Source organism: Bufo bufo, chromosome 4 (genome assembly GCF_905171765.1).
Source record: "Bufo bufo chromosome 4, aBufBuf1.1, whole genome shotgun sequence".
Lineage (NCBI taxonomy): Eukaryota > Metazoa > Chordata > Amphibia > Anura > Bufonidae > Bufo > Bufo bufo.
The window spans coordinates 520,144,805-520,216,893 of NC_053392.1; positions in this window are offsets into that span (position 1 = coordinate 520,144,805).

The following is a 72,089-nucleotide window of genomic DNA, read 5'->3' on the forward strand; positions in this document are numbered from 1 at the left end:
AGGTATATCAAAACACGTTAATCAGTATTTTGTCGAAGCAAGTATATCGCAGCCCTCAATTTTGTGTATTTTGTGGAAGTCGGTTTATCAAACCCCTCAATTAGCATTTTGTGTAAGTAGGTAAATTGTATCCCTCAATCTGTATTTTGTAGAAGCAGGAATATCAAGCCCCTTAATTTGTATTTTGTGGAAGCAGTCTAATCGTAGGCCTCAATCAATATTTGGTGGAAACAGGTATATCAAACCCCTTAATCAGTATTTTATGGAAGCAGATATATCGCAGCCCTCAATCAGTATTTTGTAGAAGCAGGTACGGTATATCAAAACACCTTAATTAGTATTTTGTTTAAGCAGATATATCGTAGCACTCAATCGGTATTTTGTAGAAGCAAGAATATAAAACGCATTTATCAATATTTTGTGGAAGCAGGTATATTGCAGACAATAATCAATATTTGGTGGAAATAGGTATATCGAACACCTTAATCAATATTTTGTAGAAGCAGGTATATCGTAGCCGTCAATCAGTATTTTGTGGAAACAGGTATATCACAGCCTTCAATCAGTATTTTGTGGAAGCAGGTATATCGCAGCCCACAATCAGCATTTTTTGGTAGCAGGCATATTAAACGCCTTAATTACTATTTAGTGGAAGCAAGTATATCGCAGCCCTCAAACAGTATTTTGTGGAAGCAGGTATATCGTAGCCGTCAATCAGTATGTTGTGGAACCTGGTATATTACAACGTTCAATCAGTATTTTGTGGAAGCAGGCATATCAAATCCCTTTATTAGTATTTTGTGGAAGCAAGTAAATCAAACCCTATAATTAATAATTTGTGGAAGTAGGTATATCGTAGGCTCAAAATAATATTTTGTGGAAGCAGGTATTTCAAACCCCTTAATCAGTATTTTGTGGAAGCAGGTATATTGTAGCTCTCAATCAGTATTTTGTGGAAGCAGGTATATCGCAGCCCTCAATTAATATTTTGTGGAAGCAGGCATATCAAACCCCTTGATCACTATTTTGTGGAAGCAGGTATATCAAAACTCCTTAATCAATATTTTGTAGTTGCAGCTATATCTCAGCCCTCAATCAGTATTTTATTGAAGTAGGTATATCAAACCCCTTAATCAGTATTTTGTGGAAGAAGGCATATCGAAGCCCTTAATCAGTATTTTGTGGAAACAGTTATATTAAACCCCTTAATCACTATTTTATGGAAGCAGGTATATCGCAGCCCTTAATCAGTATTTTGTGGAAGCATATATATCGAAACCCTAAAATCAGTATTTTGTGGAAGCAGGTATATCAAGTCCCTTAATCAATATTTTGTAGAAGCAGGTATATCGTAGCCGTCAATCAGTATTTTGTGGAAAAAGGTATATCACAGCCTTCAATCAGTAATTTATGGAAGCAGGTATATCGCAGCCCTCAATTAGTATTTTGTGGTAGCAGGTACGGTATATCAAAACTCCTTAATTACTATTTTGTTTAAGTAGGTATATCGTAGCACTTAATCTGTATTTTGCAGAAGCAAAAACCCCTTTATCATTATTTTGTGAAAGCAGGTATATTGCAAGCCTTAATCAATATTTGGTGGAAACAGGTATATCAAAACACCTTAATCAGTATTTTGACGAAGCAGGTATATTGCAGTCCTAAATCAGTATTTTGTGGAAGCAGGTACATCATAGCCCTCAATCAGTATTTTGTGGAAGCAGGTATATCAAAATCCTAAATCAGTATTTTTTGGAAGCAGGTATATCGTAGCCCTCAATTAATATTTGGTGGAAACAGATATATCGAACCCGTTAATCAGTATTTTGTGGAAGCAGGTATATCGCAGCCCTCAATGAATATTTGGTGGAAGCAGGCATATCAATCCCCTTAATCAGTATTTTGTGGAAGCAAGTATATCGTAGTCATCGATCAATTTTTAGTAAAAACAGGTATATCAAACTCCTTAATCAATATTTTTTGGAAGCAGGTATATCGTAGCCCTCAATAATTTTTTTGTGGAAGCAGGAATGTTGTAGTCCTCAATCAGTATTTTGTGGAAGCATGTATATCAAACCCCTTAGTATTTTGCAGAAGCAGGTATATTGCATCCCTTAATTAGTATTTTAAGGAAGCAGGTATATCAAACCCCTTAATCAGTATTTTGTGGAAACAGGTATATCTTAGCCCTCAATGAGTACATTTTGGAAGCAGGCATATCAAACCCCTAAATCAGCATTTTGTGGAAGCAGGTATATCATAGCCCTAAATCAGTATTTTGTAGAAGCAGTTATATCGAACCCCTTAATAAATATTTGGTGGAAGCAGGAATATCGTAGCCATCAATCAGAATTTTGAGAAGGCAGGTATATCTAACCCCTAAATCAGTGTTTTGTGGAATCAGGTTTCTCACAGCGCTCAATTAGTATTTTGTGGAAGCCGGTATATCATACCCCTTAATCAGTATTTTGTGGAAGCAGGAATATGGCATCCCTTAACCACCTCACTCCCCAGTGCTTAAACACCCTGAAAGACCAGGCCACTTTTTACACTTCTGACCTACACTACTTTCACCGTTTATTGCTCGGTCATGCAAATTACCACCCAAATGAATTTTACCTCCTTTTCTTCTCACTAATAGAGCTTTCATTTGGTGGTATTTCATTGCTGCTGACATTTTTACTTTTTTTGTTATTAAAAAAGATATTTCTCTCACCCAGCATGGGTATATGTAAAATGACACCCCAAAACACATTCCCCAACTTCTCCTGAGTACGGAGATACCAGATGTGTGACACTTTTTTGCAGCCTAGGTGTGCAAAGGGGCCCATATTCCAAAGAGCACCTTTCGGATTTCACAGGTCATTTTTTACAGAATTTGATTTCAAACTCCTTACCACACATTTGGGCCCCTAGAATGCCAGGGCAGTATAACTACCCCACAAGTGACCCCATTTTGGAAAGAAGAGACCCCAAGGTATTCGCTGATGGGCATAGTGAGTTCATGGAAATTTTTATTTTTTGTCACAAGTTAGTGGAATATGAGACTTTGTATGAAAAAAAAAAAATTAAAAATCAGCATTTTCCACTAACTTGTGACAAAAAATAAAAAATTCTAGGAACTCGCCATGCCCCTCACGGAATACCTTGGGGTGTCTTCTTTCCAAAATGGGGTCACTTGTGGGGTAGTTATACTGCCCTGGCATTTTCCAGGGGCCCTAATGTGTGGTAAGTAGGTAAAATGACCTGTGAAATCCTAAAGGTGCTCTTTGGAATATGGGCCCCTTTGCCCACCTAGGCTGCAAAAAAGTGTCACACATGTGGTATCGCCGTATTCAGGAGAAGTTGGGGAATGTGTTTTGGGGTGTCATTTTATATATACCCTTGCTGGGTGAGAGAAATATCTTGGCAAAAGACAACTTTTCCCATTTTTTTATACAAAGTTGGCTTTTGACCAAGATATTTATCTCACCCAGCATGGGTATATGTAAAATGACACCCCAAAACACATTCCCCAACTTCTCCTGAGTACGGCGATACCAGATGTGTGACACTTTTTTGCAGCCTAGATGCGCAAAGGTGCCCAAATTCCTTTTAGGAGGGCATTTTTAGACATTTGGATACCAGACTTCTTCTCACGCTTTGGGGCCCCTAGAATGCCAGGGCAGTATAAATACCCCACATGTGACCCCATTTTGGAAAGAAGACACCCCAAGGTATTCAATGAGGGGCATGGCGAGTTCATAGAAATTTTTTTTTTTTGGCACAAGTTAGCGGAAATTTATATTTTTAATTTTTTTCTCACAAAGTCTCCCGTTCCGCTAACTTGGGACAAAAATTTCAATCTTCATGGACTCAATATTGCCCCTCACGGAATACCTGGGGGTGTCTTCTTTCCGAAATGGGGTCACATGTGGGGTATTTATACTGCCCTGGCATTCTAGGGGCCCTAAAGCGTGAGAGAAGTCTGGAATATAAATGTCTAAAAAATTTTACGCATTTGGATTCCGTGAGGGGTATGGTGAGTTCATGTGAGATTTTATTTTTTGACACAAGTTAGATGGAATATGAGACTTTGTAAGAAAAAAAAATAATAATTCCGCTAACTTGGGCCAAAAAAATGTCTGAATGGAGCCTTACAGGGGGGTGATCAATGACAGGGGGGTGATCAATGACAGGGGGGGTGATCAATGACAGGGGGGTGATCAATGAACGGGGGGGTGATCAGGGAGTCTATATGGGGTGATAACCACAGTCATTGATCACGCCCGTGTAAGCTTCATTCAGACGTCCTTATGCGTTTTGCGGATCCGATCCATCTATCAGTGCATCCGTAAAAATCATGCGGACATCTGAATGGAGCTTTACAGGGGGTAATCAATGACAGGGGGGGTGATCAGGGAGTCTATATGGGGTGATAACCACAGTCATTGATCATGCCCCTGTAAGGCTTCATTCAGACGTCCGTATGCGTTTTGCGGATCCGATCCATCTATCAGTGCATCCGTAAAATCATGCGGACATCTGAATGGAGCTTTACAGGGGGGTAATCAATGACAGGGGGGTGATCAATGACAGGGGGTGATCAGGGAGTCTATATGGGGTGATAACCACAGTCATTGATCATGCCCTGTAAGGCTTTATTCAGACGTCCGGATGCGTTTTGCGGATCCGATCCATCTATCAGTGGATCCGTAAAAATCATGCGGACATCTGAATGGAGCTTTACAGGGGGGTAATCAATGACAGGGGGGTGATCAGGGAGTCTATATGGGGTGATAACCACAGTCATTGATCATGCCCCTGTAAGGCTTCATTCAGACGTCCGGATGCGTTTTGCGGATCCGATCCATCTATCAGTGCATCCGTAAAAATCATGCGGACATCTGAATGGAGCTTTACAGGGGGGTAATCAATGACAGGGGGGTGATCAGGGAGTCTATATGGGGTGATAACCACAGTCATTGATCATGCCCCTGTAAGGCTTCATTCAGACGTCCGGATGCGTTTTGCGGATCCGATCCATCTATCAGTGCATCCGTAAAAATCATGCGGACATCTGAATAGAGCTTTACAGGGGGGTAATCAATGACACGGGGGTGATCAGGGAGTCTATATGGGGTGATCACCACAGTCATTGATCACGCCCGTGTAAGGCTTCATTCAGACTTCCGGATGCGTTTTGCGGATCCGATCCATCTATCAGTGGATCCGTAAAAATCATGCGGACGTCTGAATGGAGCTTTACAGGGGGGTAATCAATGACAGGGGGGGTGATCAATGACAGGGGGGTGATCAGGGAGTCTATATGGGGTGATAACCACAGTCATTGATCATGCCCCTGTAAGGCTTCATTCAGACGTCCGGATGCGTTTTGCGGATCCGATCCATCTATCAGTGCATCCGTAAAAATCATGCGGACATCTGAATGGAGCTTTACAGGGGGGTAATCAATGACAGGGGGTGATCAGGGAGTCTATATGGGGTGATCACCACAGTCATTGATCACGCCCGTGTAAGGCTTCATTCAGACGTCCGGATGCGTTTTGCGGATCCGATCCATCTATCAGTGGATCCGTAAAAATCATGCGGACGTCTGAATGGAGCTTTACAGGGGGGTAATCAATGACAGGGGGGGGTGATCAATGACAGGGGGGTGATCAGGGAGTCTATATGGGGTGATAACCACAGTCATTGATCATGCCCCCTGTAAAGCTCCATTCAGACGTCCGATGCGTTTTGCGGATCCGATCCATCTATCAGTGCATCCGTAAAAATCATGCGGACATCTGAATGGAGCTTTACAGGGGGGTAATCAATGACAGGGGGGTGATCAGGGAGTCTATATGGGGTGATAACCACAGTCATTGATCATGCCCCTGTAAGGCCTTATTCAGACGTCCGGATGCGTTTTGCGGATCCGATCCATCTATCAGTGCATCCGTAAAAAGCATGCGGACATCTGAATGGAGCTTTACAGGGGGGTAATCAATGACAGGGGGGTAATCAATGACAGGGGGGTAATCAATGACAGGGGGGTGATCAGGGAGTCTATATGGGGTGATCAGGGGTGATCAGGGGCTAATAAGGGGTTAATAAGTGACGGGGGGGGGGTGTAGTGTAGTGTAGTGGTGCTTGGTGCTACTTTACTGAGCTACCTGTGTCCTCTGGTGGTCGATCCAAACAAAGGGGACCACCAGAGGACCAGGTAGCAGGTATATTAGACGCTGTTATCAAAACAGCTTCTAATATACCTGTTAGGGGTTAAAAAAAACACATCTCCAGCCTGCCAGCAAACGATCGCCGCTGGCAGGCTGGAGATCAACTCTCTTACCTTCCGTTCCTGTGAGCGCGCGCGCCTGTGTGCGCGCGTTTACAGGAAATCTCGCGTCTCGCGAGAGGACACGCCGGCGCGTCCACCCAGAAGAGCAGGGCCGCCGCAAAGACGCAATCCTGCGTACGGCGGTCCTGAGGAGGTTAATTAGCATTTTGTAGAAGCAGGTATATTAAACCCCATAATCAGTATTTTGTGGAAGCAGGTATATCATAGCCCTCAATGAGAATTTTGTGGAAGCAGGTATATCATAGCCCTCAATGAGTATTTTTTGGAAGCAGGTATATCATAGCCCTCTTATAATTTTTTGTGGAAACAGATATATCGCACCCGTTAATCAGTATTTTGTAGAAGCAGGTATATCGTAGCCCTCAATTTGTATTTTGTGGAAACAGGCATATCAAACCCCTTAATCAGTATTTTGTGAAAGTAAGTATATCAAACCCCATAATTAATAATTTGTGCAAGTAGGTATATCGCAGGCCTCAATCAATATTTGGTAAAAACAGGCATATTAAACCCCTTAATCAGTATTTTGTGGAAACAAGTATATCACAGGCCTCAATCAATATTTGGTGGAAACAGGTATATCGAATCCCATAATCAATATTTTGTGGAACCAGGTATATCGCTGCCCTCAAAAAATATTTTGAGGAAGCAGGTATATCAAACTCCTTAATCAGTAATTTGTGGAAGCAGGTATATCACAGCCCTCAATGTATATTTTGTGGAAGCAGGAATATCAATCCCCTCAATCAGTAATTTTTGCAAGTAGGTATATCGCATGCCTTAATCAATATTTGGTGTAAACAGGTATATCGAACCCCTTAATCTGTATTTTGTGGAAACAAGTATATCGCAGTCCTCAATCAATTTTTGGTGAAAACAGGTATATCAAACGCCTTGATCAGTTTTTTGTGGAAGCAGGAAAATAGTAGCCCTCAATCAGTATTTTGTGGCACCTGGTATATAAAAACCCTTAGGCCTCATGCACACGACCGGAAAATGTACCGATTTGCAGCTGCATTCGTGATCCGTGCTTCCTGTCCGTCAAAAAAATAAGACCTGTCCTATTTTTTTCACGGACCCATTCAAGTCAATGGGTCCGTGAAAGAACACGGATGCACACAAGATTGGCATCCGCGTCCGTGATCCGTGGCCATAGGTTACTTTCATACAGACGGATTCGAAGATCCGTCTGCATAAAAGCTTTTTCAGAGATGAGTTTTCACTTTGTGAAAACTCAAATCCGACAGTATATTCTAACACAGAGGCGTTCCCATAGTGATGGAGACGCTTCTAGTTAGAATATACTACGAACTGTGTACATGACTGCCCCCTGCTGCCTGGCAGCACCCGATCTCTTACAGGAGGCTGTGATCCGCACAATTAACCCCTCAGGTGTGCGGCCTCCGTCGGCCCCCCTCCCCCCTCTATTGTAATTTTATTGGTGGCCAGTGTGCGGCCTCCCCTCTCTCCCCCCCCCTGCCCGATCATTGGTGGTAGCGGAGATTCCGATCGGAGTCCCAGTTTAAACGCTCTGGGGCTCCGATCGGTAACCATGGCAACCAGGACGCTACTGCAGGCCTGGTTGCCATGGTTACTTAGCAATATTACAATATTAGAAGCATCATACTTACCTGCTGGCTGCTGCGCTGTCTGTGTCCGGCCGGGAGCTCCTCCTACTGGTAAGTGACAGGTCTGTGCGGCGCATTGCTTAATGATCTGTCACTTACCAGTAGGAGGAGCTCCCGGCCGGACACAGACAGCGCAGCAGCCAGCAGGTAAGTATGATGCTTCTAATATTGTAATATTGCGAAGTAACCATGGCAACCAGGCCTGCAGTAGCGTCCTGGTTGCCATGGTTACCGATCGGAGCCCCAGAGCGATTAAACTGGGACTCCGATCGGAATCTCCGCTGCCACCAATGATCGGGCGGGGGGGGGGAGGGGAGGCCGCACACTGGCCACCAATGAAATTACAATAGAGGGGGGAGGGGGGCCGACGGAGGCCGCACACTGGCCACCAATGAAATTACAATAGAGGGGGGGAGGGGGGCCGACGGAGGCCGCACACTGGCCACCAATGATTTAACAATAGAGGGGGGGTGCACACTGGCCACCAATGATATTACAATAGAGGGGGGGGCCGCACAATGGCCACCAATGATATTAAAACTGGGGAGGGAGGGGGTCTGCCCCCTGCTGCCTGGCAGCCCCTGATCTCTTACAGGAGGCTATGATACGCACAAATAACCCCTTCAGGTGCGGCACCTGAAGGGTTAATTGTGCTGATCACAGCCCCCTGTAAAAGATCGGGTGCTGCCAGGCAGCAGGGGGCAGTCATGTACACAGTTCGTAGTATATTCTAACTAGAAGCGTCTCCATCACTATGGGAACGCCTCTGTGTTAGAATATACTGTCGGATTTGAGTTTTCACAAAGTGAAAACTCATCTCTGAAAAAGCTTTTATGCAGACGGATCTTCGAATCCGTCTGTATGAAAGTAACCTTTCCACTATGGGAATGCCTCTGTGTTAGAATATACTGTCGGATCTGAGTTTAACGATGTAACTCAAATCCGATGGTATATTCTAACATAGAGGCGTTCCCATGGTGATGGGGACGCTTCAAGTTAAAATATACCATCGGATTGGAGAAAACTCCGATCCTATGGTATATTAACTCCTGACTTTACATTGAAAGTCAATGGGGGACGGATCCGTTTGAAATTGCACCATATTGTGTCAACGTCAAACGGATCCGTCCCCATTGACTTGCATTGTAATTCAGGACGGATCCGTTTGGCTCCGCACGGTCAGGCGGACAAGGAAGACCCACGGACGAAAAAACGATCACGGATCACGGAAAAACTGAACCCTTTTTTGCGGACCGCAAAAAAATACGGTCGTGTGCATGAGGCCTTAATCAGTGTTTTGTGGAAGCAGGTTTATTGCAGCCCTCAATTTGTATTTTGTGGAAACAGGCATATCAAACCCCTTAATCAGTATTTTGTGTAAGCAGGTTTATCATAGCCCTCAATCAGTATTTTGTGGAAGCTGGTATATCATACCGCTTAATCAGAATTTTGTGGAAGCAGGTATATCATAGCCCTCAATCAGTATTTTGCGGAAGTATGTATATCGAACCCATTAATCAGTTTTTTGTGGAAGCAGGTATATCACAGGCATCAATCAATATCTGGTGGAAACAGGTATATCAAACCCATTAATTAGTATTTTTTGAAAGCCGGTATATCGCAGCCCTTAATCAGATTTTTAGGGAAGCAGATATGTTAAACCCCTTAATCAATATTTTGTGGAAACAGGTATATCACAGCCCTCAATCAGAATTTTGTGGAAGTTGGTATATCAAACCTTATAATCAATATTTTGTAGAAGCAGGTAAAATGTAGCCCTCAAACAGTATTTTGTGGAAGCAGGCATATGAATCCCCTTAATCAGTATTTTGTGGAAGTAGGTATATCACAGGCCTCAGTCAATATTTGGTGGAAACAGGAATATATCAAACCACTTAATCCGTAATTTGTGCACGCAAGTATATCGCAGTCCTCAATGAATTTTTTGGTGGAAACAGGTATATCAAACCCCTTAATCAGTTTTTTGTGGAAGCAGGTATATCTTAGCCCTCAATAATTTTTTTCTGGAAGCAGGAATATCGTAGCCCTCAATCACTATTTTGCGGAAGCAGGTATATCAAACACCTAAATCAATATTTTGTGGAAGCAGGCATATCGCATCTATTAATTAGCATTTTGTGGAAGCAGGTATTAAACCCCTTAATCAGTATTTTGTGGAAGTAGGTATATAATAGCCCTCCATGAGTATTTTGTGGAAGTAGATATATCAAACCCCTAAATCAGTATTTTGGGGAAGTAGGTATATCGTAGCCCTCAATTAATATTTGGTGGAAACAGGTATATTGCACACATTAATCAGTATTTTGCAGAAGCAGGTATATCCTAGCCCTCAATCAGTATTTTGTGGAAGCAGGTATATCGCAGCCCTCATTTAGTATTTTGTGGAAACAGGCATATCAAACCCCTTAATCAGTATTTTGTGGTAGCAAGCATATCAAACCCCATAATCAATAATTTGTGGAAGTAGGTATATCACAAGCATCAATCAATATTTGGTGTAAACAGGAATATTGAACCCCTCAATAAGTATTTTGTGAAAGTAGGTATATTGCATGCCTCAACCAGTGTTTTGTGGAAGCAGGTATATCAAACCCCTTAATCAGTATTTTTAGGAAGCAGGTCTATCGTAGCCCTCAATCAGTATTTTGTGGAAGCAGGTATATTGCAGCCCTCAATTAGTATATTGTGGAAGCAGGCATATCAAACCCCTTGATCATTATTTTGTGGAAGCAGGTATATCGCAAGCTTAAAAAATATTTGGTAGAAACAGGCAAATCAAACCCCTTAATCAGTATTTTGTGGAAGCAGATATATTGCAGCCCTCAATTAGTATTTTGTCGAAGCAGGTATATAAAAACCCCTTAATCAATATTTTGTGGTAGCAGCTATATCGCAGCCCTCAATCAGTATTTTTAGGAAGTAGTTATATTAAACAACATAATAAGAATTTTGTCGAAACAGGTATATCGAAGCCCTCATTCAGTATTTTGTGGAAGCAGTTATATCAAACCCCTTAATAAGTATTATGTGGAAGAAGGTATATAGCCGCCCTCAATCAGTATTTTGTGGAAGCATTTATATAGAACCCCTTAATCAGTAATTTGTGGAAGCAGGTTTATCGCAGCCCTCAATCAATATTTTGTGGAAGCATGTATATTGAACACCTAAATCGGTATTTTGTGGAAGCAGGTATATCCTAGGCCTCAATCAACATTTGGTGGAAACAGATATTTTAAACCCCTTAATCAGTATTTTGTGGAAGCAGGTATATCAAACCCCATATTCAATATTTTGTGGAAGCAGGTATATAGTAGGCCTCAATCCATATTTTGTGGAAACAGGTATATCGAACCACTTAATCAGTATTTTGTGGAAACATGTATATCGTACCCCTTAATCAGTATTTTGTGGAAGCTGGTATATCGAAGGCCTCAATCAATATTTGGTGGAAACAAGTATATTAAACCCCTTAAATAGGAATTTTGTAAAAACAAGAATATTGTAGCCCTCAATCAGTATTTTGTGGAAGCAGGTATATCAAAAGCAAAAATCACTATTTTGTGGAAGCAGGTATATTGCAGCCCTCAATTAGTATTTTGTGAAGCAGGTATATCAAAACACCTGAATCAGTATTTTGTCGAAGCAGGAATATCGCCGGGCCTCAATTTGTATTTTGAGGAAGTAGGTATATAAAACCCCTTATTCAGTCAATATGCATTTTGTGGAACCAAGTATATCACAGCCTTTAATCAGTATTTTGCGGACGCAGGTATATCGCAGCCTTAAAACTGTATTTTGTGGAAGCAGGTATATAAATCCCCATAATCAGTAATTTGTGGAAGCAGGTATATCGTAGCCCTCAAACAATATTTGTTGGAAACAGGTATATTAAGCCCCTTAATCAGTATTTTGTGGAAACAAGTACAGGGTGGGCCATTTATATGGATACACCTTAATACAATGGGAATGGTTGGTGATATTAACTTCCTGTTTGTGGCACATTAGTATATGTGAGGGGGGAAACTTTTCAAGATGGGTTGTGACCATGGCGGCCATTTTGAAGTCGGCCATTATGAATCCAACATTTGTTTTTTAAATAGGAAGAGGGTCATTTGACACATCAAACTTATTGAGAATTTCACAAGAAAAACAATGGTGTGCTTGGTTTTAACGTAACTTTCTTCTTTCATGAGTTATTTACAAGTTTCTGACCACTTACAAAATGGGTTCAATGTGCTGCCCATTGTGTTGGATTGTCAATGCAACCCTTTTCTCCCACTCTTCACACACATTGACAATCCAACACAATGGGCAGCACATTGAACACATTTTAAAGGGGTCAGAAACTTGTAAATAACTCATGAAAGAATAAAGTTACGTTGAAACCAAGCACACCATTGTTTTTCTTGTCAAATTCCCAATAAGTTTGATGTGTCAAATGACCCTCTTCCTATTGAAAAAACAAATGTTGGATTCATAATGGCCGACTTCAAAATGGCCGCCATGGTCACAACCCATCTTGAAAAGTTTCCCCCCCACATATACTAATGTGCCACAAACAGGAAGTTAATACCACCAACCATCCCATTTTATTAAGGTGTATCCATATAAATGGCCCACCCTATATATATCACAGCATTCAATCGGTATGTTGTTGAAACAGGTATAGTAATCAGTATTTTGTAGAAGCAGGTATATCGCTGACCTCAATTAATATTGTATGGAAGCAGGTATATCAAACCCCTTAATCAGTATTTTGTGAAAGCAGGTATAATGCAGACCTCAATGATTATTTTGTGGAAGCAGTTGTATCAATCCCCTTAATTAGTATTTTGTGAAAGCAGGTATATCGCAAGCCTCAGTCAATATTTGGTGGAAACAGCTATAATGAACCCCTTAATCAGTATTATGTGGAAGCAAGTATATCGCAGTTCTCAATCAATTTTTGTGGAAACAAGTACATTAAACCCCTTAATCAGTGTTTTTTGGAAGCAGGTTTTTCATAGCCATCAAATAGTATTTTGTGGAAGCAGGTATATAAAAACCCTTAATCATTATTTTGTGGAAGCAGGTATATCATAGCCCTTAATCATTATTTTGTGGAAGCAGGAAAATCAAACCCCTAGATCAGTTTATTGAACACCTTTATCTGTATTTTGTGAAGCAGGTATATCATAGCCCTCAATCAATATTTGGTGGAAACAAGTATATTAATCCCCTTAATCAGTATTTTGTGGAAACAAATATATTACAGCCCTTAATAAATATTTTGTGGAAACAAGTATATCAAACCCGTCAATCAGTATTTTGTGGAAGCAGGAAAATAGTAGCCCTCAATCAGTATTTTGTGGAAGCGGGTATATCAAAACCCTTAATCAGTGTTTTGTGGAAGCAGGTTTATTGCAGCCCTCAATTTGTATTTTTGTGGAAGCAGGTATATCAAACCCCTTAATCAGTATTTTGTGGAAGCAGGTATATCATAGCCCTCAATCAGTATTTTGTGGAAGCTGGTATATCAACCCCCTTAAACAGTATTTTTTTCGAAGCTGGTATATCGTACCCCTCAATCATTTTTTTGTGGAAGCAGGTATATCAAACCCCTTAATCGGTGTTTTGTGGAAGCAGGTTTACGCAGCCATCATTTAGTATTTTGTGGATCAGGTATGTCAAACACCTTATTCAGTTTTTTGTGGAAGCAGGTATATCATAGCCCTCAATCAATATTTTTTGGAAGCAGGTATATTATAACCCTTAATCAGTATTTGAGGAATCAGGTATATCATAGCCCTCAATCATTATTTTGTGGAAGCAGGTATATCGAACCCCTTAATCAGTTTTTGGTGGAAGCAGTTATATCGCAGGCACCAATATTTGGTGGAAACAGGTACAGTACAGACCAAAAGTTTGGACACACCTTCTCATTCAAAGAATTTTCTTTATTTTCATGACTATGAAGGCATCAAAACTATAAATTAACACATGTGGAATTATATGCATAACAAACAAGTGTGAAACAACTGAAAATATGTCATATTCTAGGTTCTTCAAAGTAGCCACCTTTTGCTTTGATTACTGCTTTGCACACTCTTGGCGTTCTCTTGATGAGCTTCAAGAGGTAGTCCCCTGAAATGGTCTTCCAACAGTCTTGAAGGAGTTCCCAGAGATGCTTAGCACTTGTTGGCCCTTTTGCCTTTACTCTGCGGTCCAGCTCACCCCAAACCATCTCGACTGGGTTCAGGTCCGGTGACTGTGGAGGCCAGGTCATCTGGCGCAGCACCCCATCACTCTCCTTCATGGTCAAATAGCCCTTACTTTCAAAGTTTTTCCAATTTTTCGGCTGACTGACTGACCTTCATTTCTTAAAGTAATGATGGCCACTCGTTTTTCTTTACTTAGCTGCTTTTTTCTTGCCATAATACAACAGTCTATTCAGTAGGACTATCAGCTGTGTATCCACCTGACTTCTCCTCAACGCCACTGATGGTCCCAACCCCATTTATAAGGCAAGAAATCCCACTTATTAAACCTGACAGGGCACACCTGGGAAGTGAAAACCATTTCAGGGAACTACCTCTTGAAGCTCATTAAGAGAACACCAAGACTGTGCAAAGCAGTAATCAAAGCAGAAGGTGGCTACTTTGAAGAACCTAGAATATGACATATTTTCAGTTGTTTCACACTTGTTTGTTATGTATATAATTCCACATGTGTTAATTCATAGTTTTGATGCTTTCAGTGTGAATCTACAATTTTATAGTCATGAAAATAAAGAAAACTCTTTGAATGAGAAGGTGTGTCCAAACTTTTGGTCTGTACTGTATATCGAACCCCTTAATTAGTATTTTGTGGAAGTAGGTATATAACAGCCCTTAAAGGGAGTCTGTCACCTCCATATGGCCATATACAGTGCTTACATTGCCCTATAGCACACCTATACATGAATTTAATGGTACCTTTGTCTTTAGACTTGCAGAAGCTGAAAAAGTGAACTTTGATTGATATGAAATGAGCACTCGCAAGTGCCCAGGGGCAGCGTTCACTGTGTTGGTGCTCAGGCTGCCCTGTCTTTTTTCATTGTTTCCCTGCCCCAGCCTCTGCATATGCCCACCCTTCTATTCCCTTGCGTCATCCTAAGGTCCGGCCGAGATCCCGCGACTGTGCACTGCCTCGCCGGGCCAGAGCATGCACACTGCAATGCCCATTGTTGGCACGGCAGCGCTTTAACTACTGCGCATGCTACGTCGAACTGCTGGTTTTGCGGAAACAGGTATTTCAAACCCTTAATCAGTATTTTGTGGAAGCAGGTATATCGAACCCCTTAATCAGTATTTTGTGGAAGCAGGTATATTGCAAGCCTCAATCAATATATGGTAAAAACAGGTATATCAAATCCTTTATTCAGTATTTTGTGGAAGCAGGTATAGCGCAGCCCTCAATCAGTATTTTGTGGAAGTAGGTATTTCAAACCCCTTAATCAATATTTTGTGGAAGCAGGTATATCGTAACCCTTAATCAGTATTTTGTGGAAGCATATATATCGAACCCCTTAATCAGTATTTTGTGGAAGCAGGTATATCGCAGGCCTCAATCAATATTTGGTGGAAACAGAAATATTGAACCCCTTTATCAATACAAACCGGATTCCAAAAAAGTTGGGACACTATACAAATTGTGAATAAAAACTGAATGCAATGATGTGGAGATGGCAAATGTCAATATTTTATTTGTAATAGAACGTAGATGACAGATCAAACGTTTAATCCGAGTAAATGTATCATTTTAAAGGAAAAATACGTTGATTCAAAATTTCACGGTGTCAACAAATCCCCAAAAAGTTGGGACAAGTAGCAATAAGAGGCTGGAAAAAATAAATTTGAGCATAACGAAGAGCTGGAAGACCAATTAACACTAATTAGGTCAATTGGCAACATGATTGGGTATAAAAAGAGCTTCTCAGAGTGGCAGTGTCTCTCAGAAGCCAAGATGGGTAGAGGATCACCAATTCCCACAATGTTGCGCAGAAAGATAGTGGAGCAATATCAGAAAGGTGTTACCCAGCGAAAAATTGCAAAGACTTTGCATCTATCATCATCAACTGTGCATAACATCATCCGAAGATTCAGAGAATCTGGAACAATCTCTGTGCGTAAGGGTCAAGGCCGTAAAACCATACTGGATGCCCGTGATCTCCGGGCCCTTAAACGACACTGCAGCACAAACAGGAATGCTACTGTAAAGGAAATCACAGAATGGGCTCAGGAATACTTCCAGAAACCATTGTCAGTGAACACAATCCACCGTGCCATCCGCCGTTGCCAGCTGAAACTCTACAGTGCAAAGAAGAAGCCATTTCTAAGCAAGATCCACAAGCTCAGGCGTTTTCACTGGGCCAGGGATCATTTAAAATGGAGTGTGGCAAAATGGAAGACTGTTCTGTGGTCAGACAAGTCACGATTCGAAGTTCTTTTTGGAAATCTGGGACGCCATGTCATCCGGACCAAAGAGGACAAGGACAACCCAAGTTGTTATCAACTCTCAGTTCAGAAGCCTGCATCTCTGATGGTATGGGGTTGCATGAGTGCATGTGGCATGGGCAGCTTGCATGTCTGGAAAGGCACCATCAATGCAGAAAAATATATTCAGGTTCTAGAACAACATATGCTCCCATCCACAAGATAATGCCAGACCACATTCTGCATCAATCACAACATCATGGCTGCGTAGAAGGAGGATCCGGGTACTGAAATGGCCAGTCTGCAGTCCAGATCTTTCACCTATAGAGAACATTTGGCGCATCATAAAGAGGAAGGTGCAACAAAGAAGGCCTAAGACGATTGAACAGTTAGAGGCCTGTATTAGACAAGAATGGGAGAGCATTCCTATTTCTAAACTTGAGAAACTGGTCTCCTCGGTCCCCAGACGTCTGTTGAGTGTTGTAAGAAGAAGGGGAGATGCCACACAGTGGTGAAAATGGCCTTGTCCCAACTTTTTGGGGATTTGTTGACACCATGAAATTCTGATTCAACATATTTTTCCCTTAAAATGCTACATTTTCTCGGTTTAAATTTTTGTTCCGTGATTTATGTTCTATTCTGAATAAAATATTAGAAGTTGGCACCTCCACATCATTGCATTCAGTTTTTATTCACGATTTGTATAGTGTCCCAACTTTTTTGGAATCCGGTTTGTATTTTGATAAAGCAGGCATATCGCAGAACTTAATCACTATTTTGTGGAAGTAGGTATGAGCGGCAGGGGTCATATTCGAATTCGCGATATTTCGCAAATATTTTGTAGAATATTCGTCGAATATTTGCAAATTCTAAAAAAAAATTTTGCTCAAAATCGGAAAGGTAATGATTGTGTAATATGCAAATTTTTGGAATTCAAATTTTCGCATTCAAATTTTTTATTGCGAATTTTTCAACTTACAACTATTAGACAAAGAAGATTATAGCACTATATTAGCTAAATTGCTCTATATTCGATTTTTTTCGAATATTCTCTATATTGCTATAACTTATATTCGTAATATTCTAAAACAAGAATATATAGTAATATAGCGAATATAAAAAAACGAATATAGAGCAAAATTCGCAAACGCTACTACTCCTAAAGTCAAGTATATTGCAGCCTTCTTATTGGCCCACAAGCTAGAAGCAGTGAAGGATCATGTGTACTGTTAAAAAAAAAAAAAATTCGAATATTCGTGATCAACACTAATTTCAAACCCCTTAATCAATATTTGGTGGAAGCATATATATCAAACCCCTTAATCAGTATTTTGTGGAAGCAGGTATATCGCAGGCCTCAATCAATATTTGGTGGAAACAGGAATATTGAAGCCCTTAATCAGTATTTTGATGAAGCAGGCATATCGCAGAACTTAATCACTATTTTGTGGAAGTAGGTATTTCAAACCCCTTAATCAATATTTTGTGGAAGCATGTATATCAATCTACTTAATCAGTATTTTCTGGAAGCAGGTATATCGCAGGCCTCAAACAATATTTGGAGGAAACTGGTATATCGAACCCCTTAATCAGTATTTTGTTGAGGCAGGTATATCTCAGAACTTAATCAATATTTTGTGGAAAAGGGTATATCCAACCCCTTAATCAGAATTTTGTGGAAGCAGGAATATCGCAGCCCTCGATTAGTATTTTGTGGAAGCAGGTATTTCAAACCCCTTAATCAATATTTTGCGGAAGCAGGTATATCGTAACCCTTAATCAGTATTTTGTGGAAGCATATATATCGAACCCGTTAATCAGTATTTTGTGGAAGCAGGAATATCGTAGCCCACAATTAGTGTTTTGTGGAAGCAGGTATATCAAATCCCTTAATCAGTATTTTGTGTAAGCAGGTATATCGCAGCCTTCAATCACTATTTTGTGGAATTAGGTATTTCAAACCCCTTAATCAATATTTTGTGGAAGCAGGTATATCGTAGCCCTTAATTAGTATTTTGTGGAAGCATGTATATCAAGCTCCTAAATCAGTATTTTGTGGAAACAGGTATATCGCAGGCCTCAATCAATATTTGGTGGAAACCGGTATATCGAACCCCTTAATCAGTATTTTGTGGAAGCATGTATATCAATTTCCTAAATCAGTATTTTGTGGAAGCAGGTATTTCAAACCCCTTAATAAATATTTTGCAGAAATAGGTATATAATAGCCCTCAATCAATATTTTTCGGAAGCATTTATATCAAACCCCTTAATCAGTATTTTGTGGTAGCAGGTATATTGAATCCCTTAATCAGTATTTTGTAGAAGCAGGTATATCGCAGCCCTCAATCAGTATTTTTTGGAAGTAGGTATTTTAAACCCCATAATAAATATTTTGTGGAAGCAGGTATATCGCAGCCCTTAATCAGTATTTTGTAAAAGCATGTACATCAAACCCCTTAACTACCTCAGCTTCCCTAGCTTATACACCCTTAATGACCAGACCACTTTTTACAATTCTGCACTACACTACTTTCACGGTTTATTGCTCGGTCATGCAACTTACCACCCAAATGAATTTTACCTGCTTTTCTTCTCACTAATAGAGCTCTCATTTGATTGTATTTCATTGCTGCTGACATTTTTACTTTTTTTGTTATTAATCGAAATTTACCCAAATTTTTGCAAAAAAATGACATTTTTCACTTTCAATTGTAATTTTTCTTTAAAAAAACTACATTTATATATAAATTTTTCTCTATATTTATTGTTCTACATGTCTTTGATAAAAAAAAATGTTTAGGTAAAAAAAATGGTTTGGGTAAAAGTTATAGCATTTACAAACTATGGTACAAAAATGTGAATTTCCGCTTTTTGAAGCAGCTCTGACTTTCTGAGCACCTGTTATGTTTCCTGAGGTTCTACAATGCAGAGACAGTAAAAACACCCCACAAATTACCCCATTTCAGAAAGTAGACACCCTAAGGTATTCGCTGATGGGCATAGTGAGTTCATATTACTTTTTATTTTTTGTCACAAGTTAGCGGAAAATTATGATTTTTTTTTAATTATTATTTTTTTCTTACAAAGTCTCATATTCCACTAACTTCTTTCCAAAATAGGGTCACTTGTGGGGTAGTTATACTGCCCTGGCTTTTTAGGGGCCCTAACTCATGAGAAGTAGTTTGAATGTGTAAAAAATGCCCTGTGAAATCCTAAAGGTGCTCTTTGAAATGTGGGCCCCTTTGCCCACCTAGGCTGCAAAAAAGTGTCACACATGTGGTATCGCCGTACTCAGGAGAAGTTGGGCAACGTGTTTTGGGGTGTCTTTTTACACATGCTTATGCTGGGTGAGATAAATATCTCTGTCAAATGACAACTTTGTATAAAAAAATGGGAAAAGTTGTCTTTTAGAGATATTTCTCTCACCCAGCATGGGTATATGTAAAAAGACACCCCAAAACACATTGCCCAACTTCTCCTGAGTACGGCGATACCACATGTGTGACACTTTTTTTGCAGCCTAGGTAGGAAAAGGGGTGTCATGCCCCACTCTGACGATGTGCGGAGGTCAGCCAGGATTGCAGCACAAGTCTAGTATTTGTTTTGATGCTGTGCTTGATCCGCCTCGCATCAGGTGCACTGGGTGGAGTCATTAGTTTAAATAGTCTCCAGCTAAGGTGCTCTGAGCGGATTATACTCTTCATTGTGGTCTTGGAAGCTAGAAAGGAAGGTTGGCTGTTTGTTCCTGCTCGCAGCAGATAAGTGTCTTTGGTTGTTTATGTCATCTATCCCATCCAGGTTCTGTGCGAGCTGGCAGCTCCTTTCTCCCCACTTCACCATCTCAGGGAGTTCAGGGTTCTGTTAGCATAGGCTGGTGGACACAGCAAATCTACCTTTAAGATTTGATCTGTGGGCTGAGCATTGTAGGGAAAGAGGTCAGGGATTAATTAGGAGGTGACCCTTCCCCCGTCTCTCGTCCAGAGCCTGGTTGGTGTGTTATCTGCTTAACTGTGCACGTCCGCCGTGACATTATAATCCGCCATACTGTGACCGCCATTTCTCAGTGTTTATGGGATGGCGTCAATTGAAGCACTGGTTGACCGCATGCAGGGTTTGTCCCTGGAGGTTGCGGATCTACGTAGTACGGTCACACAGTGTCAGAGGGTGTTGGCTTCAGGTACAGGTCAAATTGTTGGGGAGCCTAAAGTCGCTCTTCCGGAGAAATTTGCAGGGGGTACTGATGATTTCTTCCGTTTCAAGGAATCATGTAAATTGTACTTTCGTTTGTGCCCATTTTCATCAGGTAATGAGGATCAGAGGGTGGGCATCGTCATGTCTTTGCTGAAAGGGGACGCGCAATCCTGGGCTTTTTCCCTGCCGCCCGGTTCTCTGGCTCTCCGGTCACTGGAGGAATTTTTTAAAGCCCTGGGATTGATTTACGATGACCCAGATCGAGTTTCAATGGCAGAGTCAAAATTACGTAACTTACTACAGGGTAAACATACTGCTGAGGTTTACTGCACAGAGTTTAGGAGGTGGGCTACTGAGTCGGGGTGGAACGACCCCGCGTTACGTAGCCAGTTTTGTCAGGGGTTATCTGAAAGGTTGAAGGATGCTCTGGCTTTTCATGAATACCCAGATACTTTGGAAAATGCAATGTCTTTGGCGATACGTTTGGATAGACGTATCAGAGAGAGGGGTAAGGGTCCCTCTGTGCAGGGGATTCCTCCCGCGTGTAGTTTTGTTCCACCAGCTGCCCAGGGAGATATTGCTTGTTATTCTGGCCTAGGAGAGGAACCCATGCAGTTAGGTCAGATATCTTTCCATTCGGATAGTAGAGACTTTCGCAAAGCGCACAATTTATGTTTCTTTTGTGGAAAGAGGGGTCATTTTGTTTTTTCTTGTCCGTATGTTGAACCACAGGGGAGAGTGATAAAGAAAAAAAGAAAAAAAAACCTCCCTCACACTTGGTGGTATGAATGGTGTGGTGGAGCAGACTGGTGTGCAAGTTCCCTGCAGTTCCCGTTTTCTCCTTTCAGCTATGGTGGCGCTAGAGTCTCGAAATGTGTTTGTTGATGTTTTTCTTGATTGTGGTGCTGGGGTAAATTTAATTGACTTTCTGTTTCTTCAGGGTTTGGGACTAAGTATTTGCACGTTAGAGAACGAGATTCGTGTTTTTGCCATTGATTCTTCCCCTCTTTCTCAAGGGAGCCTTACTCACGTTGTTCATGATATTCATTTAAGGGTGGGTGATTCACATACTGAGATTATTTCCTGTTTCGTCATGAAGGATTTGCCAGCTCCAATAGTTTTGGGGTTGCCATGGTTGTCTAAACATAACCCAACTATAGACTGGCAGGCGAGACAAATCATTGGTTGGAGCAAGTTTTGTTCGGATAATTGTCTTGTCACATCTATTTCTGAAGTGTCCGTTACGGCCTTGCCTCAGTATCTCTCAGATTTTTCGGACGTGTTTGCGGAGGGTGGGGCTCAGGAATTGCCCCCTCATCGTGACTATGATTGTCCTGTGAATCTCATTCCGGGGGCTAAGTTGCCTAAGTCTCGGCTCTACAACCTCTCTCAACCCGAGAGAGAGGTCATGCGAAAGTATGTCGCCGAGAGTTTGGCAAAGGGTCATATTAGACCATCTAAGTCTACAGTGGCTGTAGGTTTGTTCTTCGTGAAGAAGAAAGATGGATCACTGAGACCGTGTTTGGATTTCCGGGAGCTGAATCGTATTACAGTCCGGGATCCATATCCCCTGCCTTTGATCTCTGATCTTTTTGATCAGATTGTTGGAGGCAAGGTGTTCTCCAAGTTGGATTTGAGAGGAGCATACAATCTGATCAGGATCAAGGAGGGGGATGAGTGGAAAACGGCCTTCAATACGCACGAGGGTCATTTTGAGAACCTGGTAATGCCTTTTGGGTTGACGAATGCGCCAGCGGTATTTCAGCGATTCGTCAATGATATTTTTCATCATTTGGTGGGGAGGTTCGTAGTAGTCTACCTTGATGACATTTTAATTTATTCTCCTGATCTGAAGACCCATCAGGATCATGTGAGACAGGTTTTGACGATCCTGCGGGAGAATAAGTTATACGCCAAATTGGAGAAATGTTTGTTTGCGGTGCAAGAGCTTCCATTTTTGGGATACATGCTTTCTGATTGTGGTTTTCGTATGGACCCCGAAAAGGTCCGGGCGGTTCTGGAGTGGGACCGACCGGAGAATCAGAAAGCTTTGATGCGATTTTTGGGGTTTACGAATTATTATAGAAAATTTATTTTGAATTATTCCACGCTAGTCAAACCTCTTACTGATATGACCAAGAAGGGCGCTGATGTCTCTGTCTGGTCGGATGAGGCATTGCAGGCCTTTTCGGGTATTAAGGAGCGTTTTGCGTCTGCTCCCATTCTGGTGCAGCCGGATGTTTCTCAGCCATTCGTGGTCGAGGTTGATGCATCAGAGGTGGGCGTTGGGGCGGTGCTTTCGCAGGGTCCTTCTCCTGGCAAGTGGGTCCCGTGTGCCTTCTTCTCCAGGAAGCTCTCGGTCGCTGAGAGGAATTATGATGTTGGAGATAAGGAGTTGTTGGCGATCAAGTTGGCCTTTGAAGAATGGCATCACTGGTTAGAGGGGGCTTCTCACCCCGTTACTGTGTATACAGACCATAAGAATTTGGCTTACCTGCAATCTGCCAAGCGTCTGAACCCTAGACAGGCCAGATGGTCATTGTTTTTTACCAGGTTCAATTTCGTGGTTACCTTTCGCCCAGGGGTCAAGAACGTCAAGGCAGATGCCTTGTCTCGCAGCTTCCCTGGGGGAGGTGATTCAGAAGATCCAGCGCCGATTTTGGCGGATGGAGTGGTGGTCTCCGCTCTGTACCCTGAATTGGAGATGGAGGTGTTGGGAGCTCAGGAGGGGGCTCCTGGTTCGTGTCCCCCAGGGAGGTTGTTTGTTCCTGAGGGCCTACGATACAAGGCGTTCAAGGAACATCACGATACTGTTCTCGCTGGACATCCTGGTGGTAAGTCCACCTGTGATCTGGTGTCTCGGAGGTTCTGGTGGCCAGGTTTGCGTAAGAGTATTGAGAATTACGTGGCAGCTTGTGAAACCTGCGCTCGGTCTAAGGTTGCTCATACTCGACCGCCTGGTTCACTTCTTCCATTGTCTATTCCATCTCGTCCTTGGACACATTTGTCCATGGACTTTATTACGGACCTACCGAGTTCCTCCGGGAGAACAGTGATTTTGGTGGTAGTCGATCGTTTCAGTAAAATGGCTCACTTTATACCACTAACAAGTCTGCCTAACGCTAAGACTCTTGCGCAGATTTTTGTGGATAATATCGTTAAATTGCACGGTATTCCTTCGGATATTGTCTCTGATAGGGGCACGCAGTTTGTCTCCAGGTTTTGGAGGGCGTTCTGCTCTCGACTTGGCATTCAACTTTCTTTCTCGTCGGCTTTTCATCCACAGTCGAATGGTCAGACGGAGCGTACTAATCAAAACCTGGAGACCTACTTGAGGTGCTTTGTGGCTGAGAATCAGGAGGACTGGTCCTCATTCTTGCCCTTAGCAGAATTTGCATTGAATAACCGTAGGCAGGAGTCCACGGGTAAGTCGCCATTTTTTGGCGCATACGGTTTCCATCCTCAGTTTGGTACCTTTTCTGGGTCTGGTTCCTCCGGGATGCCAGAGGAGGAGAGATTCTCTTCTGCCTTATCCTCTATCTGGCGGGGGATTCAAGGGAATTTGGAGAGGATGGGTGAGAGGTATAAACGAATGGCTGACAGGAGACGTGTGACTGGTCTGGACCTGTGTGTGGGTGATTTGGTGTGGTTGTCCACTAGGAATATCAAGTTGAGAATGCCATCTTGGAAACTGGGTCCAAGATTTGTTGGTCCATATAAGATTTCTGCTGTGATCAATCCTGTGGCATTTCGACTTGATCTGCCGCAGACTTGGAGGATCCACGATGTCTTCCACAAGTCTTTACTAAAAAAATATGTTAAACCGGTGGTACCATCGCCATTGCCTCCTCCTCCTGTTCTGGTCGAGGGAAACTTGGAGTTCGAGATCTCCAGGATTCTCGACTCAAGAGTTCTGCGGGGTTCCCTCCAGTACCTGGTTCACTGGAGGGGATACGGTCCTGAGGAGAGGATGTGGGTTCCGGCGTCAGATGTCAACGCCAGCCGTCTGGTGAGGGCCTTTCATAGGTCCCATCCGGATAAGGTTGTCCGGAGGTCACCTGTAGAAGGGGGGGTACTGTCATGCCCCACTCTGACGATGTGCGGAGGTCAGCCAGGATTGCAGCACAAGTCTAGTATTTGTTTTGATGCTGTGCTGGATCCGCCTTACATCAGGTGCACTGGGTGGAGTCATTAGTTTAAATAGTCTCCAGCTAAGGTGCTCTGAGCGGATTATACTCTTCATTGTGGTCTTGGAAGCTAGAAAGGAAGGTTGGCTGTTTGTTCCTGCTCGCAGCAGATAAGTGTCTTTGGTTGTTTATGTCATCTATCCCATCCAGGTTCTGTGCGAGCTGGCAGCTCCTTTCTCCACACTTCACCATCTCAGGGAGTTCAGGGTTCTGTTAGCATAGGCTGGTGGACACAGCAAATCTACCTTTAAGATTTGATCTGTGGGCTGAGCATTGTAGGGAAAGAGGTCAGGGATTAATTAGGAGGTGACCCTTCCCCCGTCTCTCGTCCAGAGCCTGGTTGGTGTGTTATCTGCTTTACTGTGCATGTCCGCCGTGACAAGGGGCCCACATTCCAAAGAGCACCTTTAGGATTTCACAGTGCATTTTTTACACATTTTGATTTCAAACTACTTCTCACGCATTAGGGCCCCTAAAATGCCAGGGCAGTATAACTTACCCGACAAGTGACCCCATTTTGGAAAGAAGACACCCCAAGGTATTTCGTGATGGGCATAGTGAGTTCATGGAAGTTTTTATTTTTTTGTCACAAGTTAGTGGAATATGAGACTTTGTAAGAAAAAAAATAAAATTATCATTTTCCGCTAACTTGTGACAAAAAAATTAAAAATTCTAGGAACTCGCCATGCCCCTCATGGAATACCTTGGGGTGTCTTTCCAAAATGGGGTCAATTGTGGGGTATTTATACTGCCCTGGCATTTTAGGGGACCTAATGCGTGAGAAGTAGTTTGAATTCAAAATGTGTAAAAAATGCCCTGTGAAATCCTAAAGGTGCTCTTTGGAATGTGGGCCCCTTTGCCCACCAGGCTGCAAAAAAGTGTCACACATGTGGAATCGCCGTACTCGGGAGAAGTTGGGCAATGTGTTTTGGGGTGTCTTTTTACATATACCCATGCTGGGTGAGAGAAATATCTCTCTAAAAGACAACTTTTCCCATTTTGTTATACAAAGTTGTCATTTGACAGATATTTATCTCACCCAGCATGGGCATGTGTAAAAAGACACCCCAAAACACGTTGCCCAACTTCTCCTGAGTACGGCGATACCACATGTGTGACACTTTTTTGCAGCCTAGGTGGGCAAAGGGGCCCACATTTCAAAGAACTCCTTTAGGATTTCACAGGGCATTTTTTACACATTTTGATTTCAAACTACTTCTCACGCATTAGGGCCCCTAAAATGCCAGGGCAGTATAACTACCCCACAAGTGACTCCATTTTGGAAAGAAGTTAGTGGAATATGAGACTTTGTAAGGGAAAAAAAATCAAAAATAAAAAATCATAATTTTCCGCTAACTTGTGACAAAAATAAAAAGTTCTATGAACTCAATATGCCCATCAGCGAATACCTTAGGGTGTCTACTTTCCGAAATGGGGTAATTTGTGGGGTGTTTTTACTGTCTGGGCATTGTAGAACCTCAGGAAACATGACAGGTGCTCAGAAAGTCAGAGCTGCTTTAAAAAGCGGAAATTCACATTTTTGTACTATAGTTTGTAAACGCCTTTAACTTTTACCCAAACCATTTTTTTTTTTATCCAAAGATTTTTTTTTTTATCAAAGACATGTAGAACAATAAATATAGAGAAAAATGTATATATAAATGTATTTTTTTCAAAAAAATTTACAACTGAGAGTGAAAAATGTCTTTTTTTTTTGCAAAAATTTAGGTAAATTTCAATTAATAACAAAAAAAAGTAAAAATGTCAGCAGCAATGAAATACCACCAAATAAAAGCTCTATTAGTGAGAAGAAAAGCAGGTAAAATTTATTTGGGTGGTAAGTTGCATGACCGAGAAATAAACCGTGAAAGTAGTGTAGTGCAGAATTGTAAATAGTGGTCTAGTCATTAAGGGTGTTTAAGCTAGGGGAGCTGAGGTAGTTAAGGGGCTTGATGTACATGCTTTTACAAAATACTGATTAAGGGCTACGATATACCTGCTTCCACAAAATATTTATTATGGGGTTTAAAATACCTACTTCCACAAAATACTGATTGAGGGCTGCGATATACCTGCTTCTGCAAAATACTGATTAAGGGATTCAATATACCTGCTACCACAAAATACTGATTAAGGGGTTCGATATAAATGCTTCCGGCAATGTGTTTTGGGGTGTCTTTTTACATATACCCATGCTGGGTGAGAGAAATATCTCTCTAAAAGACAACTTTTCCCATTTTTTTTATACAAAGTTGGCATTTGACTGAGATATTTATCTCACCCAGCATGGGTATATGTAAAATGACACCCCAAAACACATTGCCCAACTTTTCCTGAGTAAGGCGATACCACATGTGTGACACTTTTTTGCAGCCTAGATGCGCAAAGGGGTCCAAATTCCTTTTAGGAGGGCAGTTTTAGACATTTGGATCCCAGACTTCTTCTCACGCTTTAGGGTCCCTAAAATGCCAGGGCAGTATAAATACCCCACATGTGACCCCATTTTGGAAAGAAGACACCCCAAGGTATTTTTCCGCTAACTTGCGACAAAAAGTTCAATCTTTCATGGACTCAATATGCCCCTCAGCGAATACCTTGGGGTGTCTTCTTTCCGAAATGGGGTCACATGTGGGGTATTTATACTGCCCTGGCATTTTAGGGGCCCTAAAGCGTGAGAAGAAGTCTGGAATATAATCGGACATTTAACTCCTCAGATTCCGTGGTCAATCCTGACCACGGCATCTGAGCATGCTGAAAGTGAAACTGCACACTTTTGGTTGTGCTCCAGCTCCCCCGTGTGGCGATCGGAGGAGCCAGAGTGTGTATGCAGCAGCCCGTGTCTTTATGAATGACAAAAGGCTGCTGCATAGTATTTCCTATGGAGCCCCTGCCTGTAATAGGGCTCCATAGAAAAGTAGTGAAATCATCATAGACTTCAATGCAAGTGCATTGGAGTCTATAATAATAGCAATCAGATTATTGCAAGTTATAGTTCCCTATGGGAACTATAAAAAAGTGAAAAAAAAAGTTTTAAAAAATAAATAAAAAAAACATAAAAATTCAAATCACCCCCCTTTTCCAATTTAAAAAAAATAAAAAATACACATCAATGGTGTCACAATGTGAGAAAACACCCATAGTATAAAAATATAAAAATATATTCCCCATATGGCAGCGAAACGGAAAAAAACATCCAAATGGTTGAGTCACCGTTTTTAGTCACTTCATTTTCTACAAAAAAATTAAAGAAAAAGTGATCAGAAAGTCATACACACCTTAGAATGGTATCATTGAAAAGTTCAGATTGCCCCGCAAAAATTTAGCTCCCATACAGCTCCGTACACATAATTACAAAAAGGTTATAGGGGTCAAAATATGGCGACAAAAAAAAACTGATTTTTTGCCACTTTAATTTTTTTATCACTATCAAAAAGCAAGAAAAACTATACATATAAGTTATCGCCGCATTCATACTGACCTGTAGAATAAAAGTAACTGGCCAGTATTATCGTACATTGAATGTCGTAATTTTTTTAAAAAACGCTAAAACTGTGGTGGAATCACTTTTCTTTTGCAATTTTACCCCATTTGGAAAAAAAAATTCGCTTCCCACTACATCATATGCAATATTAAATTACGGCGTTGGAAAGTACAACCGCAAAAAATAAGCCCTCATATGGCTATGTTCTCTGCGTCAACATTTGGTTGGACGCAGGGCACATGACCGTTGAAGCCAATCACTGGCTGCACTGGTGACATGCCACATGGGTGACACAGGTCTGGCCATTCTGTGGGGTCTTTAATAATAAAGCTGAACAGCCCCTTTAATGACTTACAGTCTACAATGTTCTGCATAAGCTCATATTTGAGATCCCAAAGTGAAAACATTGGTAGGTTTAAAAAAATGAATCAATGCAGAATTTAAACCTTAGTTTGAAAAATCCAGAAATGGATTCTAGAATAGACATCATTTAAGACTCTCGGATAGTACTGATTCTTCTCTCAGAGAACAAGCTGATAGAGGATCTTTAGAGAAATGCTTCATTGGAAAATGTATGCAATATAAATATCTTCTTGAAGGAAAACGACTCTCTCCCTAGTGCCATAGTTGACCACTATATAAATCAACATATGACAATTTAAACTGCCTCATTATAAGACTGAGCTATCAGTCACATTATTGACACATGTGGACGGCACTGTAAAGACTTTTATGTATTTTTTACCAGACTGATAATTACTTGCTGGAGCAATAGATCTTCTATGGATCCTTTTGTTCATTGCAAACAGACCAAAACATTGACCATACGGTATTGGATCAAGTAGTAATCAAGAACGTATAGAGATTAAATTGCCATATCATTTCAGTCACTGCCTGTCTGACAAAGATTAAGGGATTTAATAACCTTTTTTTGTTGGGTCTTAGGGCAAGAAGTACATGACTAGACTGCCAAAATAGAATTTAATGGACTTCACTAAACAATGAGAAGACAGACCTAAATGTGAATGTGGGCATTTTGCCAGAGTGACCTAGGGGAATGGGCCAGTATGGTTTTAAACAAAGTAAGGTGATGGATAAATGTCTTAGTTTAAGCTAAAAGGCAGAGAGTAGTAAAAGCCAAATATTTTAAAGGAATTGATTTCATGGTATGAACTTGATTGTAACATTAGAGCCCAAGCATCCCACCTGTCTAGTGTTTTAATGAGAATGAAATATCTAAATAATGTAACCGTTGATACAAGCAGGTTACTGAAAGAAAACAGAATTTCTCTGTAATATCTGTAACTTTGCTTAAAGGAATATTTCATTTTAAATAAGTAGTTATTGGAAGATCAGAATTGTCTTCTTATCTTGTGAAGTACTGCCACCTTATTAATAAAGTCTACTCCATGCATGGCACTGACATTCTAAACATGACAACTGATGGAGGGGCATAAGACTAGGGTTGAGCGAACCCGAACTGAACAGTTCGGGTTCATACCAAACTTTAGGATTTTTGGACACCGGACCCGAACCCGAACATTTCAGTAAAAGTTTGGGTTCAGGTTCGTGTTCGGCGAGTTTATAGCGCTTTTTGAAAGGCTGCAGAGCAGCCAATCAACAAGCGTTTAACTCATGTTCCCTTAGAAGCCATCACAGCCATGCCTACTAATGGCATGACTGTAATTGGCCAGTGCAGCATGTGACCCAGCCTCTATATAAGCTGGAGTCCTGTAGCGCTGCACGTTACTCTGCTGTGCTTAGTGTAGAGAGAGGATACAATTTTACAGCTCTTGCTGAATCTGCACCTAAGAAATTCAAGGGTTATATACTGCTGTCATATTCTGTTATTAACCACCTCAGCCCCCAGTGCTTAAACACCCTGAAAGACCAGGCCACTTTTTACACTTCTGACCTACACTACTTTCACCGTTTATTGCTCGGTCATGCAACTTACCACCCAAATGAATTTTACCTTCTTTTCTTCTCACTAATAGAGCTTTCATTTGGTGGTATTTCATTGCTGCTGACATTTTTACTTTTTTTGTTATTAATCGAAATTTAACGATTTTTTTGCAAAAAAATGACATTTTTCACTTTCAGTTGTAAAATTTTGCAAAAAAAACAAGATCCATATATAAATTTTGCTCTAAATTTATTGTTCTACATGTCTTTGATTAAAAAAAAAATGTTTGGGTAAAAAAAAAAATGGTTTGGGTAAAAGTTGTAGCGTTTGCAAACTATGGTACAAAAATGTGAGTTTCCGCTTTTTGAAGCAGCTCTGACTTTCTGAGCACCTGTCATGTTTCCTGAGGTTCTACAATGGCCAGACAGTACAAACACCCCACAAATGACCCCATTTCGGAAAGTAGACACCCTAAGGTATTCGCTGATGGGCATAGTGAGTTCATAGAACTTTTTATTTTTTGTCACAAGTTAGCGGAAAATGATGATTTTTTTTTTTTTTTTCTTACAAAGTCTCATATTCCACTAACTTGTGACAAAAAAAAATAAAAACTTCCATGAACTCACTATGCCCATCAGCGAATACCTTGGGGTGTCTTCTTTCCAAAATGGGGTCACTTGTGGGGTAGTTATACTGCCCTGGCATTCTAGGGGCCCAAATGTGTGGTAAGGAGTTTGAAATCAAATTCTGTAAAAAATGACCAGTGAAATCCGAAAGGTGCTCTTTGGAATATGGGCCCCTTTGCCCACCTAGGCTGCAAAAAAGTGTCACACATCTGGTATCTCCGTATTCAGGAGAAGTTGGGGAATGTGTTTTGGGGTGTCATTTTACATATACCCATGCTGGGTGAGATAAATATCTTGGTCAAATGCCAACTTTGTATAAAAAAATGGGAAAAGTTGTCTTTTGCCAAGATATTTCTCTCACCCAGCATGGGTATATGTAAAATGACACCCCAAAACACATTCCCCAACTTCTCCTGAATACAGAGATACCAGATGTGTGACACTTTTTTGCAGCCTAGGTGGGCAAAGGGGCCCATATTCCAAAGAGCACCTTTTGGATTTCACTGGTCATTTTTTACAGAATTTGATTTCAAACTCCTTACCACACATTAGGGCCCCTAGAATGCCAGGGCAGTATAACTACCCCACAAGTGACCCCATTTTGGAAAGAAGACACCCCAAGGTATTCGCTGATGGGCATAGTGAGTTCATGGAAGTTTTTATTTTTTGTCACAAGTTAGTGGAATATGAGACTTTGTAAGAAAAAAAATAAAATAAAAAATCATCATATTCCACTAACTTGTGACAAAAAATAAAAAATTCTAGGAACTCGCCATGCCCCTCACGGAGTACCTTGGGGTGTCTTCTTTCCAAAATGGGGTCACTTGTGGGGTAGTTATACTGCCCTGGCATTTTCCAGGGGCCCTAATGTGTTGTAAGTAGGTAAATGACCTGTGAAATCCAAAAGGTGCTCTTTGGAATGTGGGCCCCTTTGCCCACCTAGGCTGCAAAAAAGTGCCACACATGTGGTATCGCTGTATTCAGGAGAAGTTGGGGAATGTGTTTTGGGGTGTCATTTTACATATACCCATGCTGGGTGAGATAAATATCTTGGTCAAATGCCAACTTTGTATAAAAAAATGGGAAAAGTTGTCTTTTGCCAAGATATTTCTCTCACCCAGCATAAGTATATGTAAAATGACACCCCAAAACACATTCCCCAACTTCTACTGAGTACGGCGATACCAGATGTGTGACACTTTTTTGCAGCCTAGATGCGCAAAGGGGCCCACATTCCTTTTATGAGGGCATTTTTAGACATTTGGATCCCAGACTTCTTCTCACGCTTTAGGGCCCCTAGAATGCCAGGGCAGTATAAATACCCCACATGTGACCCCATTTTGGAAAGAAGACACCCCAAGGTATTCAATGAGGGGCATGGCGAGTTCATAGAAATTTTTTTTTTTTTGGCACAAGTTAGCGGAAATTGATTTTATTTATTTTTTTCTCACAAAGTCTCCCTTTCCGCTAACTTGGGACAAAAATTTCAGTCTTTCATGGACTCAATATGCCCCTCACGGAATACCTGGGGGTGTCTTCTTTCCGAAATGGGGTCACATGTGGGGTATTTATACTGCCCTGGCATTCTAGGGGCCCTAAAGCGTGAGAAGAAGTCTGGAATATAAATGCCTAAAAATTTTTACGCATTTGGATTCCGTGAGGGGTATGGTGAGTTCATGTGAGATTTTTTTTTTTGACACAAGTTAGTGGAATATGAGACTTTGTAAGAAAAAAAAAATAATTTCCGCTAACTTGGGCCAAAAAAATGTCTGAATGGAGCCTTACAGAGGGGTGATCAATGACAGGGGGGTGATCAATGACAGGGGGGTGATCAGGGAGTCTATATGGGGTGATCACCCCCCTGTCATTGATCACCCCCCTATAAGGCTCCATTCAGATGTCCGTATGTGTTTTGCGGATCCGATCCATCTATCAGTGGATCCGTAAAAATCATGCGGACATCTGAATGGAGCTTTACAGGGGTGTGATCAATGACAGGGGGGTAATCAATGACAGGGGGGTGATCAGGGAGTCTATATGGGGTGATCACCCCCCTGTCATTGATCACCCCCCTATAAGGCTCCATTCAGATGTCCGTATGTGTTTTGCGGATCCGATCCATCTATCAGTGGATCCGTAAAAATCATACGGACATCTGAATGCAGCCTGACAGGGGGGGTGATCAATGACAGGGGGGGTAATCAATGACAGGGGGGTGATCAGGGAGTCTATATGGGGTGATCACCACAGTCATTGATCACGCCCCTGTAAGGCTCCATTCAGACGTCCATATGCGTTTTGCGGATCCGATCCATCTATCAGTGGATCCGTAAAAATCATGCGGACGTCTGAATGGAGCTTTACAGGGGTGTGATCAATGACAGGGGGGTAATCAATGACAGGGGGGTGATCAGGGAGTCTATATGGGGTGATCACCACAGTCATTGATCAGGCCCCTGTAAGGCTTTATTCAGACGTCCGTATGCGTTTTGCGGATCCGATCCATCTATCAGTGGATCCGTAAAAATCATGCGGACATCTGAATGGATCTTACAGGGGGGTAATCAATGACAGGGGGGTGATCAGGGAGTCTATATGGGGTGATCACGACAGTCATTGATCACGCCCCTGTAAGGCTTTATTCAGACGTCCGTATGCGTTTTGCGGATCCGATCCATCTATCAGTGGATCCGTAAAAATCATACGGACATCTGAATGGAGCTTTACATGGGTGTGATCAATGACAGGGGGGTAATCAATGACAGGGGGTGATCAGGGAGTCTATATGGGGTGATCACCACAGTCATTGATCACGCCCCTGTAAGGCTTTAGTCAGACGTCCGTATGCGTTTTGAGGATCCGATCCATCTATCAGTGGATCCGTAAAAATCATGCGGACATCTGAATGGAGCTTTACAGGGGGGTGATCAATGACAGGGGGGTAATCAATGACAGGGGGTGATCAGGGAGTCTATATGGGGTGATCAGGGGTGATCAAGGGTGATCAAGGGTGAATAAGGGGTTAATAAGTGACAGGGAAGGGGGGTTTAGTGTAGTGTTGCTTGGTGCAACATATTACTGAGCTGCCTGTGTCCTCTGGTGGTCGATCCAAACAAAGGGGACCACCAGAGGACCAGGTAGCAGGTATATTAGACGCTGTTATCAAAACAGCGTCTAATATACCTGTTAGGGGTTAAAAAAAATCACATCTCCAGCCTGCCAGCGAACGATCGCCGCTGGCAGGCTGGAGATCCACTCTCTTACCTTCCGTTCCTGTGAGCGCGCGCGCCTGTGTGCGCGCGTTCACAGGAAATCTCGGCCATCGCGAGATGACGCATATATGCGCGACTCTGCGCAGGGCTGCCACCTCCGGAACGCGAATCTCCGTTAGGCGGTCCGGAGGTGGTTAAACAAACACTCATTTTGGGCCAAAAACTTATTTTGCAGCCTTTGCTGCATATGTCATTGTGAGATACACCCTTTAGATACTGTAGTTCTATTCAATTATTTGAAAAACAACAATTTTGGGCAAAAAACTCTAATTGCGGCCTTGTCTGGATCTGTACGTGTGAGATACACCCTTTACATACTGTGTTTCTATTCTGTTTCTTTGAAAAACAGCCAATTTTGGGCAAAAAAATTTAATTGTGGCCTAGTCTGGATTTGTACATGTGAGATACACACTTTAGATACTGTGGTTATATTCTTCTATTAATAAATCACCCTTTTTGGGCAAAATACACAATTTTACAGCCCTTGCTGCGTCAGCACGTGTGAATTTCAAAGGTTATATACTGCTATCATATTCTGTTATTAAACAAACACCCATTTTGGGCAAAAAACTCAATTTTGAAAACTTTGCTGCATGTCAGTGAGATACACACTTTAGATACTGTGGTTCTATTCATGTATTTAAAAAACAACCATTTTGGGCAAAAAATAATAATGGCGGCCTAGTCTTGATATGTACGTGTGAGATACACCCTTTAGATACTGTGGTTATATTCTTCTATTAATAAAACACCCATTTTGAGCAAAATACTTAATTTTGCAGCCTTTGCTGCATATGTCATTGTGAGATACACACTTTAGATACTGTGGTTCTATTCAGTTATTTGAAAAACAGCCATTTTGGGCAAACAACCTTAATTGCGGCCAAGTCTGGATCTGTAAAAGATACACACTTTATATACTGTGGTTATATTCTTCTATTAATAGAACACCCTTTTTGGGCAAAATACACAATTTTACAACCGTTGCTGCATCAGCACGTGTGAAATTCAAGGGTTATATACTGCTGTCATATTTTGTTATTAAACAAACACACATTTTGGGCAAAAATCTTTAATTGCGGCCTAGTCTGGATCTGTACGTGTAAGATTCACCCTTTACATACTGTGGTTCTAGTCTGTTTTTTGTAAAACAGCCATTTTGGGCGAAAAACTTTAATTGCGGCCTAGTCTGGATCTAAACGTGTGAGATACACCCTTTAGATACTGTGGTTATATTCAGTTATTTGAAAAACAACCAATTTCGGCAAAAAACTCTAATTGCGGCCTAGTCTGGATCTGTACGTGTGAGATACACCCTTTACATACTGTGGTTCTATTTAGTTATTTGAAAAAAAAAAAAAAAAACATTTTGGGCAAAAAACTTAAATTGTGTTTTAGTCTGGATCTGTACGTGTGAGATACACCCTTTACATACTGTGGTTTTTCGGGTGAAATTCACCAAATTTTGGGTGTGATGTACCACTGCTATACCTGGTAGACGGTTAAAAAAATTCACTAATTTGTCTGTTACAAGCAATTTGTGGGTGTGATGTACCACTGCTATACCAAGTAGACAGGTAAAAAAAAAATCACTAATTTGTCTGTTACATTTTCAGGTGAAATTCACAAATTTTTGGGTGTAATATACCCTGCCTCTACCTAGTTGACAGCTTAATAAATTTCACAAATTTTTCTTTTATATTTTCGGGTGACATTAAACTATTTTTTTCTTTCATAGACCCCTCCTCTACCAAGTAGATAGGTTAATAAATTTCATAAATTTTTCTGTTACATTCTTGGGTTGACATTTTACAATTTTGGATGTGAATAAACCCCTGCTTTGCATAGGTGACAGGGAATAAAATTTCAGAAATTCTTCTTTAATCCTTTCATTTAATGCTTAACAACTTTAACAAGTTGTCCCACATTTGCGCTTCAATAATTTGTCCCACATTTGCGCTTCAATAATTTGTCCCACATTTACGCTTTAATAATTTGTCCCACATTTTCGCTTCAATAACTTTTCTCATATTTCCGCTCGATCAAAATAAAATTTCATCCATTTATCTCCCTTGGATGTGGTCTCTCTTTCTCACGCTCCCTCTCCGGCGTGGAACCCTGATTCGCCGATAACCGTGATCAACATAGTAGGCTCAGAAAAGAACATCGAAAGTTGATAGACAAGATATCTAAATGGATGGTGGACGTCACAGGGGCACCTCTGCATAGGTGACAGGAACATAAATTTCAAAAAATCGTCTGTTACATTGTCAGGTGACATTTTACAAATTTTGCCGGACACAAACCCCTGCTCTGCATAGGTGACAGGGAATAAAATTTCAGAAATTCTTCTTTAATTGATGCGTGTCACCTCAGAAAAGAACATCGAAAGTTGATAGAGAAGATATCCAAATGGATGGTGGACGTCACAGGGACGTGCGATCAGCAGACGTTATCTAGAGTCGACAAAGCGGAAGCAGGGCCTCACCTGGCTAAAGTTTCCAAATCCAAAATACCACAGTGACATTCCCTATAATTTTTTATTAATCATTCCAATAACAGGGCATCTTAAGAGCACTGTATTGTTTTTTTATCATCACTACCTCCCCGAGTCGGGAGTGGGTAATTGCTGCGCGCCCCCTCCTTTCCTTCAATTCTTCCATTTTAATAGCTTCTCCCACATTTCGTGCAACCCGGACATCAACATGGTAGGCTCATAAAAGAACATCGAAAGTTGATAGAGCATATATCGAATTGGATTGTGAACATCACGGGGACATGCGACATGGTGTGGCAGTATGTTTGCACACGCCAACATGAACTGACTGATGGTTCTGCCCCCTGCAACTTCTAGGTCTCCAAATTGGGCACATGGCCTGAGCTTGCCCTTTACGCCTTGTCGGTGCTGGCCTGCCCTGCAGCCAGTGTATTGTCTGAACGTGTGTTTAGCACGACTGAAGGGGGTTATCACAGGTTATATTTCCCAATGTTTTGGGGTATACTCAAATGTAAAAAAAATAAAAAATGTAAACAGCGGCTTCTACCTACACTGACACATCCACCACCTCCTCAACCTCCTACTCCATATGGACCTTGTCCTCCTAGATCAAGATTATTAGTTTTAATTTTTGCAGCCCTCTACCCCTTTCTGTGACATTTTTAGAGCTATTTTAGTGCTCAAAAGTTTGGGTCCCAATTGACTTCAATGGGGTTCGGGTTCGGGTCCCGAACTCGAACTTTTTTGTGAAGTTCGGCCGAACTGTGAAGTTCGGCCGAACCCGTCAAACCCGAACATCCAGGTGTCCGCTCAACTCTACATATGACCATTCATGTACATTAGTGTTCAGCAAATCAAAGCCAAATTAATTGACCTCGATCTGAATTTCAGGAAAAATGTGATTCACTGCGAAGCCGAATTTCCTCTTGCTTCGTGGTTACAAATCTAAATTTCCTGAAATAGCAACTTAATTAAAAAACACTTACAATGGGAAAATGTGCAATATTACTCGTTGGAGGCTGCTGATGGACATGTTTGGTCACATATCTCTCCTTTAGTGTTACCGCCGGCCTCGGGAGAGATCTTAGAAGTTCAAATAGACAGAAGACTCAGGAGTCTATCTGACAGATCTCTCTTGTTTTCATTGTTGCTGACAGGTTTCCACCCCTTCGCAGATGCTGCTCATCATCAGTCAGGTGGCTCTTTATATATGCTGCCTCTCACTTGCTTCCTTGCGGCTGATAGCTTTTCTGTGGCGTGCTCTGCTTGTTTGGTGGTTCTCCTGTTCCAGTTACATCTCAAGCTAAAACCTTTCCCTTTTCTTTCTGTGTCTGTCCTGACTAGGCCTCAGGGAGACACTGGCTCCTTCAGTTTGGAAGGAGCCGGTTTGTCACGACATGCCCTGTGGGTGTTCTGAGACGATCTGTCAGAGTTGCTGCACGTGACTCGATCTGACAGTTTGTTTTGTTTTGGGTTTGAACAGAATCCCACCTCCCTTTCAGGTGTGGTTCGTTTGGTCATTGGGGAGGCTATTTATTCCTCCCTCTCCCTATAGCCTTTGCGGGTTATAGTTCTTCCTTGTTTGAGCGCTGGAAGTTTTGGTGGATCGTCTGCTCCAACTCATCTATAGATAAGTCCTTTTCCCTTTTTTACTAGGCCCCTAGAGTGACGCTAGATCCTTCGGTGGTTGAAGGAGCTGGTAGTCTCTTTCCCTTTCCCTACTGCTGAGGGTTTGGTCCAGTGTGTTGCAGCTTTAGGTACGTGGTCATGTGCATATCTTCCATCGAGATATGCACATGGGCAAAGCAGCGTAGGGAAAGTCTTTTAGGGATTGCTAGGAGGTGACCCCTTTGTTCCCTAGCTTTTGGTGCCTAGTCAGTTGTTTTGTTTGCTTTGCCGTTTCCTGTTTCCTTCCCTTATCTTGCCTACCGTGACATTATAACCCGCCATACCGTCATTTTTTGCAAAATGAAGATTATTGATGCTTTGGTTTTTCGCATGCAGGGATAGTTTTTGGAGGTAGCTGACCTCCTCAATTCGTTTGCACGGTGTCAGAGTACTTTGGCGTCTGGTGTCGCCAGGGGAAACCAGGTCTGCCTGGAACCCAAGGTCGCTCTCCCTGTTAGGTTTTCCGGCGGAAGTGATAACACTGTCCAGTGATAACACTGTCCAGTGATAACACTGTATTTTCATCTGCGTCCGATTTCATCTGGAGACAAAAACCAGAGAGTTGGGATTATTATTTCTCTGTTAAAAGGTGAAGCTCAGTCATGCGCTTTTTATCTGCCGACCGGTTCTCAGTCCCTCCGGTCGGTGGATGAATTTTTCAGAGCCCTGGGCCTGATTTATGATGACCCTGACCGGGTGTCCATGTCTGAATCTAAGTTGCGCAAATTGTGCCAGCGAGAACGTACTGCTGAGTCGTATTGTGCTGAATTTAGAAGATGGGCGACTGACTCAGAGTGGAATGATCCAGCTCTCCGTAGACAGTTCTGTCAGGCGCTATTTGAGAGATTAAAAGATGCCCTTGCATTTCATGAAAAACCTGATTCCTTGGAGGCGGCCATGTCTTTGGCCGTACGGATTGATAGACGTCTTAGGGAACCTTGCATCTCTCCCTTCGTGCAGGGAATGCTGTCTGGTGGGGAATCAGTCCTTCCTGTCACTCTGACACCTGAATTAGGTGCTGGAGAGGAGCCTATGCAATTGGGTCAGGTTACTTCTTGCTCTGGTAATAGGAATTTTAGGAAGCTGAATAGACTGTGTTTCTTCTGTGGTAAAGAAGTAAATTTTGTAAATGTGTGCCCTTTTATTAAACCTCGAAGTAGTAATGAAAAACAAATAGGGGATCCCTTCAAAGAAAAAAAAAAACTCCCTTACTCTTGGTAGTGTGAATGGGGAGTCAGAGCAGGCATATTTGTATCCTACCTGCAGTACCCGATTCCTCCTGCCAGTCATGGTGGCACTATACTCTGGAAATTTTGAGATAAAGGTATTTGTTGACAGTGGCGCAGGGGTTAATCTTATTGATTTTCAGTTTGTTCAGAGTCATGGCTTTAAAACTACCGCATTAAGCAAAGAGATACCTGTGTTTGCTATAGATTCCGCCCCCCTCTCGCAAAGATGTCTAGCTCATATTGTTCAGGATATTCATTTGAGAGTGGGTGATTCTCATGTTGAGTTCCTTTCGTGTTTTGTTATGAAAGGTTTGCCTGCTCCGATGGTTCTGGGTTTACCATGGTTGATAAAACATAACCCTACCATTGACTGGCAAACAAGACAAATCAGAAAGTGGAGTGAATTTTGTATGGATAACTGTCTTAGTGCCTCTATTTTGGGGGTGGTCACTAAGGTGTTGCCTCAGTTTCTTTCCGATTTTTCGGACGTATTCTCGGAGGTCAGAGCTCAGGAGTTGCCCCCTCACTGGGAGTATGATTGTCCGGTCAATCTTATCCCCAGAGCAAAATTGCCAAAATCTTGGTTATATAATCTTTCTCAACTCGAAAGAGTAGCTATGCGGGAGTACATTGCCAAGAGTTTGGCAAAGGGACATATTAGACCATTTAAGTCTCCTATGGCCGCTGGCTTCTTTTTCGTAAAGAAGGAGGTTGGATCCCTTAGACCGTGCCTAGATTTCCGGCAACTTAATCTCATTACAGTCTGTGATCCTTATCCCCTTCCCTTGATTCCGGATCTTTTTGATCAGATTGTTGGTGCTAAGGTGTTTTCTCAGTTGGATTTAAGAGGAGCTTATAATCTGATCAGAATCAGGGAAGGAGATAAGTCGAAAATGGCCTTCAATACCCCCGAGGGTCACTTCAAGAACCTAGTCATGCCCTATGGTTTAACTAATGCTCCAGCAGTCTTTCAGCGCTTTATCAATGACATTTTTCATCATTTGGTGGGGAGGTTCTTGGTTATTTACCTCAATGACATACTAATTTACTCTCACGATATGTAGACTCATCAGGATCATTTGAGACAAGTGTTATTGATCCTTTGGGAGAATAAATTGTATGCTATGTTGGAAAAATGTGTGTTTGCTGTTCAGGAGCTGCCGTTTTGGGGGTACTTGCTTTCTGCATCTGGTTTTCATATGGATCCCGAAAAGCTCCGTGCGGTACTGGAATCGGATCGGCCGGAGAATCGGAAAGCCCTGATGCAGTTTTTAGGATTTACTAATTACTACAGAAAGTTCATCCTGAATTATTCCACCATTGTCAAACCTTTGACAGATATGACTAGGAAGGGCGCTGACTTCTCTGTCTGGTCGGATGAGGCATTACAGGCTTTTTCTGCTATTAAAAAATGTTTTGCTTCTGCGCCCATTCTGATGTAACCTGATGTGTCTCAACCCTTCATTGTGGAGGTTGACGCATCAGAAGTGGGAGTTGGAGCAGTCTTGTCGCAGGGTCCCTCTCCTAGCAAATGGTGCCCGTGTGCTTTTTTCTAGGCCCCTAGAGTGACGCTAGCTCCTTCGGTGGTTGAAGGAGCTGGTAGTCTCATTCCCTTTTCCCTACTGCTGAGGGTTTGGTCCAGTGTGTTACAGCTTTAGGTACATGGGCATGTGCATATCTACCATCAAGATATGCACATGGGCATAGCAGTGTAGGGAAAGTATTTTAAGGATTGCTAGGAGGTGACCCCTTTGTTCCCTAGCTTTTGGGGCCTAGTGCCATTTCCTGTTTCCTTCCCTTATCTTGCCTACCGTGACATGGTTGCCTCTTTCCCTGTTCCCTAAGCTGAGGGTTTGGTGCAGTGTTTCAGCAGTCTCAGGTTTCTGTGCATGGGCATTTCTACCATGGAGATTTGCACATGTTGTTAGCAGCTTAGGGTGAGTATCAGGGAATGCTAAGAGGTGACCTCTTTACTCTCTAGGTTTGGGCCTAGTCTGTTGTTGTTTTGTTGTGGTTCCCTTTGGTTGTCTTTCCTTACCCGTACTTCCCGTGACATTATCATTTGCCGAATACCGTTACTGTTTCCCCTTCTCTGTGTTGTCATGGATCCTTTCTCTGCACTGGTGGATCGCATGCAGGGGTTGTCACTGGCGGTAGCAGACCTCCATGAATCTGTTGCAAGGTGACAGGGGTCTGTCTCCGCCAGTGGGGTCCAGACCTGCTCTAAACCTAAGATCGCCCTCCCGGACCAATTTGCCGGAGGAAGTGACAACTTTGCTCGGTTCAGGGAGTCTTGCAAACTTTATTTTCGCTTACTCCCTCACTCCTCTGGTGACGAGAGTCAAAAGGTGGGGATCATTATTTCTTTATTGAAGGGTGATGCTCAATCCTGGGCCTTTTCTTTGCCGACCGGATCCCAATCCCTCCGGTTGGTGGATGATTTTTTCAGAGCCTTGGGACTTATTTATGACGACCCAGACTGAGTTTCTCTGGCTGAATCTATGTTGCGTGGCTTGTAACAGGGAAATTAGTCCGCTGAGTCCTATTGCTCCGAATTCAGGAGGTGGGCAACTGATTCTGAGTGGAATGACCCTGCTCTCTGGAGTCAGTTCTGTCAGGGGCTATCTGGGAGACTAAAAGATGCCCTAGCACTCCATGAAAATCCTGTTTCATTAGAAGCTGCCATGTCGGGGGGGCGGAGCTAGCGCCGGACTTAGATGGACGCTTAGTTCACAGCTCTGCTAAAGTGACCGAACCTAGCACCAGCTATAATTAGCCCCTGCGAGTAAGGATGGTAAAAATCAGGAACCCCAGGCTGGGAGAACAAACCGTGACCCCCAAAAGCCAGATCCCAAGTGGAGAAATGGACAAATTTCTTAAAAAAGCAGGCGCTACGATCGCGGCACGCGAATCTAAGATGGCGCTGGCTCAACAAGCCAAGGCCCTGAAACGCACTCCTGCACACTCCGAAGGGGACAGTGACTCAGAAGATCGCCAGCCTAACCCGGACTTGCCACTCACCAGACGTTATCTGGACCGGGCGCTTAGCAGAGTAATGGAACCCATACTTACTGAGATCTCGGCGTTCCGACAAGAGGTGAGGCACGTTGGAGAACGGGTGGAAACACTCGAAACACAGCAGGCCGCCTCCCTGAATCACCAATCATCAGTATCAGCCTCACTCCACCGATGCACAGAGCACCTTAATGAGCTCCATAATGCCCTGGAAGACCAGGAGAACAGGGGGCGCCGAAAAAATTTAAGATTCAGAGGGATTCCCGAATCAATAGGGATAGGAGAGATCGCTTCCACCATCATATCCATATGCGACTCCCTGTTAGGTCCCGATTACCCTCATGAAATCGCTATTGAACGCGCACACAGAGCGCTACGCCCTAAACCAAAGCAGAATGAGCGACCCCGGGACATCATCTGTAAGTTCCTGAACTTTCCTGTTAAAACGGCCATTTTGGATGCAGCTCGCAACCATGCGGATCTCACCTATGAAGATTCCAGGCTGGAGATATACCAAGATCTGGCTCCCTCCACCCTCAAGAAGAGAAGAACCCTAAAACCCCTGACCGACTGGCTTCGGTCCAACAACGTTATGTACCGCTGGTCATATCCATTTGGGATTGCCTTTTCCACCGCAGGCAAGCGGTTCAATATCTCGTATTATGCTGACGTTGCACCAATCATTACAGAGCTGGACATTCCCGCTATGCAAATAGAGAATTGGGAGCAATACCATGATCTAGGGGACCTGCCTGAGCTCCCCAAAGTGTTACCATTTGAAGTCCAGCGCACCCCAAAATACTCAAGATCTAAGAAAAGAGGCCAAGAGCTCACACCTCGGAGCCTCTCGCAAGACCCTTAAAAGAATCGAACTCCAGTTCACCAGCACCGTTTACCCTATTTTGGAAGCGACATGACAACAGCTGTCCACTGTTGTTCCCGACTCTGAAATGATTTGAGTATTAAGCTGTTTTCCTCCCTCTTTTATAGAAGCTAATTGCCAGGCTTATCCTTGCTTACTACCTCATGACCCTTATCTTAGTGCTATTCGGTCCACTCCCTGGTCATTTGACCAACTACCCCCCCTCATGATTGAAGTGTACTTCTGTATGCTCACCTTTCTTTGTATTTCTGTTCTAGTTTTACTGTTTATGTTTCCCCTCATGTTTTCATCCCAAGGTACTTGTCAACCTTCTGTATGCATTGTGAGATCCCCCCCTACACGGGTCAGCATCCGGAATATGATAACGATACCCTTTTCCTGCACTGCACTCTCCTGGAGGACACAACATTGGCTTCAAGGTACTCCCCCACACACAGTCCGCAATGGCTGACCTACATATAGCCTCATACAACGTTAAAGGCTTCCATTCCTCTTCAATACGAAGTCAAATCGTCTCTATCCTAAGGAAGGCTGGAGCGGATGTTGTGTTCCTCCAGGAGACCCATTTTCGATGTAATCATTATCCCAATATGCAATTCTCTCACTATTCAAATTGGTACCACTGCGGAGGAGGTACTTCAGCATCAGGTGGAGTTAGCATAGGGTTTCAAAGGAAAATCCCTTTTAAGTTTGTAAGCCACTCACTTGATCCTGACGGGAGATTTATGCTAGTGAAAGGCACCATAGGTCCACAAACTTATACCTTTATTAACCTATATGCCCCCAATTCTAACCAGTCCAGCTGGTTCTCCAGTATTTTTCAGCTCATTAACTCCTTTAAAGAAGGGTTAGTAGTGTTAGGAGGAGACTTAAATATTGCTCTTTGTCCACAATTAGACACTTCCTCCCGGAAATCATCTCACTCCGGCAGATCCCTCCAAAATTTCAGAGATAACCTTTGGAATCTCCAACTGGTAGATGCGTGGCGATCCCTCTATCCCAATACATCTGAATTTACCTTCTACTCCTCAATGCACGGCAACTATTACCGCCTAGACTACCTATTTATATCTAAAGAACATTTGTATCTCTGTAAAGAAGCCTCAATAGATTCCCTGCACCTTTCAGACCACTCCCCAATCTTTCTCACGGTCACAGCCCCAAATAGTGCTCCTACATGTTTCAACTGGAGATTAAATTAATCCCTATTAGGTTATCAACCCACGATTGAATTGGTTTCCAAACACATCACAGAATATTTTTCAATAAACAAGTGCCCTGACCTCTCCGCAAACACCCTTTGGGATGCACTCAAACCCTTCATCAGGGGTCAATTTATCAGCATTGGTTCATACCAGAAAAAACTTAGGGAGAAAGCAATTGATGTAGCCCTCAAAAATATCCAGAGATTAGAATCACTTCATAAAAAAAGTCCCTCAGATCTCCATCTTCAGGATTTATCAAGACACAGAACTTAAAACCCTCTTACAGACCAAAGCGGCCAAATACGACATGAATTCCCAACACAAATACTTTGCCCATGGCGACAAAGCAACCAAATTTCTCATGAGTAGGATAAAAGGAAGAAGAGCAGCAAACCATATTCATCAACTTACTTCACCTGACGGCAAATCGGTTTTCTCAGCCCCTCAGATTGCTGCCCAATTTCGCTCCTTTTATGAAAATCTTTATAATCTCCCTACCAACACTCCGCCAGACAACCGGGCGTCCATCATCTCAACCTTCCTTGACTCTGCTAATATTCCCACCGTCTCCCCAGATCAAAAGCTAAAATTAGAATCGCCTTTTACCCTAACTGAACTTAACAAAGCCTTGAGCCAAATGCCGAAAGGGAAAAGTCCAGGTCCAGACGGCCTTCCAGTCTCATACTACAAAACTTTCCACAATATCCTCCTACCCCACCTCCTTGAGGTTTGCAACCTGGCACTAAAAGGGGTACCCCTATCCAGGGACATGACAGCAGCCCACATTACACTCATTCCCAAAGAAGGGAAAGACCCTAAACAATGCTCCAACTATAGGCCCATATCCCTCCTAAATATAGACCTCAAACTCCTAGCCAAAATGCTAGCTAACAGACTAGCTATTCTCCTCCCCCAGCTTGTACATGGGGACCAGGTGGGTTTTATCCGTAATAGGGAGGGCAAAGATAACACTTCTAAAGTGAACAATGCGCTGTGCCATGCTAAGTTCTAACCACTCCTCTACTCCCTTGCTTCTCCTCAGCACTGATGCTGTGAAAGCATTCGATAGAGTCAACTGGATGTATTTGAGGGATACCCTGCTTCGGTTTGGCCTCCCTGGTCCCTTTGTACAAGCCATCTTCACCATGTACGATCAGGCGACAGCTTTGGTTATGGTTAACGGGACCCTATCCTCCCCTTTCGCTATACGGAATGGGACGAGACAGGGCTGCCCCCTGTCCCCACTTCTATTCATTTTAGCACTGGAACTGCTCTTATCCATTATAAGGTCGGACAGGAAAATTGAAGGTCTATATTTGGGAGGCAATGAGCAGAAAATTGCAGCATTTGCAGATGATGTTCTTGTGATGACAACAAACCCACTAGTTTCGCTACCTTATATACAATCCCACCTCAACCTTTATAGCTCTATTTCAGACTTCAAGATTAACGCCAACAAATCCCTAGTCCTGTGCTCAGGAATCCCCCTTTCTACCAAATGGCGTCTAATGGAGAACTCGCCCTTCAATTGGTCTTCTCCCTCCATTACCTACCTGGGTGTTATAATTAGCCCCATAATAAAAGACTTTTTCTCCCTTAACTATGTCCCACTCAAATCCTCCATTTTTAAAACCATAGATAACCTTACTCTTTCCAACCCTACATTATCTTGGTTCGGTCGCAAAAACCTGCTTTCCTCCCTAATCATCCCACGTCTCACCTATCTGCAACAGGTTTTGCCGATCCCCATACCTAAACATTATTATACCTCAATTCAAAAGCATTTTTGGTCCTTTATCTGGAATGGGAGAAAACCCAGACTTGCACTCTCCCTTCTTACCAAACCTAGGCAAGACGGGGGTATAGGACTTCCGAATCCAGAACTTTATGGTAAGCCCATTCTCCTATCTCGTGCTATAGCCTGGCTATGCCCCTCTCCACATTCTGCTGTAGTGGAAATGGAACTCGACATACTAAATACGCCAGTTAGAGCACTCCTTTTAGGGCGCCAAAACGTCCTAGCCGAACCCTTATCCCACTACCTGATTGTCAAAGCAACTTTAGGAGCATGGAAGTGGCTGTCCTCCTCTCATTGTGCCATCCCTTTTCCCTCCCCACTAATATCGGTAAAAGATGTAATTGACACAGCCCCCATGGCCCTGAGAACGGCTACGTCGCAAAACCTCATCACTTCATCATCAGGGATATTATCATTGTTAGACCATACTGGTAACACACTTGATTTAGACACCATGAATGCTTTATTGGGCCCTCGCCCATGCGATATCTTTACAGTCTCATACCTCAGAGCATATATAAACCAACACATTCATGGGGGTGACCTACAACGTCCTTTAGTGTGGCTTGAATCTGTGATTTCCCTTCCCAGAATTCCAAGGAAACTTATATCACAAATTTATAGCAAGCTTCGCTCTCCGCCTATATTAGCCAGGCCTGCCTTTATAAAACATTGGGAAATAGATTTGAACATCACCATCCCCTTTACATCTCTCCATAAAATTCTTGACTATCCCCACAGGGCCTCCCGCTGTGTCAGAATCCAGGAGAATGGGTACAAAATTCTCACCAGGTGGTACAATACGCCAGATAAATATGCACTTTTCTCTCAAGCCAATTCGGACACATGCTGGAGGTGTCTGCGGGAGAAAGGGACCTTCCTCCACATATGGTGGACATGCCCCCTTATAAACAAATGGTGATCTGAAATCTTCTCCCTGGCAAACAAAATTTGTCATACTTCTTTTCAGTCATCTCTCCAACTGGCATTATTATCCCTCATTCAAGATAAAGACCACCCACACACACCCTTCATTTTCATGCAATTGCTGATAGCCGCTCGCCTGGTACTTCCCAGATTCTGGAGGCAAAGTCAAACCCCATCTATAGAACAATGGTTGCAAAAAGTTGATCAAATACACAGGTTCAAGGAATTATCCTCATGGGAAAATCGTACACATATCGCTTTTATCAAAAAATGGCTCCCCTGGTCAACCTTTAGATCACCCCAAAACAAGGACACCCCTCTAACTCTCTAATCTACTAAGGTTTCACACTCAGGCCCTCAGGGATTCTCAACTACATATAGAACAGTGGTGCGCTTCTCACCTTGTCATCTGCTAGCACCATCTCCTCCCATTCAACTAGACCAGAAGCGTAATGATCACCTTAGGATACCACATCTCATTCCTCCAACACCAGTAGTTCGGAACTCTTTCCACATCCTTAATTTCCTTCTGATTACCCATTCTACTGTGCTCTTTGATTTCTGACAATATTTGATTGTAATTCACAATGTATTCAATTGCATACCGATTTGGCCTGCGAGCCTTTACCTTGGTGCCCTGTTACCCTTTGTTCTTTATTGAAAAATCAATAAAAATATAAATAAATATAAAAAAAAGAAGAAGCTGCCATGTCTCTTGTGGTACGAATTGATAGACGTCTGAGGGAAAGGTGCAAGTTCTCTCGGGACATATTACCTGAAGGGAGGCCCATGTTTGGAGATGAACCTATGCAATTGGGATGGGTCTCTCCAGACCCTGGTGATAAGAACTTCAGAGCTAAAAAGAGACAGTTTTTTTTTTGTGGTAAAGAGGGTCATTTTGTTAATGTTTGTCCCTATGAAAAATATCAAGGCGAGAATTAGAAATAAAGGATTTATCAATAAGTTTTGTTCTCTAACTCTTGGGAGAGTAGTTGGGGAATCTGAGAACATGCTCTTGCCTTTTACTGGTAGTACCCTTTTTCTCCTGCCTGCCAGGATGGCGCTAGATTCCCAAAATTTTAATGTGGAGGTATTTTTGGACAGCGGGGCAGGGGTTAACCTTGTGGATTACCAGTTTGTCCTGATGGTTTTAAATCTAATGTATGGACAAAGAGATCTCAGTGTTCGCTATTGATTCTGCCCCCTTTCTCAAAAATCTTTGACTCACATGGTGCAGGATATCCATTTAAGGGTGGGGGATTCTCATGTTGAGGGTATTTCTTGTTTTATAATGAAGGGTCTCCCGGCTCCTCTGGTGCTAGGGTTGCCATGGTTGACCAAACATAACCCTACCATTGATTGGCAAGCGAGACAGATCAAGGGCTGGAGTAATAACTGTATGGACAACGGTCTCGTCACATCTCTTGCTGGGATATCCACTAAGATGTTACCCCCGTTTCTCTCAAAACTTCTGATGTGTTCACTGAGAGTGTGGATCAGGAGTTGCCCCCTCATAGAAAATATGATTGCCCTGTCAATCTGATTCCCGGAGCTAAGTTGCCAAAGTCTCGGTGGTATAACCTTTCTGAACCCGAAAGAGCTGTTATGCGAAAGTATATTACTGAGAGTTTGGCAAAGGGACACATCAGACCATCTAAGTTACCTATGGCGGCGGGGTTCTTTTTTGTAAAGAAAAAAACATGGGACATTGAGACCGTGACTAGATTTCCGAGAGTTGAATCGTATCACTATCCATGATCTTTATCCCCTTCCCCTAATCCCAGATTTGTTCAACCAGATTGTTGGAGCTAAGGTGTTTTCTAAATTAGACCTAAGAGGGGCATATAATCTGGTAAGAATCAGAGAGGGGGATGAATGCAAGACAGTTTTTATTACTCCTGTGGGTCATTTTGAGAACTTGGTCATGCCTTTTGGTTTGACCAATGCCCCGGCAGTATTTCAACATTTCATCAATGACATTTTTCATTATTTGGTGGGAAGGTTTGTTGTCGTATACCTGGATGACATATTAATTTACTCGCCCGACATGGAGAGTCGTCAGGATCATTTGAGACAAGTCTTGCTGATCCTCCAGGAGAATAAGTTATATGCCAAGTTAGAAAAATGTGTGTTTGCTGTTCAAGAGATTCCTTTTCTGGGTTACCTGCTTTCCACTTTGGACTTTTGCATGGATCCCGAAAAAGTCAGTGCGGTCTTGGAATGGGATCTGCCCGAGAATCAGAAAGCGCTTATGAGGTTTTTGGAGTTTACCAATTACTACAGAAAATGTATCTTGAATTATTCCACTGTTGTCAAACCTCTGACTGACATGACTAAGAAAGGGGTGGATTTCTCTGTCTGGTCTGAAAAGGCGTTACATGCTTTTTCTACTATAAAGAAATGTTTTTCTTCTGCTTCCATTTTGGTGCAGCCTGATGTGTCTCAGCCATTTATTGTTGATGTGGACGCATCAGAAGTGGGAGTTGGTGCAGTTCTGTCCCCGCCAAGGTGACTCATACTCGGCCCTCAGGATCTCTTCTTCCTTTGTCCATCCCATCCCGTCCCTGGACGCACTTGTCCATGGACTTTATCACCGATTTGCCCAGTTCTTGTGGGATGACGGTGATTTTGGTGGTGGTCGACCGCTTCAGTAAGATGGCACACTTCATTCCATTTTCTGGTTTACCCAATGCCAAAAATCTGGCTCGGACATTTGTTGATAACATTGTAAAATTACACGGCATTCCCTCTGTTGTGGTGTCTGAAAGAGGGACTCAATATGTGTCCAGATTCTGGAAGGCTTTCTGTACTCGCCTTGGGATTCGTTTGTCCTTCTCTTCGGCTTTTCACCCTCAGTCGAACAGACAAACTTTTTGTTGCTGAGAATCAGGAGGAGTGGTCCTCATTTTTGTCTATGGCTTTGAATAACCGTTGTCAGGAGTCCACTGATAAGTGACCATTTTTTGGTACATATGGGTTTCACCCTCAGTTTGGTACGTTTTCTGGGAATAGTTCCTCTGGTATACCCGATAAGGAGAGATTTGCATCTTCCTTATCATTTATCTGGCGGAAAATTCAAATCGATTAAAAAAAGATGAACGATAGGTATAAACGTATGGCTGAAAAGAAACATGTGTCTGGTCCGGACCTGAATGTGGATGATTTTGTGTGGTTGTCCACTAAGAACATTAAGTTGAAGATGCCATCCTGGAAGTTAGGTCCAAGATTTATTGGTCGATACAAGATCTCTGCCATTATTAATCCGGTTTATTTTCGCCTTGAACTTCCGCAAGCCTGGAAGATCCATAATGTCTTCCATAAATCTTTGTTAAAGAGTTATGTGGAACCTTCTGTACCATCTTCCTTGCCACCTCCACCTGTCTTAGTTAACGGGAATCTGGAGTTGTTGACTCTCGTGTCCTTCGGGGTTCCCTTCAATGCCTCGTTCATTGGAAGGGTTACGGTCTGGAGGAGAGAATGTGGGTCCCGGCAACTGATGTGAATGCCAGTCGGCTTCTGAGAGCCTTTTACAGAGCCCATCCTGATAAAGATGGTCCTGGGTGCCCGGAGGTCACCCGTAGAAGGGGGGTACTGTCATCGCCGGCCCCGGGAGAGATCTTAGAAGTTCAAATAGACGGAAGACTCAGGAGTCTATCTGACAGATCTCTCTTGCTTTTATTGTTGTTGACCGGTTTCCACCCCTTTGCAGATGCTGCTCATTATCAGTCAGGTGGCTCTTTATATGTTTTGCCTCTCACATGCTTACTTGCAGCTGATAGCTCTTCTGTGGAGTGCTCTGCTTGTGTAGTGTTTCTCCTGTTCCAGTTACATCTCAAGCTAAGTCCTTTCCCTTTTCTTGGTGTGTCTGTCCTGACTACGCTTCAGGGAGACACTGGCTCCTTCAGTTTGGAAGGAGCTGGTTGCCTCTTTGCATGTTCCCTAAGCTGAGGGTTTGGTGCAGTGTTTCAGCAGTCTCAGGTTCCTGTGCATGTTCATTTCTACCATTGAGATTTGCACATGTTGTTAGCAGCTTAGGGTGAGTATCAGGGAATGCTAGGAGGTGACCTCTTTACTCCCTAGGTTTGGATCCTATTCTGTTGTTGTTTCATTGTGTCGTTGTGACTCCCTTTGGTTGTCTTTCCTTCCCCATAATTTCCGTGACAATCAGTGGCCATGCTGAGGGAGCATCATGCAGTCTGTAGAGATAACTGTACTAAAAAGGGGGTGGTGCTTCACAAAGGAAGAAGGTATCTGAGAATATAGATGTAGTGGCTGTTACTGAGACATGGTTCAAGGGGAGTAATGACTGGGATATATCAATACCAGGGTTCTCTCTATACAGGAAAGACAGAGAAGCCAAGAAGGGGGAGGGGTGGCCCTGTATGTGAAAGATAACATAAAATCTAATTTGATACAAGTTAGCGAGAACAATTTAGAGTCAGTTTGGGTTATCGTGCAGCTTGATAATCATAAGGTAACTCGTGTAGGTGTGATATATAGACCACCTAGCCAAGTCAAAGAATTAGATGATCTACTAGTTGAGGAAATAGCTAAAATGACATTGAAGGGGGAAGTTATCATTATGGGAGACTTCAATCTTCCAGATGTAAACTGGAAAACCAAAATAGCTAGTTCTGCCAGGAGTACAGATATTCTAAATTCCCTACTGGGATTATCTCTACAGCAAGTAGTGGAGGAGCCAACCCGGAAGGAGGCCATTTTAGATTTAGTATTCACAAATGGGAATTTGGTTTCTGATATTACTGTAGGGGAAAGCTTGGGATCTAGTGATCACCAGTCAGTGTGGTTTACTATAAGTACAGTGACTGAGTCACACCACACAAAAACAAAAGTTTTAGATTTTAGAAAAACGGACTTTTCTAAAATTAGATTAGTGGTATACAAGTCCCTATCAGACTGGAACAGTTTCATTGGAGTCCAGGAGAAATGGGACTACTTAAAAGTGGCACTATTGAAGGCAACAGAAAATTGCATTAGGCTTGTCAGTAAAAGCAAAAAAAGGAAGAGACCACTGTGGTACTCAGCAGAAGTGGCCAAAATCATTAAAAACAAAAAGATAGCATTTAGGAATTATAAAAAAACACAAAACGAGGATGACAGACAAATTTATAAGATTAGGCAGAGAGAGGCCAAACAAGTTATAAGAGCTTCCAAAGCACAGGCAGAAGAGAAATTAGCTCAGTCAGGGAAAAAAGGCGAGAAGGCATTCTTCAGATACATAAATGAAAAAAGGAAACTAAAACAAGGAATTACCAAATTAAAAACAAAAGAAGGAAGGTATATGGAAGAAGATAAAGAACTAGCTGACTGCCTGAATGAATATTTCTGTTCAGTTTTTACAAAGGAAAATGAAGGAGAAGGACCTCAGTTAGGAAAGAAGATTAATGAATCTTTTGATGCATGTGTCTTTACAGAGGAAGAGGTTCCAAGTCATCTGTCTAAAATTAATACAAATAAGTCACAGGGGCCTGATGGGATACACCCAAAGCTATTAAAAGAGCTCAGCGGTGAACTAGCAAAACCATTAACAGATTTATTTAACCAATCACTGGCAACAGGAGTCGTCCCAGAAGATTGGAAATTAGCAAATGTTGTGCCCATTCACAAGAAAGGTAGTAGGGAGGAATCGGGCAACTATAGGCCAGTAAGCCTGACATCAATAGTGGGGAAATTAATGGAAACCATACTGTCACGGCTGTATGTGAGCAACAACAGTATACACAGTAAAAGAGCTACTGACCGGACCCAAACTAGGGAGGATAAAGGGTGACCCCTGTCCGACCCTCAAAGCTCTCCCTATTCTGCTGAAGCACATGCCCGGATCCAAATGGCGGAACGAGGCATGCCCACGTGCCTAAGACTGATGACCACTGTAACCCCTACAATAGTGGAAGGGGCACGGCCACCGGTGCCCTACTCAGTATATGGAGGGAACCGTGGCCACCTCAGATCCAGTCAGAAAATAATCAGGTACAAAATGTCTGTACACTTAGCTGAAGGTGTTGCAGCCGCAGAGAAGACGGATCCAAGGACAGCTGGCAATATCCGGAGTGCTTGCTGCAGCAGAACACAGGTCAGTGAACTGATAGCTACAAGTGAAGATACTAAAGCAAGAGCTACAACTGAAATGAGAACTATAATCCACGCCCTACAATAGGAGGAGGGGTGATATAAAGAGAGGGAAATCAAACGCATGAGGAACAGCTGGGAGGAAGGAAACCAAAAGTAAACAGAGCAGTGAGAACTCCTCCCAGCTCTAGTAGTGAAATCATCACAGGGGTGGAGAAACAGAGCTGTGAGAACGTCCCAAAGCTCTGGTAGTGACACATACTTAAGGAGAGGATTGTGGAACATCTAAAATCCCATGGATTGAAAGATGAAAAACAGCATGGGTTTACTTCAGGGAGATCATGTCAAACTAATCTTATTGATTTTTTTGATTGGGTGACTAAAATAATAGATGGAGGAGGTGCAGTAGACATCGCTTATCTAGACTTTAGTAAGGCTTTTGATACTGCCCCACATAGAAAGCTTATCAATAAAGTGCAGTCTTTGGGCTTGGACTCCCATATTGTTGAATGGATTAGGCAGTGGCTGAGGGACAGGCAACAGAGGGTTGTAGTCAATGGAGTATATTCAGACCAAGGTCTTGTTACCAGTGGGGTACCTCAGGGATCTGTTCTGGGACCCATATTGTTTAATATCTTTATCAGCGAAATTGCAGAAGGCCTCGATGGTAAGGTGTGTCTTTTTGCTGATGACACAAAGATTTGTAACAGGGTTGATGTTCCTGGAGGGATACACCAAATGGAAAAGGACTTAGGAAAACTAGATGAATGGTCAAAAATATGGCAACTAAAATTTAATGTTGATAAGTGCAAGATAATGCACCTGGGACGTAAAAACCCAAGAGCAGAATATAAAATCAGTGATACAGTCCTAACCTCAGTATCTGAGGAAAGGGATTTAGGGGTCATTATTCCAGAAGACTTAAAGGTAGGCAGACAATGTCATAGAGCAGCAGGAAATGCTAGCAGACTGCTTGGGTGTATAGGGAGAGGAATTACCAGTAGAAAGAGGGAGGTGCTCATGCCGCTCTACAGAGCACTAGTGAGACCTCATTTGGAGTATTGTGCTCAGTACTGGAGACCATATCTCCAGAAGGATATTGATACTTTGGAGAGAGTTCAGAGAGCTACTAAACTGGTACATGGATTGCAGGATAAAACTTACCAGGAAAGATTAAAGGACCTTAACATGTATAGCTTGGAAGAAAGACGAGACAGAGGGGATATGATAGAAACTTTTAAATACATAAAGAGAATCAACAAGGTAAAAGAGGAGAGAATATTTAAAAGAAGAAAAACTTCTACAAGAGGACATAGTTTTAAATTACAGGGGCAAAGCTTTAAAAGTAATATCAGGAAGTATTACTTTACTGAGACAGTAGTGGATGCATGGAATAGCCTTCCTGCAGAAGTGGTAGCTGCAAATACAGTGGAGGAGTTTAAGCATGCATGGGATAGGTATAAGGCCATCCTTCATATAAGATAGGGCCAGGGGCTATCCATAGTATTTAGTATATTGGGCAGACTAGTCAACCAATATTAACCGGACAGGATAATATCAAAAACATCGGACCCCCAAGGAGTCATGATAATCACCAAAAAATAAAATGAATAAAACTAACTTACATATGTATGAAGATCCCAAAAACTTTATTGTAAGTATATATAAACATATAAACAATACATACATATATAATAAAACAGGCAGCACAAGGCGGGACACACAGATGAGTAGCAGGACCCAAGGAGAGGCCGGGAGATCAGTGCACGAAATAACAGGGAAAAAAGAATGCTAGCTGAAAAAGCATATCTCAAAACCTCATAGCAGCAACGCCCCAAACAAAGTGCAAAGGAGGCAATTGTGGAGATTGAGGTTGGAATAAAAAGGACAAAGTATAAACATACCCTGACTGGTGCAAAGATCTCTCGGCCGACTCCTGACCCAACGCCGTTTCGCCAGTAGATCTGGCTTCTTCCGGGGATACGGAAACACATAAAAACATCTCCCCTATATAGTGCCCACACAGGTGTGTGGAGGAAAATTAAAATTGCAGGACCTGAATGACATCAGCACCAATGGAATTGGAGCCCCAGTACCTAAGGGCCAATCAATAGAACCAAAAGCACCTAATGGAGGCAGGACTAAGATGACAGAGCGAGCATGTGAGCAAGCACATGACCGCAGTGTCAGAGGTGCATCATACGACACACTCTGATCATCCCAGAAAAACCAATCAGTAGCCCATGTAGTCATACGGAGGAAGAGCCGAGGGCAGTACAATAGGTGCGGCCAAACATCTGAATGACAGCAGCATCAACAGAAAATGAGGCCTCAGACTCCAAGGGGCGGAGGACTAGTTATGCGGCGATCACATGACAACACGCGACCGCAATGTCACGAGCGTCGCTGAGGCAACGCCCCCACTGCAGCACCACAAGCAGTGGTGGACGCCCCACCCCAGCAACGCAGCCAAGCCTTAGTGACGGATCGGTCACGCGATGCGCCACATGACCGCGGCGGCACATCTGAGGCTGCTCCCACGCCCGCGCTCAGAGCGGATCCGTCTAGTGGATGCACAGACGGATCCGCTCCCACAATGCAGACATAGGGATCCGCTCAAAGACAGATCCATCTGCACCATGGTTCAGAGGAGTTCCAAGTGTGCAAATTAACCAGACGGACCCGTCCAGACCCCACACCAAAAAGCCAGCGGGAGACGGACCCGCTCGAAATCTTGCCACATTGTGTCAACTTCAAACGGATCCGCGCCCACCGACACACACTGCAGGCCCGGACAGATCCGTCTGGCTCCGCACAACCAGGCGGACACCCGAACGCTGAAAATTGCGCCCGGGCGTCCGCCTGCCGAGCGGAATGGAGGCCAGGTGGAGCCAAACCGCTGCACTCCGAGCGGATCCGTATCCACCCAGAATAAACCGGGGGTCCACGGATCCGCTCGAGGCCGCCCGCGAAAGCCCCAAAAGCAAAACTCACAAGCGGAACCCCGAACGCCAGTGCGAAAGCAGCCCAAATGCGGATACACATACCAGCCCACAGACTCGTCTAAAAATGGGCAGATGGTCAGAATGCATAGAAACTTGTTAAATATAGGTCAGGGTAAAAAGTACCAGGTCAGTGGCTGGGAACTGGACATGACATAAGAGACATAGAATACGACAACACACAATTAACCCCTCTTTGTAATAAAACACACGCAAGATAATTATATACTAAAAAGGGGAAGAGAGGCACACGTGACAGGCAAGTGAAAAGAGTGCTCGGTGCAGTGATTGAAAGGAAAGGACAGATGAAAACTATAGAAATTATTATTATACATCATGGTGAAAATATATGGTCGGAACATCTCGAGAGAAGGGGAGTTGTTGTGTAATATTGATGGAACAAGCGTAGTTGTATAGCCAGCATATGGCCCGGGGAAGTCCAGAATGTATCCAAAAGGCACCATGCACACAGACATAACCCAGTATGGAACCATGACTCCACTGGAATGGTCCTCCACTGCGACAGACGTCATCGGTAGTGCTACAAATAAATTAGGAAAGCACAGTACGTTAAAAAACAGGGGAATGACAGACAAAGGATTAAAAACACGGGACCTGGGATGAGCAGAGGGACCCCAAGAGGACTCAAAAAACAGGGAATGTTATTAAGGACATCCACCACGGGATGTATCAATTATAGAAAAGGAGCAAAAGAGAGGTCCTCATTTAACCCCCTAGGTGTCATGCTGTCTAATTCATGAATCCAGCGTACTTCTTTTTGCGCCAAGATCTTCCTCCAATTACCACCGCGTGGTGTCATGTACACCCTATCGATCCCACAGATTCTAAATTGTGAACTATCACAGTTGTGAAACAATTTAAAATGTTTGGGAATCGTTTTTAATAGGGTCACAACATTTTCATCTTTGGCAGCCTCAATACCCAGGACGTGTTCTCGTATCCTCCTCTTGAGCTCCCTGGATGTCAGCCCAACATAAATGAGTTGGCATGGACACTTCCCCACATATAGCAAGAGGTTGGCCGGCACACGCTGAGGTGCTCGCCGCACGGGATAGGATAGGATAATTACCACGTGTGATGAAAAGAAAAATCCCAACAGATACTGTTGTTGAGAAAGGCAATTGAGCCGAAACGCGTCCCTTTGATGGACTATTGTTACAGGCAATAAAACTTTGCAAGCATTGAAGACTCGTCTGCTGGGATTTTTCTTTTCACTTCCCCACATATCACCCCTGGAGTATTACAGGTGACAGTATGTGTGATAGTGTATTGTTTACTGTTGGTGAATGGATTGCTAAAGGAAGTAGTCCTGTCGACATTGGGGCATGCCACGCACCTCCCGCATGGGGTACATCCCCACTTGGGACCTTTAGAGTCGGGATTCAATTTGGTCTGATGACCTGGATGGTAACTATTGACCAGCAGATCCTTGAGATTTTTGGTGCGTCTATACGTGATGGAAGGGCAAGTAGGTAAGATTTTTGCCAAAATGGGGTCTAATTGTAGGACCTCCCAGTACTTGGCTAGTGCACCTCGGATTGATTTCCACTGGGGATTAAATGAGGTAATAAACCGTACCTTGTCCACTGGATTGCGTCGTTTGCGGTTGTGTGCCAAAAGGGGATCTCTCATCACTTGTTTCGCCTTCTGGTGACACTGTTTGATGTTCGCCGCTGAATACCCACGATCAAGGGGACATAGTTTTAAATTACAGGGGCAAAGCTTTAAAAGTAATATCAGGAAGTATTACTTTACTGAGAGAGTAGTGGATGCATGGAATAGCCTTCCTGCAGAAGTGGTAGCTGCAAATACAGTGGAGGAGTTTAAGCATGCATGGGATAGGTATAAGGCCATCCTTCATATAAGATAGGGCCAGGGGCTATCCATAGTATTTAGTATATTGGGCAGACTAGATGGGCCAAATGGTTCTTATCTGCCGACACATTCTATGTTTCTATGTTATGTTTCTATCATTGATCTTCTAAAGCTGATACTAGTAAGTTGTCCTTAATCACATTTCAATTCATTTTATAAAATATAAATTTTAATGGCCAACCCCTTTAAAGTGTACCTAACGTTTTGAATAATTTTATTAAAAACTATTCTAAATGGGCCATAATTTATTTTTGTAATATACTTTATTTACTTACTTTACTGTTTTACTGACCTGACAGCTGAAATGCAGGTGTCTATAGCATCTTGGAATCCTTACACTCATACACTGCTGATATGTCAGCAATGTACAGATTCCACTCTGGGGCTGGAGTACGCAATGTAGGAGAACACATAATTCCTTCTCTCTGTGCCAGCTCTGCTAAAGCCTGGTAAAGCACATCAGGACAGAGGCAGGAACATAGATGTGCTATGCAGAGCTCCTTCGTGCACCTGCTCTGCTTACATAGACCTTGTACTGATGTTTTATGTACGGCTTTAGCAGAGTGGAGTGGTCACAGACAGGGGCCTATTAGGTCACTTAAACAGTTAAATAAATTAAGTAAAAAAAAAATTAATTATGGCTCATTTAGAATAGTTTTTAATAAAATATTCAAAAGGTTAGGTACAATTCAATCAAAGTTTATTTATGTATAATGAAAAAGGATTTAACTTTTAATATAACTAATATATCAATTCCTCATAAGCACCTTAGTTGTGTACTTCCAGAAGCTGTATATATGTCCTGATAATGTGGCAATCATACAATTTCAGGTTCAGAATTAGTGTCCTCTTGTGTGAAAAAGGACTTTTAGATCCTCTACACCTTAGGCCTTATGTACATGACCATATTTTCCATCTGCTTGCTATCCAAACAGTTTGCACACAGATTCATTCATTTCTATGGGTCCGCAAAATAAACGGATGTCATCTGTTTCCTGCCCTCATCCGTAATTTCGAACTTTCCCTTTTGTATTGCAGACAAGAATAATCATTTCTAGTGATGGAAGTGAGAAAAATATGAATTGCACATGGAAGGGATGTGTTTTTTGCAGATCTGTGTTTTGCTGACAGCAATACGGACATGATCGTGTGCTTGAGGCCTTATAGTCATGTCCTACTAGTCATTTGTTGAATTGTTTTAGACATATTTATGCACCAAAAAGATGAATCCACTGGTCCTCACTAGTTGAAAGGCATGGTTTAGAGGGAAAGAAGTGTGGCTTAGCAAAATGGATACGACCTATTGCAATTTGAACCAAAAATGTTGGCAAATAAAATCTGCTACAACTTAAGGCAACCATGAATGGTATAATGTTAGACAAAACAGTCTAGCCATGCATGAGTCATGGTGATAAATTTCTCACATCTCTAGAATCCCTGGTCTAAGTTTATGCTGTCTACAATTAAAGGGAAATGCCCCCCCCCCCCACCATATGCCTGGCCCTTCACACTGATTCTTCTTACCTGGATCCTCGCTCCCCACATTGCTCCTCGTCCCCACACAGCCACCGCTGCTTCTCCCTGTGAGCGGATGAAAACAACCGGTGTTGGGGAGGGCAGCCAATGGCAGTCACCACCTGTCATTTGCTGAAGCCCCCCCACCGACACTGGATGTTTTCTTCCGTGCACGTGGAGAAGCAGTGGAGGCTGTGCCGTGAAAACGGGAACAGGAGCGATGCGGGCAGCAGGGAGCCAGGTTATTAGAATCGGTGTGAGGGACCCGGCATATGGGGTGCCATTTCCAGGCTCAGATAACCCCTTTAAGACCAGATTAGACAGGAATCTGCCCCAATATGTTTAGTCGATTTTCTTCCAACTGTTGGAGCCTTTTTGTGACAAAAAAAAGCATGAGATATGCTGACTAATGACAGAGATATGCCACTAGAAGCTGAGACAAGGCCACCAATTACATTACAGACTGTTGTTGATTTTATTTTATTTTTTTATAGATTTGTCATCCAGAACAAAAACCTTCACAAACCAACCATGACAAATCATCCAGAAAAATAGATGTCTAAAACAAAATGTAAGTGTTAGGTGCAAATTAATTTTGGAGCATTTTTTTTGTAAGAGAAGCATTGTTCACTAGTACTTATTAGGAGAATTTTTTTGTAGTAATTTGTAGCAATTCCTTCAAAATCTAGCTTGCTCGCTTCACTCTACTTGTGGAGTTTTGAGGGAGTTTTACACACACAAAAAATACAACTGTTAGTGTGACCTATATTTCATATTTGGAGCGTTTTTATTGAGTTTGTTTTATAACTTTTTAAAATGCATAAAAAAAACATATTAAAGTAGCCACAATTATTGTTGCCAGGTCATATACAACTGTACAAACTACGCTTTTTGTCTTTGTAATTGTACTGCCAATGTCGCTGATAACACCTGAGATCTAATAGCGATGAGACCAGCTTTGTGCAATTTCTAAGGTATAACATATGGGAATATGTGAACTTTACTTGACATTGTATGCAAAAACGCTGTCTTAAAAATAAATTTAAGAATTGTCACATACACATTTCACTAATGAAATGCTGGATCTGTGAAATTTAATAAAATAACTTATTTTTCATGGCCTCAAGAATGACATACCGCTGAAAGCCCACTTTGAGAGAAGTTATTAGTTTCTGCCGGTCATCCTAAAAAATCATTTCAAACAAGACACTTGTCCTTGCAATCCTATTTAGCAAGCGCACCAAGATTTCACTTTAGCAAAATCTTTCAGGCAGAAAAATACAACATGTGTAAAGGAAATTCCAATATGTTTTGACAATACGGTAATCTTAAGGAAGTGTTGGCCCCCCTCTCAGAGGTCATCGTTTTTTATATACTATGTGTCATCAATTCAGAGGAAAAATGATCTAGTCAATACATATGAAATGAAAATCATGCTTATACATGCAGCCTTGGTACAAAGTGGATGACACTAGTGAAGCCTTGATAGCGTTGCTGACTGTAATTTCCATAACACTGTATCAATCATAGAATCTTTTTATATAATAGGCCACTCCTCAAATCTCTATTCACCTATTGTTTTTTTTTTTCACTCTGACGGGCTTTCATAAAACCAAGAGAGTGATCTTTTGCACAGTAATTAAAACGAACATGACAAATGTGTCCTCTTACTAATTTACAAATGACACCTTGTCCTATCAGGACATAAAATACCACTTTCTGGAACAGTTATTATAAGGAAGCATGTATTTTCCAACAAACAATAGATAAAAGATAATGTATTCTACGGGACCTTAATAATTTGCAGTCAATGCTTTACATTCACTCAGATGATAGATCCTGCAATGATGTTCAATTGAATTCAAGGAATTCAATCAGACCAGAAATAACTAGAAAATAGCATTCCAATTTGTAGACACTGATTCTGCTTCAGCAGCAATTCTCGGTCACTAAGTAAGTTATAATACTTTAAAGAGCTCCTGTCTACAAATTCTGTTTTTGCACGTTTTTCCACCAAAATTGAATGACATTATAAATATACCTTTTACTGCAAAAAGGTTATTAACTTCTTACCAAATGTTACACTGTGATCCTCCTGAATGAAATAGCTGCCTGTGAGTATTTCTTAAAAGAGGTGTCCAGCTTTTTACAAAGGATGGCTTATTCTCAGGATTGGCCGTCAATGTCTGATCTGTGGACATCCAACCCTGCTGATCAGCCTGGGGTCCAGAAGTATCCAGGAAGGAGCACCGTGACACGCATAAAGAGACATTTTAGGCTGCAACATACCAGTCTGCATTTCCTACACCTGGGACATTTTATAGGAGGGCCCTGGGGGGGAGGTGCCCGTTGCACTATGACCAGCTGCACAGATATATTTAACTAGTTTACAGTGGTGGTTGAAAGTTTGTGAACTGTGCAGAATTTTCTATATTTCTGCAAAAAATGTTTTATCTAAAACTACATAATATTTTCACACAAGTTCTAAAAGCAGAGAAATAAACCAGTGAGTCAAAAAGATTAGACTTGGTCAATTATTGATTCAGAAAAATTATCCACCAATATCACATGTCTGTGAGTGGCAAAAGTATATAAATCTTTAGGATTAGACAATATCGTAAGTTGAAGGTAAAATTAGAGTCAGATCTTTTCAGTTAATGGGATGTCAATCAGGTGTGAGTGGGCGACCTGTTCTAATTAAAGAACAGGATCTATAGAAGGCTGATCTTCACAACAAGTTTGTGGAAGTGTATCATGGCATGAAAAAAAGGAAATTTCTGAGGACCCCAGAAGAAGAATTGATGCTCGTCAGCCTGCCTTGTTACTCACCGGTATGCGGCTCCCCTTAGTGGGCAATGGCGCTGTGTCATTTACCCTGGCCCGTCTGTTGCTATGCAAGCAGTCCAGGCCCACTTGCACTCCTCTGCCCACTAGCAGTGGGTCCAGCAGCTGACGTTCCATGTTGCTCATCCTGCTAGGCCTGGCCTGCACTTTCCTATTAGGCCTCCTTGTACTGCTGTTAGGGGGTTAGCACGTTTCCTGCCTCTTAAAAAGACAGTGTACTCACACCTTAGTTTTAACCAGTCAATGGATGGACTCTTCAGGGTATTTAAGGCATCTTTCCATAGGAGAGGGGCTTTAGGTTATCTATCTTGCTTTTACTTAGTGTAGGTCCTCACCAAGGATTACTTTAATTGATTCACATGAACTCTGCTTGGACCCGTTTTCTGACTATGGGTATTACTTGATTCTTCGATGCTTCCCACCAATATCTCTGACCCCAGTGATTCAGGTGACAACCACACCCAGACTATTCAAAGAGGTAGCAGCAGTGAAGTCCAGATCCTTTTATACTGTTTTAAGGGCGAATACCAGTGGACTGCCAGGATAATGTCCTTAGGTTTCTCTAGCCCAAAGTCAAACTTCTTGGTTGACACAGTGGTTCCACACCCACTACCCGTAACAGTAGTTAATTATAGGGAATTTTTTATAGTTTAGAAGGCCAAAAAAAACCATCTGTTCATTCAGTTTAGCCTGTTATCCTGCAAGTTGATCCAGAGGAAGGCAAAAAAAAAGTGAGGTAGAAGCCATTTTTCCCCACTTAAAGGGGAAAAAATTCCTTCCCGACTCCAATCAGGCAATCAGAATAACTCCCTGGATCAACGACCTATCTCTAGTAGCTATAGCCTGTAATATTATTACACTCCAGAAATAGATCCAGGCCCCTCTTGAACTCTTTTAATAAACTCACCATCACCACCTCCCCAGGCAGAGAGTTCCATAGTCTCACTGCTCTTCTATGTTTGTGTACAAACCTTCTTTCCTCCAGAAACAGAGGATGGCCCCTCGTCACAGTCCTGGGGATAAATAGATGATGGGAGAGATCTCTGTACTGGCCCCTGATATATATACATATATATATATAAAACAAGAAAGTAGATGAGCAGCACACACACTCCTCCGTCAATAGGTGCAATTCCTTGGAGCAGACCACGGACTTGATCCAATTTAGATATGTATAGAAGAAACCAAGGCAGCACACAGGTATCCGTGAAAAACAAGGGTGTTTATTCCCCCATGTGAATACAACATTTCAGCTCTCTATGGAGCCTTTGTCAAGCCATGGCTTGACAAAGGCTCCATAAAGAGAGCTGAAACGTTGTCTTCACATGGGGGAATAAACACCCTTGTTTTTCACAGATACCTGTCTGCTGCCTTGGTTTCTTCTATATATATATATATATATATATAAAGTAAAAAAATAAAGTAAAAAAATAGAAGAGCAGCACACAATATATCAGCAGGTGCAATACCTTGAAAAGGGCCACGGGACCTGGTCCAAATTAGATATACAGAAGGAAAAATCCAAGGCAGCACACAAGTTATCCGTGAAAAAAAGGGTGTTTATTGACCCATGTGGACAGCAACGTTTCAGCTCTCTCACTGGAGCCTTTGTCAAGCCATAGTGGTCAGTGCAACATCAGGTGCTTATAAAGCATGCAAATTTACAACCATCTCATTACATGATTATACATCAATTACATGAAAAACTGTAAAATATTCCAGTGAACATAACATCATAAAGTGAAATTGTACACAGTGCGTTCAAACACTGTATTATATATAGAACAGTGTCACCAATAGTACTTAAAAAACATCCACCTACATGATTGTGATACATGCATATCATAAGGCAATCATCAGTGCCAGGTGCCCCTAGTTGTGTTAATGACAAAACAGTAAAATCTTTAACATATTTACTTCTGGATGTCCCATGTGCAGCGGAAGATCGCAGGACCCGTTCGGCGTCCGGAACTCGGCACTGCGCATGCGCGAGACAAGCTTCATCCCGCGAGCTGTTCTGGGTATGCGGAGATCGGCGGCCCACATCCAATATGGCCACACGGCAACACAGGCGAACTGGGCATGCTCATTCCCCACACTGGGCGGGTAGTCAAACGGCGTACACAGCAATCATGTGAGGAGTCACATGATACCATCACTAGGCAACGGACCTGTCAAACTTTACTATTAAAGCTACAACAACGTAGCATACGGGGGTACAGCGGATCAATCCAAATCTGTGGCACACACCACTTCCACATGTTGCCGCCTCGTCCCCAAATGTTATACAGGTTCAGGTCCATCTACCATCTCCATTCACACTTCAGCTCTCCGAGTATGCAGCCTCCATATAAAATATAATCAGAGGCAGCAAAATATGGGGTATTTCGTGAACACAGGTGTGCCCATAAGTTAACACCTTGTCACAGCATCCCCAATAGGAGAGCCAAGTTGATGCAGTCACACAATACAAGAATTCACCATCCCCACCGTGCGTGTAATGTGGAAGTTCGCTGCCACAGAGCGCCTGCGTCACCAAGCACCACCCACAGATGCGGGTCCCCGACGTCCGCCCCTCCACAACCCAGCGATCAAAAAGCCTGTATAGATGTTGAAACGCCGTACCAGTCATGCCGTCCTCCAGTGCCCAAACATGCCATCCATTGTAAAATAAAGTGTCACTTTGATCTACAAAGAAGTGATAAATATAAAAACAATATTAATTATTAGCTTAAACTATAGCAATTGCACTTGTATATGACCTTACACAAGAGAGAAGAGGCTCAATTTTTCAGAACCCCACAAATAAGACAAAACAAGGGACATCACACATCACTCGGACAACCCACATCAACAGACGTACATATAGGGAAACAGACATACAACATCAACAGAGACATCAAACCACCCTAAAATCAACGTTGAGCCCTGCTGGTTTAAGAGTCTTCAACTCGTAAATCCAGTAGAGCTCCCTTCTTTTCAGACGTGTCGTCCTGTCCCCACCCCGTCTGGGTAAGGGCACTTGTTCTAGAATCCTAAATTTTAAATCCCGTTCTTGATGGCCTACATCTGTAAAGTGCTTAGGAACAGGTAAGTCCAGCCTCTTCTTCCTTATGGTATATCTATGTTGATTCAACCTTGTTTTGACATCCCAGGTTGTTTCCCCGACATACCAAAGTCCACAAGGACAGGTTAGCAGGTAGACAACATAGGATGAATCACATGTAAGGTATTGTTTAATACAGACTGTTTTCCCAGTAGCTGGATTGACAAAAGAGTCACCCTTAATCATATAGGGGCAATTGACACAACTGCAGCACGGATAGCAGCCCCTCCGTGTGGAGCCAAAATACGTGCTGCAGTCAACCTTCCTAGATCCAACATCTGTTCTCACCAATTTGTCACCTAGATTTCGGCTTCTCCGAAAGGAACATAATGGCGGTGTCTTGAATTCGTCTATATGGTCAAAACCACTGGCCAAAATCGGCCAGTGCTTTCTAACAATAGTGGATAACCGAGGGCTACTAGTACAATAGTCTGTAACTAACGGTATCCTTGATGTGGAAATCTTAGACTTAACTGGGTCACCATCCTTCATCCTCACTTCAGTTTTGGTAATACTTTCCCTGACAAGCTTTTTAGGATAACCTCTAGATTGAAATTTTTTAGCCATCTCGGCTAGCCGTTGGTCCCTAGTTGGACCTGGCTCAACTATCCTGGCCACTCGTAACATCTGACTGGATGGGAGGGACTTAATCATTGGCCGCGGGGGACGAGGCGGCAACATGTGGAAGTGGTGTGTGCCACAGATTTGGATTGATCCGCTGTACCCCCGTATGCTACGTTGTTGTAGCTTTAATAGTAAAGTTTGACAGGTCCGTTGCCTAGTGATGGTATCATGTGACTCCTCACATGATTGCTGTGTACGCCGTTTGACTACCCGCCCAGTGTGGGGAATGAGCATGCCCAGTTCGCCTGTGTTGCCGTGTGGCCATATTGGATGTGGGCCGCCGATCTCCGCATACCCAGAACAGCTCGCGGGATGAAGCTTGTCTCGCGCATGCGCAGTGCCGAGTTCCGGACGCCGAACGGGTCCTGCGATCTTCCGCTGCACATGGGACATCCAGAAGTAAATATGTTAAAGATTTTACTGTTTTGTCATTAACACAACTAGGGGCACCTGGCACTGATGATTGCCTTATGATATGCATGTATCACAATCATGTAGGTGGATGTTTTTTAAGTACTATTGGTGACACTGTTCTATATATAATACAGTGTTTGAACGCACTGTGTACAATTTCACTTTATGATGTTATGTTCACTGGAATATTTTACAGTTTTTCATGTAATTGATGTATAATCATGTAATGAGATGGTTGTAAATTTGCATGCTTTATAAGCACCTGATGTTGCACTGACCACTATGGCTTGACAAAGGCTCCAGTGAGAGAGCTGAAACGTTGCTGTCCACATGGGTCAATAAACACCCTTTTTTTCACGGATAACTTGTGTGCTGCCTTGGATTTTTCCTTCTGTATATATATATATATATATATATAGTTATTAGATCTCCCCTCAGTTGTCTTTTTTCTTAAGTGAATAACCCTAATTTTGATAATCTTTCAGGGTACTGTAGTCCACCCATTCCAGTTATTAGTTGCCTTCCTCTGAAACCTCTTCAGCTCTGCTATGTTTGCCTTGTTCACAGGAGCCCAAAACTGTATACTGTACTCCATGTGTGGTCTGACTAGGTATTTGTAAAGTGGTAGAACTATGTTATCATCAAGGGCATCTATGCCCCTTTTGATGCAACCCATTATCTTAATGGCCTTGTCAGCAGCTGCCTGACACTGGTTTCGATAGCTTAGTTTGCAGTTCACAAAAATTCCTAGGACCTTTTCCATGTCAGTTTTACCCAGTGTTTTACCATTTAGTATGTACGGGTGACTTGCATTATTACTTCCCATGTGCATAACTTTACATTTGTCAGTGTTAAACGTCATTTGCCACTTCTCTGCCCAAGCCTCCAATCTATCCAGATCCATCTGTAGCAGTATACTGTCCTCTTCTGTGTTAATTACTTTACAAAGTTTAGTGTCATCTGTAAAAATGTATACTTTACTGTGCAAGCCTACTACAAGATCATTAATAAATATACTGACCCCTGAGGTACTCCACTAGTGATAGTGACCCAATCTGAGTGTGTACAATTAATAACTAGAGATGAGCGAATTCCTTAAAGGGAACCGATCGCCTCCTAAAAACATCCCAAGTTGGCAACAGTACCTTAGAGTAGCCAGCAGCATGTTTGTAATGATCCTTTTCTTCCTGCAGGTAGTTAAGCAGAAGCTGTAAAAACGATCTTTAATCCCCTGCTCGGTGCGCTTTTCTAATCAGGCTCTAATCAGGCAGCGGCCTCCTTACTTCAAGTCATGGTAACCACGCCCCCTTCCCTGCCCCTTCGCTGTGATTGACAGTGCTTATGCAAGACAGTTCGGCTGGCTTTGCTGAACTGCCGGCTGTCAGTCACAGCGAAGGGGCAGGGAAGGGGGTGTGGTTACCGTGACTTGAAGCAAGGAGGCCGCTGCCTCCGTGACTTCAAGCCTGATTAAAAAAAGCCCACCGAGCAGGGGATTAAAGATCGTTTTTACAGCTTCTGCTTAACTACCTGCAGGAGTAAAAAAGGATTGTTACAAACATGCTGCTGACTACTCTAAGGTACTGCTGCCAGCTTGGGATGTTTTTAGGAGGCGACCGGTTCCCTTTAAAACTTCAATTCAGCTAATCCACTGAATTCCACAAAAAATTTTGCTTCATGACGAATTACTTCTCCACTAAGCGCATTTTTTTGTAAGTAGCGGGTGCAAGGACAGGGAGCTATGATAGCGCCGCCCCCATCATTGTACCCCTCAGATGCCGTATTCATACATGATCGCGGCATCTGAGTGTAAAATTAACAATAATTTTTTTAATATATCAAACTTACTGCCTCCATTTGCTCAAGAAGGTCCGGCCGCCGGCATCTTGCTTGAAGATCTTGACAGAACTCCTGTGCGGCGCGAGATTACGTAATCATGCCAGCTGCCAGCCTGTCGCGAGCAAATGGAGGAGGAAAGTTTGAATTTTTTTTGTTTTTTATACTATTTAAGGTTATATTGATTTGCTGACACAAAGCACGAGGAAATTCAGCTTGTAGGCGAATCGAATTTATCCTTAAATTCGGATCGAATTCCACTTCGTGGGATTCGATTTGCTCATCTCTATTAATAACCACCCTCTGTTTTCTATCACTGAGCCAGTTATTTACCCACATATAGACTTTTTCTCCAGTCCAAGCATTTTAATTTTATATACTTACTAACCTTTTATGTGGTACAGTGTCAAATGCTTTGGAGAAGTCCAGATATAAAACATCCATTGATTTGCCGCTGTCAAGTCTAGAACTTACCTCCTCATAGAAACTGATTATATTAGTTTGACATAACCGATCCCTCATGAAGCCATGCTTATATGGCGTTATTTGCTTATTTTCATTGAGGTACTCCAAGATAACCTCTCTTAAAAAACATTCAAACAGTTTTCCAATGACAGATGTTAAACTTACTGGCTAGGGTTGAGCGAACCCGAACTGTAAAGTTCGGTATCGTACCGAACTTTGGGTTTTTTGGACCCCGGACCCGAACTTGAACATTTCCGTAAAAGTTCGGGTTCGGGTTCGGTGTTCGGCGCTTTGTTGGCGCTTTTTGAAAGGCTGCAGAGCAGCCAATCAACAAGCGGTTAACTGTCTGACCTTAGAAGCCATCACAGCCATGCCTACTAATGGCATGACTGTGATAGGCCAGAGCAGCATGTGACCCAGCCTCTATATAAGCTTGGGTCACATAGCGCTGCACGTCACTCTGCTGTTACAAGTGTAGGGAGAGGATGCTGCTGGACTTGTGATTTCAGGGGAAGAATAGGAGAGAATCTAACTCAGCGATCTACAGAGAAATAGTTGTGTGGGTGCAGGGCACAATCGTTTTACCCTGCCCTGAGCCCATTGACAAAAAAAAAAAAAACTTTTATAATTCTGTTAGTTAGGTGGGCGGCGGCCGCGGCAATTTTATGCAATCTCAGTGTGTAACATCCCAGAGTATGTCACTAAACTCTTTCTCCCTGCTACAACATTTCAGGTGCATATGTATTGCCATCTTGTGTAATCTAACAATGTATTTTCCATTATATGCATTATCCAGGCCTGTTTTATGTATTTTGCTGTAATAAATAGTACATTCCAGTCTAGTTCCCCCTCCTCTTTGAGCAGAAGTGGGCTGCCCCACGCCCTGCAGCAAGGGAGGGAAGAAACCAGTTAGATCCAGTGTGTACCAGACCCCTCCTTGGGGAAGGCTGTGTTAGCTGGAGCTCCCAGACACAGGGATCCCAACCTAGAATCCAGACCTCGGCTGAGGCCCAGGATCCCTCTTCCCAGCCTGAATCATCTACCTCAGTGCTGGTTGACAAGCAAGCAGCCACCTCCGGATCTACAGATCTCCAGGAAGCCATTCCCTGCGAGCAGAACTGTGAGTGTTTAATCCAAAGACCAGGAGAAGCCAAATTCCTCTTTCAGCTAGTCAGGCCCAAACCAAGCAGATTACAGACAGAGCAGAAGATAGATACCTGCCAGTTCTATTAGGCATATGACAAGGAGCAGAATACTTATACATTCCTGCCACATATCGCCAATACCTGCTGGGACCTAAAGGACTATTGCTGTAACTTGTATGGATTCAAAGCTGCATTAAGTAAAGACAAGTTGGATCATATAACCTGTTTGGATCTCATTTACTGCTATAAAAGTTCCTCAATTACTCCTACTGACCACACTCAATTTTATTGCAAGTGAGCCAGGATACAGGAGCCCAGCCGTACCAAAGTAGGAGACACCGTTGAAATTTTTGAGGGATAAAGCTCAAGACACCCAAAAAAATTCCTCCCAATCCTGGATCGCTTCAAAGATCTTAGGAAAAGGCAGCAGTTCCAAACTTGGTACTTCTCGCAAGTTCCTTTATTTCCAAAACAACAGGAAAAATATTTTTCCTATTTTTCCTGTTGTTTTGGAAATAAAGGAACTTGCAAGAAGTACCAAGTTTGGAACTGCCGCCTCTTCCTAAGATCTTTGAAGCGATCCAGGATTGGGAGGAATTTTTTTGGGTGTCTTGAGCTTTATCCCTCAAAAATTTCCTCCCAGTGAAGTGAGTGGTGACTATTAGGGATGAGCGAACCCGAACTGTATAGTTCGGGTTCGTACCGAATTTTGGGGTGTCCGTGACACGGACCCGAACCCGAACATTTTCGTAAAAGTCCGTGTTCGGGTTCGGTGTTCGGCGCTTTCTTGGCGCTTTTTGAAAGGCTGCAAAGCAGCCAATCAACAGGCGTCATACTACTTGCCCCAAGAGGCCATCACAGCCTTGCCTACTATTGGCATGGCTGTGATTGGCCAGTGCAGCATGTGACCCAGCCTCTATATAAGCTTGGGTCACGTTGCGCTGCACGTCACTCTGCAGATTCAAGCATAGGGAGAGGTTGCAGCTGCGACGTTAGGGCGAGATTAGGCAGATTAACTCCTCCAAAAGACTTCATTCTGTGATCGATCTGCAGCTGTGGATCATTGAAGTGCTAATATTGACTTGCTCACTTTTTTGAGGCTGCCCAGAGCGTTTTTAGATCACTTTTTTTCTGGGGTGATCGGCGGCCATTTTGTGACTTGTGGTGCGCCAGCACAAGCTATCACCAAGTGTATTTAACCATCAATAGTGTGGTTATTTTGTGCTATATCCTACATCAGCTGCAGGCTGAGCCTGTGTCACCGAAGTGCATTTAACCATCAACAGTCTGGTTATTTTTTGGCCATATACTACATCAGCTGCAGGCTGAGCCTGTGTCACCGAAGTGCATTTAACCATCAACAGTCTGATTATTTTTTGGCCATATACTACATCTGGTGCAGGCTGAGCCTGTGTCACCCAAGTGCATTTAACCATCAACAGTGTGGTTATTTTTTGGCCATATACTACATCAGGGGCAAGTTGAGCCTGTCACCCAGCGCCTAAAAAATAGACCTGACATTTCTATTTAACCAAATCTGTACTGTTTTAGCTGGTCAAGTTATTTGTAGTGACCGTAAAAGCACTTTTTTTTTTCTGGGTTGAAAAACTATTCCCAAATTTGCCATTCTCAAAATAACTAGTTTCTGGTATTTGAGGCCTACTTGAAATCTATCCCAAAAAGGATATCTTACATTGAAGGTGCTGATAGTGCCATTCAGAAAAACCTAAGACACACGCTACCGTGCTGATAGAAGTCTGATTCTGTGATTAAACCTATACCTGTCACACAGCGCAAAAAAAACCAGGCCTGACATTTCTAT